This window comes from Lactuca saligna, chromosome 9 (assembly GCF_052625555.1).
Source record: "Lactuca saligna cultivar CGN05327 chromosome 9, ASM5262555v1, whole genome shotgun sequence".
Taxonomy (NCBI): Eukaryota; Viridiplantae; Streptophyta; class Magnoliopsida; order Asterales; family Asteraceae; genus Lactuca; species Lactuca saligna.
Genome location: NC_136425.1, coordinates 118,487,793 through 118,559,881, shown reverse-complemented (window position 1 = coordinate 118,559,881; position 72,089 = coordinate 118,487,793).

The following is a 72,089-nucleotide window of genomic DNA, read 5'->3' as shown; positions in this document are numbered from 1 at the left end:
TATATATATATATATATATATATATGTATATATATATATATATATATATGCTTAGTTAAGTCTTTTAGATACTTAACAGTATATATTTTTGGTCAGAGTGTCTTAGTCCCAAAGTGTTTATAGTTCGTATGTCTTTTATAGGTTGATATACTTGCTTCACTATAAACAATGCTCTGATACCAATCTGTTACACCCCAAAACGGATAGCAGCGGAATACATTTCGGGGTGGAGGACATAGTGTACAGTATCATCACAATTGCATAATAGTAAATACAAGAAACATACAACCATTTCATTTACATAGTGAGTTTAATTACAAGTGTGTTTTGTAATGTTCAACAAACACCAAAAGTAATACAAAAATCAAAGATGGATCTTGTATGCTCCACCTTCTCCAAAATGCTGCACCTGTACCTGTCTATCTTTGACCTGAGGATACAAGTTATTTTGAAAACGAATATCAGCATAAAGCTGGTGAGTTCATAAGAGTTTAGTGTGAGTTTTCGTATAAAAAGCATTAGAACTGATAGTATGAAAAGCTGAAATTTACAGTCATAAGTAGTAGTAAAACCTAGAAAATCCTATATTTTCCAGAAATGCATTGTAAGTGAAAACCTTTAAGAAATATGTCATTTTCATCTTTGAAAACCATTTATCGTAAAAGTATAATAGTGATTCTCCAATAAATAATGCAATATAGTAAGTTATGCCTGAAGTCAATAATAGTGGTACCAACTTCCTTTAGTGTTAGATGCTTGTTTACTTCGGGATATTAACTTAACCTTTACTTTAGTATTTTAGTGCGGTTATAGTGTATTTCTTGTATGTTACCAATGATGTGAGTAATAGCGGACCCCATGACCTTCCCGGTCATGCACAGTGTAGTGAAGTAGTGGCATCCCTGGACCTGTGCGGCTCAGACTAAAGTTAACAGTCGGGATGTAATAGCGTCTGCCCCGTATAGATCTATACATATAGTGTTGTCTTCCTGTCGGAAAACTCTGGGCGTAGTGGGTAGCAAGTAGAGTATCTCGTAGTGAGTTAGTGTGTTATCGTCTGTTTAGTGCTTTCTATTTTGTTATAGTGTAGTAGTCTTTTAGTATAGTTCATAGTGTGTTCTCTTACTAGTGTATTGTTTGGTAATAGTGCATATTATAGTGTAGAGAGTAATAGCTATAGTGAGTAGTAGTAGTAGTAGCACTAAATATACCTATTATAGTTAACTTAGTGTGTATGGTTCTTGTCATGTTAGTGATTTAGGCATCTAATGAAATGAGTAGTACCGTGTCCCATATTAATATACAAGATATATAACTAAGAAATCAATGAAAGTCGGACGGATAACCACTACCCTAAGCCCACAATGAAACAAGAACAGGAAATAAGGCGAGCTATCGGTCCTAAGTCCTTCAAGTCTTACTTATATAATTATATTAGCGTGGTTACATTTTATAAGAATATTTGTTTAATAAAAGTATTGTCCAAAAGAAGCATTTAAAAACTTGATTATTTACCCAAAATAGTTTTGAAAACGTAGAATCTATTCAAGGCATAGTGATAAATCACATGTGATTTGAACTAGGGATAGTAAATCACATGTGATTAATTTCCGTAACATGAATAATTGTCTTGTATAAATTTCCATAAACATGTATAATCAACTTGTATCCCCCCTAAAACATATAAAAACATTTGAAAGGTTCATTTAAGGGGTATGAACTCACCTGAAATCGCGTAAATCGGGTGAATCGGGTAAATCGGGTGGACGTGTCGGTTGAGCATTTTGTACCAAATAACGACTTGTGCACCTTTTAGGACCCTAATGTCATATGAAATATGTATTTTACTAGAGATTAATCATTTTATGCTTTTCATTAAAGTATTTAGGCATTCTAGCATCGATTCGGGGTTTTAGGGCCTAGAAGGGGTTCCCGGGAGTGGTACAAGGCCAAGAGGGGTTTGCGGGGGAGTCCATGATTTCTCTCCCTTGGAGTTTACGGCCCAAAGGCCACTCCTTGGGAGTTTACGGCCGTAAGCCCCTAGGCTTGGCCGTAAACTCATGTATTCCTCCAAAAGTGCAACTTAAGGCCATATTTCACTTCCCTAATTTTCTAGCAAGTTCCTAGGACCAATTTGGAGGGTTAAAATCCTCATTTTGTGACATTTTGGGAGTTTATGGTCCTAGCTTAGGCTTGGGACGTAAACTCCATTTTGTTCTTCAAAAAGACACGTTAAATGGTCCAAAACTCTTTCCTACACTTTAGATAAAATTTTGAAGGCCTTAGATGGGGTTTTGGGGACTTTTTGGCATAATTATTGGGTGTTTACGGCCGAAGCTTAGTCTTGGCCGTAAACTCCTCTTTTTGTCTCTAAATTGTGTTGTTTAATGGCCTTAAACATTTCCTAGGGTCATAGCTAAATTCCTACATGCCCTAGATGAGTTTTTGGGACTTTTACCAAAGGTTTTTGGGTGTTTACGGCCTAAGCATAAGCTTGGGCTGTAAACTCCTTTTTAGGCTTCAAAATCTTATGTTTTCATGTCCAAACTCACCTAGGTAAATCCCTTAATTAGTACACAAGCTTAAAGGAAGGAAAAATGGGGCTTTTGGCAAAGTTTTAGGTGTTTACGGCCTAAGGGGCTTTCTAGGCCGTAAACTCCCTTTTGTTTCCTAAATCCTATGATTTTTGGCCTCTAATTACAATGACGTATGTTTAGAACAAGATAGGGAAGAAACCCTTACATTTGGAAGTCGGAATTCGCGGTTTTGGAGTCGAGTTCGGGTCTAGAGAGAGAAAGTAGTGAGAGAGTGTGAGAGGGTGGTAAAAGAGTGTCCAAATGGTGTTCACTCTTATTTTATATGCCTCAGGTATTGCACCCGATACACAGCTACTCGATGCTAAAGTTTAACGGAGTTAAAACTTTTTACCCGGGTGAAGTGGTTAAAAGTATATAGCTTTGTTTGGTTGAACGGGGTTAACACTTACAAGTTATAATTACTTATGATAATATCAAGAAATATAAATAACTATATATTTAATTATTGACGACTCCAATCATTACGGGAAAATAATATATAACGACGAATTCTGTTAGTGAAGACGGGATTATGTAACGGCAATAAGTTTGGGTTGTCACTAGGGCAGTCCAAACTATGCTTTAAGACCATGTCATAGGGACAGTCTTTCAAATGAGAGTCGGTAACTCAGGTTCGATAGAATGACACTGACTCTAAACTTCAATGAATCAACCAAAGGTTGCTGCTATGACAGTCTTACTTGCAATCTATCTGCTCTGGTTCTTATCAAACTATTCCTTACTACTTATGCAATTGTATCAGTCTCTTTTGTCTGAAGAAGTCCTAACTACGGACTAATGGGCGAAGGAGGTAAAAGAAAGTCTGACATTACTCATTGACCTCATAAACTTTCTTGGAGTCATAGTGGCAAGGGTCATGAACTCTACTAAGTCTGTTGAGAAGTTAGGTTTAAATCCATGATATGTATGGAATCTTAGTCACTTGATAGGCAATACGGAAAGAAATCGGATTATTTGCTATATTCAAAAAAAAGTGTAAGTGCTTTTCATCATCATTGGTTTTATTAATTCACCAAGTACTTTAGCTGCTAGGCGATACGTAGTTCCTAATTATCCAGTATCTCCAGGAAGCTTGAGATTAAATATTTGTTTTGTAGCAACAAATAGAGACCAAAGTACTTTGTCAGTGACTCTAACTTTCATTTAGTCTGATTATGCGACACTGGTCTTTGAAGTTAAACATGCCCCTTCATATATATACTTTCGAGGTCAATTCCTCTTTCTAACCTCTTTTCTACCGGTTGAGACAAAGTCACATACGATGAAGAAAAAATAAGCCTTAGTCTTATCTTGAAAGACCAGGACTACTAAAATGATATTTCACTTGAAGACGACGGCAGTCGCAACAAAGCGAAGCCTTCTTTTTCATTGTCTTACTTTACACGTAGAGCAAGTGGATCTTTAGCCTCATCTGCATAGGAGTTATTTGGGTAGAAGAACCCATCACAAATAGTTCTCTTATTATCGGAGTCTTCTTTTGACAGCTTGTAGATGTGCTTGTCGAGGAGCATGCAAAAACTAAAAGACTTGATTCAGAGCAAACGTCATGTCAGGCCGGGTCAACGTGAAAGACTTTTGGCGTCCTACCATACTTGTATAGTTCCATGGATCAAGTCTTTTCTTTGAGTAAAGCCAAAGCCTTTATCGACTAGCCTGGCCTTTTCCTCCTAAGAGGAATCACGACCACCACATTCCCTTAAAACCTGGTAGTGAGCCTGTGAGTGTAAGGCCCAACAGATACCCCCACATACAAAAAAGATAGAAAAACAGGTCAATGAGATGTTGTTAAGTGGTATTATTAGGGAAAGTGTGAGTTCTTATGCCTCTCCAGTGTTGCTAGTGAAAAAAGGGACAATACCTGGAGATTTTGCGTGGATTATCAGGCACTCAATATCATCACCATTAAAGATAAATTCCCCATCCTGAAGAATTGCTTGATGAATTACATTGTAGCAGGAGATTTTCGAAGTGGTTACCATTAGATTCAGGTGTTTGAAGATGATATACACAAGACTGAATTTCAAACTCACCAGGGCCATTACGAATTAATATGCACTTTGGTTTTCACTAATGCTCCAGCCTTATTTCAGGCTTTAATGAATGAGGTTTTCATGGATTATATGAGGAAATTTTTTAAAGGTTTTTTATGACATCTTGATTTAAAACAACACATGTTGTTTGTGAAGAAATATAAATGCTCTTTCGGTTAGGCAAGGTTAGAGTATTTCGGGCATGTGGTGAGCAGTGAAGGGGTATCAGTAGATAAAAGCAAGACTGACAGCATGTTGAGCTGGCCACAAACCACTACTGTCAAGGGGTTGAGAGGCTTTCTGGGTTTAATAGGCTATTATCAAAAATTTTGAAAGGGGTATGGGGTTATCAGCAAGCCGCTAACTAATTAAATTGAATAAAGATAGCTTCACCTGGTCTTCTTCAGGATCTTCTTCGATCCATCCTCCATTACCTTGGTTGGGGTAGTAGGGGTCATTGGGGTGATGGAATCCCGCCATTTAGACTGTACGAGAATAGAGTTTAAAAAAATTTACTATAAGCTAGAGCACATGAAACTTACCCTTAGGTTTAATGGTTGACGGCACTCGAATACTCCCTTAGTATTCTTTAACGATATGCTTTTGGTAAGTTTTTAAATTTGTTGTCCATTGCAGACACTCCTTGGCATACGTTAGTCGGCTCTTGGACAAATATAGTTGATCAAGCTATATCCTTCCCAGTTCCGATTACATGTCCCAAGGCGTGCCTGTACTGCACAACTTATTTATAATACTTCTAAAGTTATTTACTATGAAACTGTTATTAGTATAAAATGAGTGCATGCTTACCTTAAAACTAATTAAATTTAATTTCAATAGTATGACTTTTCTCAGAGTGCTTTTGCCCAGTTGAGTTTATAGTTGTATACCAAAAAGAAATGGTTTTGATATACTTAATTCCCTATAAACAAAGCTCTGATACCAATCTGTCACACCCCCAAACCAGAACGGCGGAAACGTTCGGGGGCGGAGCACGTCATATTCAGTATCATAACAGTTCATAGAAAGGAAAGTACACACCACCATATATATTAAAGTTTCTAAGATGTTTACATAATTGTATTCATTACATGTTCAAAAGATAAATACATAAACATCATTCAAAAGAAGTAATTAACGCCAGCGCGTTAATCCCAAAAGTTGATTCCTAAACCTGCTTAGCGGATTCCTGAGAATACAAGTTAATTCAAAGAAAAAGTGTCAACAATTAAGTTGGTGAGTTCATGAGTAGTGTTTTGAGAAAATGTACGCCATTCGAAAGTTCGTGTATGTTTTCCAGAAAGCGCAGTATTTCAAATGTAAAGAGTGGTGATTTGTTGTGTTGAAAGTGAATGTATTAGATCCAGAAAATCCCATATTTTCCCTAATGGTTGAGATACGAATTGTTGTGTTTTCCAAGAAAAACCCGTATTTTCTTATAAAAGTATGAAATGCATATGAATGTTCGTGTTATAAGTTGTAAATAATTGCACCAGGAAAATCCCTTATTTTCCTATTAGTTGTTTGGTTTGTATGCAGGAAAAAAAACCCTTATTTTCCTAACATAACTGGCAGTCTCTAAGACCGAAAATCGCAAGAAACTGACGTTCTTGAAAGTTGTGTCATAGTTTTATATAATAAAGCTATACGAAGATCACATTTGTTAGATGAATAATAGTTTTAATAGCTACTCGTTCATAAAAGCATAATACCATAATAATTGTATATCCGATGAGTTTTATAACCATACTAAACATAATATGCATGTAACGGTGTTCTTCAGGCGTCGCAGCGTTATGACAACTGTCACCCCAAAAGACGGACTGTAGCTAACAGTCAGGGCGCGGGATCATGACTTCCTGTATAGATCTATACACATTTGACACGTTCTCCGAACGGGAGACTCTGGATATAGACAGGACTTGCAGCATTACTTTCTAATAAAGAAAAGTAACGTTTGTAGATATACACGTCTCATGGATTCTCAACTACGTCTATATTAAAGTGATAGTTTTGTATGCAAAGTTTATCCTTTTTCACAATGTTTGACAAAGCAAAATCATAAGTTTTTATAATGTATAAAACGACTTAACAATGAAAGGTACTTTGAAATTATTAGATACTTTGTATAATGTCTAATGCACGCAAAGTATGACAAGAGTTTTCCCATAATAGTGATGAGTTCCAAGTGATTTATTCGATAAACAAGTGAAGTGAAACTTTATAAAATACACGATAATACCCGTATGTTTACTTGTATCCCCCCCCCTAAAAGAGTATAAAAGCATTTGAAATGTATTTAAAGTGTGTTTGAAAGGGGTATGAACTCACTTGAAAGTTTGAAGATAGCAAGATGGAAAACCGGGCAGAGTTTCGTCTCGGGAAATGGATTTTCCTCGGGATTCTCGGGATTCCTCGGGAGTAAAATCGACCTTCGAGACTTGCACAAAATGACCAGGGCTTCGGGGTAGTGCGAGCACGGAAAACAAGGTAAAACGTAAGAAAAAGGAGAGAGAATGAGCCCTTTTCCTGGGAACCCTCGCATCCCTTTTATAGGGGGCTGAGAAGCATGCGTACGCGAGGCGTACTCCTGTACGCGGCGCGTACGGGACGTCACTGCTGACCGCATCCTCGGCTGCAGCGCTTCGGACGGGACGGGGAGGGGGTAGCTCGCATAGGGGCGACGTGGACGATCCGAGACCGTGGCCTCGAGTACGCGGGGCGTACGAGGGTACGCGGTGCGTACTATGGCCCTAGGCTGACTCCCCTTCGGATAATACCGAATTTTTAATAAAAATTATATATAAATTATTTATCAAACTTCAAAAATTCATATCTCCTTCATACGAACTCTGTTTTTGAGGTTCTTTATATCCGCGCGAAGGTGAGACTACGATCTACAACTTTTATTTAGATTCCGTTGGCAAATTCCGAAATTATTTTTATTATTTATTTATTAAAATGACGTGATTAAGGAATTTCTTTAAAATTTCATAACTTATTCATACGATGTCCGATTTGGGCGTTCTTTTTATGCATGTTTGTAGTTTAACGACATCTATGACTTTCATTTAGACACCTAAGGTCAGAAAGCGTTTTATTGAAACTTTGCGTTTTTACGCAACTTCGTATTGCCGGTTTTTGTCGGAAAACTTAGAATGGTCATAACTTCTTCGTTATAACTCGGATTTTTGTGTTATTTATATGTTTGGAAACCTTAAGACGATACCTACCACATAGTGTACTCCAATTAGAGTTTTTGAATACTTCATTTTTCGATGATATTCTAATTCCTTTCTCAAAGAGGTTACAAGACCCGATTTTTTACTGACTTGAAATGACGGGCTGTTACATAACTTCACATCGTCACTTGTGATACAAGTAAACTGAGTGGGTCAAGTTGGGAAACCTAGTGAGTACATAGGATTTTCAACCCACAATAATATAATTATTATGTTTAATCATCAAACAATTAACCCGATTAGCCATTTCCATTATCTTTTTTATTCCTAAGTACCTTCCCTAAGGATTTATTCTAAGGGTCATCTCCTACATCATATTTACCTCTCATCTCCCTACATCGCATTTTCTTATATGTTTGTTCCTAAGGACTCTCCCTAAGGATCGTCACCTACATCGCATAAATAGTATTGATTCAGGTATTACTCCCTCAATACGTGCCCAACAAGGGTTAGGGTATCATCGCATGAATACGTAGTTACAACATCTCCTAAACTCGTAATTCATAGTAAGGGGTCAGAGTATCATCGCATACATACGTAGTTACAACATCACCTGAACTCGTAATTCATAGTAACGGGTCAGAGTATCATCGCATGAATACGTAGTTACAACATCACCTGAACTTGTAATTCATCACCTACAGATTATCAGCCTGTTGGTGTTTCCACGGGGTTGTTTATAATAGTCTGTGGTCGCCATCTATACTCTGGTAGATGACTACATCTCCAAATTGTCGGACAAGGTTATAGTATCTTTCATCCTACATCATCGATTCATCATCACCTATCTATCCTCACCTAATTATCATCACCTATCTCTCATCATTTTATTTCATCACACATCAACTATTTCATCTACCCATGTTTTATCCCAACATATTTGTAGATATAAAATAAATATATAGTTTAAATCATTCAAAACATCTATAAAATCATTCATCCAGCATAGACAGCAAGTATCCAGATAATATGCACACATGGCACGTAATTTATATAAAATACTTCATATCTATGTGTAAGATGAAAGTAACTATGCACTCACTTGTTAAAGTGATGATACCAAACTCGGACAGTGCTTCGCTTCTTAACAATATAATTTCCTTCGACGAAACAACGGATTTTTATTAAAAATCGGGGTTCGCTGGAGCAACGCTTCCGAGGCGAAAGCTTTTCTTCTCAGAGTCGTCGGGCGCTCCGGGGCTTCCTTCTCATGCAAGGGAGGTTCCTTATACTTGGGAGGGGTTTAAGGAGGCTAGAGAGAAGTTAGAGAGAGAAAGAGACGTTATGGTGTGAAGAAAATATGAAGGATTCACCCTTTATTTGTAGGGATTTTATCGTAGAGTAGTCTCTAAGCTTCGTCTGTATCTTCTACGTATAAGCTCTGCTTTCTATGTTATTTATATCCATGCATTGGTATTTATGAGTACTACAACTTTCATTTAGACATCGTTGGCTAATTCTCATTCTATCTCGGAATTACAAAAGTGTATCGAATTCGTCGCGCTCGAAGAGTATAGACTAAGCTTCGTCCATATCTTTCGCATACGAGCTCCATTTTCATCTGTATTTTTATTGTTTAACTCCTATTAATGATAGACTAAGCTTCGACCGATCGCAAATTCTAGAAAGTATTTTGTCGTAAATCACTTTTTACGATTCCCGGTGTCGCGTCGGTTTTGCCGTAAAACTTTAACGGGTCATAACTTCTTCGTTATAACTCGGATTTCGGCGTTCTTTATATGTACGGAAGCTTTATGACATATAATATAACTTGGTTAAGATTATTTATTCTAAATAATGCTCTATCAAAAACTCATTTTTGATGCTCATTGTCTCTAAAGTGACTAGCCAGGATCTACGGGCGTTATAGGTCCATACCGAGCAGTGAGACCAGAGGGTCTTCACTGAGACATATGACCGGACGGTCCATGATGAGCCGTGAGACTGGCGGGTCCTCACTGAGACACATGATCGGAGGGTCGTTATCGAGATATAGCCATGAGAGGCTAATTATTTGTGTGTGTGGTATTTTAGGGAACTCACTAAGCTTCGTGCTTACAGTGTTTGTGTGAAATGTGTTTCAGGTACATCTCAGAATCACGGGAAGGTGCTGACATGATTGTACACACCAGATTGATTATTTGTGTTTTTAAGGGTTCTGGGATATTCACTAAATAATTTTCGATGTTCTGTGTTTGGGAAAAATTCAAATCGGCTTGATAAATATTAAACTATGTTTGTTTGGAGTTTTCAAATTTTGAAATTTTTTTAAAAAATTTAGAGTGTTACAAGTTGGTATCAGAGCCTTGGTTTGAGGGATTCAGATACTCAAACCGAGGGTTTGAGAAATATTTCAAAAAGAAATGATTTTCTAAACGAGCAAAGGATTTTAAGAGGAAACAAGACGAAGCAGTGTGTACAATCAGTCAGAGCCCGGGCGGTGATTTCCCAAAATACCCTTACTTGCTTATATTGTGAGACAAATTACTTTTGAGCTATTAGAACTGCATGCTAAATGATAGGCTAAGTATTACAGGGATTTTGAGTTATAGTTGCCTGATTCATGATGCCTTAGCCTAGGAGGTCATTTCTTGATCATCACTATTTTCCATTTGCTATATGTGTGTTACGTAGTGTACATGGCAAACATCTTTAAGAGATAGATTAGAGTGGAAGAGTAATTTAGGAGGGGTACATAAATCTTTAGCTTGAGAAGGCTACTGAAAGAGTTGTTAGATATCTATGAGGGATAGAATACCTGTGAATTAGGGTCCTAAGCGGAGGACTTGGGACCAATACGGGTTGGTGTGGAAGGTAGTATTGGGCAACCCTAAGATGGCGAGTATCAGTGATAAGGAGATCCACAGGATTATTGCGGATGAGGTAGCCGCAGCTATCAAAGAGGCCATTCCGGAGATGTTCGGGTCTATTAAGAGCACGTTGATCGAGACTTATGACGAGTGTTATGCTGCCGTCACTGAGGCTTCCGCTGCCGCAGCCACCGTAGCTCTTTCAGTTGCAAGGCCACATGTAGGTGATTCTATGATGTTTAGAGAGTTTAGCAACACGACTCCACCAGAGTTTGATGGGACCTAGGACCCGATTGTTGCGATGAGATGAATCTCTGACGTCGAGGGATGCTTTTATACATGTTCATGCCTTGAGAACCCGAAGATTCGAGTTGCATTGAACCAGCTTCAATCGGGAGCGAAGGACTGATGGAAGTTTGTGACGATTGATTACTCTCCTGCAGATCATGTTGCAGTGACTTAGGAGAGATTCAACCAGCTATTTCGAGATGAGTTCATTCCTGTAACAACCCGTTATCTTTCTACTCAATAAAAGTCAAACCTTCTTAAATAAAATTCTGAATTTTATTTATATCGTAAGTCCATAAAGGTTAAAAATGATTTAAATTATATAAATGATGCTTTTATATAAGTATTTAAAATGAAAATACACTAAAAATCAAAGTTTTTCCATTCGGAACCGAGAACCCTCGGACCGAAAACCCTCTCACCTAAAATTAGGTCTCGGACGGCGAACGCATTTCGGTCGAGAACCCCTTTTCGGTCGAAAGCCCAACCGATATACATATTTTCATCCGACAACTTAAGCCATTTCTCACTCTTTCACTCGAAAACACTCTCATTTTTCTCTCAGGTATCATCCGAGAACATTCATACCTTCAAGAAAAATCCTTCAAATCTTCATAATTTTCACCAAGAACACCAAGAACAATCTTCAAATCTTCAAGCTGGCCGAAAACATCTAGGACCGAGAACTTGTTATTGACCGAGAACACCCTAGAACCGAAAACTTGGTCCTCAAATGAGGATTTAGGACCAAAATCAAGGTTTTCGATGGAGCCATGACCGAAAACCCTCCTCAACACTACATAGCATTTTCGATAATGCTTACAAGAAATTCCATACATAAATCAAGTGTTGTCTGACACTTTAATTTATTATTTCACTAATTTAAATACGATTACATGTTTAAATATTAGGATACCGTTCATCCCATCGTCGCTAGCCCGAGGATTATCTTTTCAGTCTTGCTATCCAACTCAAATATGTCACACCCCGAAACCGATGGTGGAAACGTTCCGGGGTGGAGGACGTCATGTAGTATCGCAAACAATGTACATAGTAAGCGTAGTAAACACAACCATTATATTACATAGAAATATTTACATTGTCTGAAAACAAAGCGTTACAAGTGTTACACATATATATCATATAAACAAAAGTTAAGACGAGTCTTCTATACACTCCGTCTTCTACAAAAGATCGTCGTGTACCTGTCTAATGTGGACCTGAGAATACAAGCAGTTTGAAAGTTAGCATAAAGCTGGTGAGTTCATAAGCAGTTTATTTTATGAAAATGAACAAGTTTCCTTTGGTTTTTCTGAAAAATTCGTTATCCAAGAAAATCCCATATTTTCTTATATGTAAGTGTGGTTGTTCGTTTATTCTATAGTTTGGTTATGAACAGTTCGTTATCCCAGGAAAAACCCTTATTTTCCTAAAAGTCGTGGTTAGTTCTTGGTTCGGAATGCTATGTACTAGTATCTATCATACTTGTAGTATTAGTTAGGTATTCAAATATCCTGGTTATCCTACACTCGAATGTCGAATATCTACTTTACTTATCTGTATTTTCGAATGTTTGGAGACACTCAGAGACGTACATTAGCTGAATATTCGATGTTCTGGTGACTTCCAAAGGCGTACTTTAGACGTATTTCTGAAGCTCTGTCGACATCCAAAGGCGTATGTTTTTCAAACTCTGTCGATATCCAAAGGCGTACGTTCGAATTATTTCCGAAACTCTGGTGACACTCAAGGCGTACACTAGCTATATTTCCGAAGTCTTGGTGCCAACCAAAGGCGTGCCCTAGCTGTACTTTCGTCGTTATGTTACTATCCGGAGGCGTATTTTATTAGTAGTAACCTTAGTTTATGATTAACATGAATCTTTCGTAAAATTATAAAATGAAACATAGATTATAACATTTATAAAGAAAACCGTATTAACCAACAATTTGACTCGCAGGGTTAGCTTACAAACTAATTGTAGATTTCTTTATAAAATGTTATAATCTATGTTTCATTTTATAATTTTAAGAAAGACTCATGTTAATCATAAACTAAGGTTACTACTAATAAAATACGCCTCTGGATAGTAACAGAACGATGAAAGTACAGCTAGGGCACGCCTTTGGTTGGCACCAAGACTTCGGAAATACAGCTAGTGTACGCCTTGAGTGTCACCAGAGTTTCAGAAATAATTCAAAAGTACGCCTTTGGATATCTACAGAGTTTCAAAAACATATGCCTTTGGATGTCGACAGAGCTTCGGAAATACGTCTAAAGTACGCCTTTGGAAGTCACCAAAACATCGAATATACAACTAATGTACGTCTCTGAGTGTCTCCAAACATTCGAAAATACAGATAAGTAAAGTAGATATTCGACATTCGAGTATAGGATAACCAGGATATCAGAATACCTAACTAATACTACAAGTATGATAGATACTAGTACATAGCATTCCGAACCAAGAACTAACCACGACTTTTAGGAAAATAAGGGTTTTTCCTGGGATAACGAATTGTTCCTAACCAAACTGTAGAATAAACGAATAAATAAACTTACATATACGAAAATATGGGATTTTTGTGGATAACGAACGGTTCCTAACCAAACTGTAGAATAAGCGAATAACTAAACTTACATATAAGAAAATATGGGATTTTCGTGGATTAAGAACTATTCCTAACTTGACTATGTAACAAATGGATATCTAAACTTTACTTATAAGAAAATATAGGATTTTCTTGGATAACAAATTTTTCAAAAAAAAACAAAGGAAACTTGTTCATTTTCATAAAATAAAACGCTTATGAGCTCACCAGCTTTATGCTGATTTTCAAACTGCTTGTATTCTCAAGTCCACATTAGATAGGTACATAACGATCTTTTGGAGAAGACAGAGCGTATATTTCTATGTAATGTAACACTTTGTTTTCAGACAATGTAAATATTTCTATGTAATGTAATGGTTGTGTTTACTACGCTTACTATGTACATTGGTTGCGATACTACATGATGTCCTCCGCCCCGGAACGTTTCTGCCATTGGTTTCGGGGTGTGACAAAACACGTATCAGATGTGAGTTCATACCCCTACATTTCAATGTTTTCAATGTTTTTAGGGGGGAGGAATACAAGTAAAATGCAAGGATTCTTGTGTTGATATCCAAACGATCTCAAAACCTTTTTGCAATTGATTCAAATAGATTCACCACTATAAGTTTTAAAAAAATATATTTTTGTATATTTTTAACCCTTTTGTAACATGTCAAGCAAAAGGGTACTTTTCACTACTTCATACATATAGTTAAATTGCAACGGTTTTTAGTACATTACTAAACATTAAATTTAAACTATAATTGGTATAGTTTGCGAACTACTACACTATTTTACTAAGTACAAGAAGTGATAAAAGAAGATACATTCAAACTATAATAGGTATAGTTTGGGAAACAGTACTCCAATACATTGATTCAAGGATACATTACTAAATAATTAATTAAGTATAATTATTTTACATTACAAAGTACACTACTACAAGGTAATACATACAGTTTTCAAGTAAAAAAGAACATTATAACACTACACATAAACTAGTTAATACATGGTTGTGAGGTACTACTTCAATCGTACCTATTAGGGTATTTGTTCTAAATCCTATAAAGTATAACCAGAGTCTCCTGGAGGGAGAGCCTGAGTTTGTTTATAGATCTATACGGAATTGACAACCCTGCACCTAAACTGTTAGCTATAGTTAGGTCGGTAGGCCTGGGGTGACAAACGTCATAACATTATGATGCCTGAAGAATGTCGCAAAGGTCACTAGTCATATTAAGCATGGTTATATGAAACTCACAACAATATAAATTAAAACATTTGTTTATGGGATTAACACCACTTCAAGGGTTTCACTTAATTTAATAAAACTACAGTACACTACTTTACACTACAGCTGGTGGTATTCAGGCATTCATACAAAAGGTTTTCATACAAACACTACCACAGTACACTACTTTACACTACAACTGGTGGTATCCAGGCATTCATACAAAGGTTTTCATAAAAACACTACTACTGTACGCCATTTTACACTCCATTTGTTGCTATCCAGGCATACACACAAAGGCTTTCATACAAACACTACTATATTACACTATTTTACACTACAGATGTTAGTATCCATGCATACATACAAAGGTTTTCATGCAAATACACTTACAGTACACTATTTTCTAGTACTTAGTACACCAATACAGTATACAGTTATAAGGAACATACAATAAATAATTTTATCTATTTATGCGACTACATTGCCTCACCAAAGAAAATATTGGATTTTCTGGAAGTACACTATAGCATTTTCAAGGAACAAAGACAAGCTTTTCCATCTCAAAACATACTTATGAGCTCACCAACTTAAATTTTGATACACTTTCAAAACCACTTGTATTCTCAGGGAACCAGTAGACAGGTACACCCACAGGTTTCAAGAAGACGAAGCTTTTAGAGTCGCATTTGTTACACTTTTGTTATACATTTTTGATGTCATACAAACTATGTATCGAACAGATGTAAATATTTTACTTATTCAATGTAATGGTTGTGTTTTCTTTGATTCCTATTATACAATTGTTGTGATACTATACATGACATCCTTCGTCGCCAAATGTTTTTGTCGTTCCGGCTTGGGGGTGTGATAGTACCCCAAGTGGTAAAGGAACAGTTGGCCCAGGAGTTTTTGTCTCTCAAGCAGAAGATAGAGACGGTGATAGATATCATGAGGATATTTCATGAGAGGGATTTATTTTTCCCTGAGCACATGGCTACTGATCAGGCACGTATGAGTCGGTGCTTGAGCATATTGAGGAGTGATATACGGGAGTTCGTGGTGAACTCATCATATTGGACATTGGCTGAGCTACAGACCAATTCTAGGAGGAGGAAGATCAAGCAGGAGACTCGGACGAGAGAGGAAAGAGAGTCTCATGGGAGAGACAGGAGACCAAAGCAGTTGCAGTTGGCGACCAATCGGGCAAAGTCCGCTGATTCTAGAGCAGGGGGCCAGAAGGGACGCACTTGTGGCAAGTGCAGTAAGAGTCACGAGGGATCTTGCCGGTAGGGGATTTGCTACAAATACAACAAATAGGAGAATATGGCGAAGGATTTCCCCAAGGGATTTTCAGTTTTCTTTCATTGCAACCTGATTGGCCACTGGAAGGTCGAGTGTCCTCACAGGCCTCTGTTCCTTCCACTTTGTGTGTCACTGATGGTTGGCTAAGGAAGGCCGAGGCTCCGAGAGCTCATGGGAAAGCCTTCCAGCTGACTGCGGAGGAGGTCCACATCACACCTGACGTTGTTGTTGGTACGTATCTCATTAATTATGTTGTTATTATGACTTGTTTATGCTTTTATTGTGTTTAATATAGGTAATTTGCTTGTAAATTCTATGCCTGCCTTGGTGTTATTTGACTCGGGTTCAAGTCGATCCTTCGTGTATTTATCCTTTAGTCATTGCATTAGTGTTAGATGTGAGGCTTTGAGTTGGCCACTGAGGGTTTCTTTAGCTGATGAGCATTTAGTTTTTGCTACTAATGTTTTTTGGGGTTGTGTTTTGGAGATTTTCGGTGTTGAGTTTCCAATAGATCTAGTGTCGATAGCGATAGGGGATGTCTGCATCATAGTGGGCCTGTATTGGTTGAGCCGATTCAGAGCTATGATTGATTGCGAGCAACATATATTGACGATTCGAGACCCTAGTGGGGGAGTACCTACTATTTATGGCGAGGGAGCTAGATTAGGATCATCTATCTACTCTGTCGCGAGGGCAAGACAGAGTTTGTAGTAGGGATGTATGGGAGTTTTAGCCTATGTAGTGGATACTCGGGGTTGTCAAGGAAGGATTGAATTATGTTTCCGATGTTCCAGTTGCTTGTGATTTCCCGAATGTTTTCCCTGAGAATTTATCGGGTTTTCCTCCTGAGAGGCAGGTGGAGTTCCGGATCGATTTAGTTGCGGGGGCAGCGCCTATTGCCAAGGCACCATATCGTCTCACGCCACTCGAGATGCAGGAGTTATCGTCACAACTCCAGGAGCTGTCGGGGAAGGGTTTCATTCGGTCGAATAGTTCATCGTGGGGGGCGCCAATCCTTTTTGTCAAGAAGAAGAATGGTTCACACCGAATGTGCATTGATTACTGGAAGTTGAACAAGTTGACAGTTAAGAACCGTTATCCATTATCGAGGATCGACGAATTATTTGATCAGTTCCAGGGAGCTTCTTGGTTTTCCAAGATTAACTTGAGATCTGGATATCATCATATGAGGATCCGCGAGGAGGATATCCAGAAGACGGGCTTTTGGACTCGTTATATGCATTATGAGTTCATGGTGAATCCTTTCTGGCTCACCAACGCATCGACAGCGTTCATGGACCTTATGAACTGGCTGTGTAAGCCAATGTTGGATCGGTCGGTGATCGTGTTCATTGATGATATTTTGGTGTAATCGAGGTCTAGGGAACAACACGATGAGCATCTTCTGGATATTCTTGGATTGTTGAGGAGGGAGAGGCTTTATGCCAAATTCTCCAAGTATGATTTCTGGTTTCGAGAGGTTCAGTTCTTGGGACACCTCGTTAATCAGAATGGGATTTTGGTCGATCCGACCAAGAATGAGGCAATTATGCAGTGGCAGGTGCCGAGATGCCAATTCAAGATCAGAAGTTTTCGTATCCTGACAGGTAATTATCGAAGATTTCTCAGGGATTTCTCCAAGATTGTTGTCCCTCCCACCAAATTGACCAGGAAGGGAATTGTTTTTACTTCGGGGCATGAGCAGCAGGCATCATTCGAGACTCTTCATCAGAGGTTGTGCGAGGCTCCAGTACTAGCCCTTTCGGAGGGAGTGGAGTACTTCGTAGTCTACTGCGATGCATCTATAGTGTGATTGGGTATTGTCTTGATGCATAGGGGGCATGTGATAGCATATGCATCGAGGCAACTAAGCCTCACGAGACGAGATATCCCACCCATGATCTGGAGCTGGGGGTAGTGGTATTCACCCTCAAAATATGGCACTACTATCTCTATGGTGTCCAATGTACCATATACACGGACCATAAGAGCCTGAGGTATCATATGGATCAGCTCAACCTGAATATGAGGCAAAGGAGGTGGTTGGATGTAGTAAATGAATACGATTGTGAGATCTTCTATCATCCAGGCAAGGTTAATATGGTAGCCGATGCCCTGAGTCGTAGAGCATCGAGTGCTCTGATTTGAGATGTATGTATGCGGATGACGGTTATGACTCCAGTCTTAGATACCATCCGAGAGGCCCAAGCGGTGGCCGTTAGACTAGAGAACCGGAAGAGATAGTGGGTGATCGGGCAGATTTCGGAGTTTGAAATGGATAGTTGGGGGCTTATAACCTTTCATTGGCGGGTATAGGTGCAATATATGGGTGGAGCCCGATAGATTTTGAAGGAGGATGCCCATAAGTCGAGGTTTTCCATCTATCATGGGGCCACAAAGATGTATTTGGATTCGAAGAATGATTATTGGTGGCCCTATATGAATAGTGAAGTGGCATGGGTTGTCGAGAGATGTTTGACATATCGCAAGGTCAAGGCAGACCACTAGCATCCTCATGGCCAGTTACAGCCCCTGGAGATTCCCCTATGGAAGTACGGACAGATCACCATGGATTTTATTATGAGATTGCCAAGGACTACGAAGGGTGTTGACACAATTTCGGTGATTGTAGACTGTTTGAAAAAGAGTGCTCACTTCTTGGCTATAATTGAGAACTCTTATGAAGAGAAATTGGTTGAGGTCTACGTTCGAGAGGTAGTGACTCGGCATAGAGTGCTGACCTTGATAGTTTCATATCAGAATGTGCGCTTTACTTCCTGGTTCTGGAAGAAATTTCATGAGAAGTTGAAACCAGGTTACATTTGAGCACCGTATATTATCCGAAGACAGACGAGCAGAGTGAGCGAATGATTCAGACGCTCGAGGATATGCTAACCGCTTGTGTTATGGACTTTGATGGGATTTGTGATTCCTATCTTCCCTTGGTTGAGTTTTCATACAACAACAACCATCACTTCAGCATTGGGATACCTCCATTCGAGCTCTTATATGGGAGGAGATATCAGACTCTTATCTGTTGAGGGGGTTGGACAGAGAGTGATGGGAAGCCCCGAGGTAGTACTCAAGATGATAGAGCAAATCCAGCAAGTTAGACAGAGGTTGTTGATGGCCCAGAGTCATCAGAAGAGTTATGTAGATTAGAGGCGCTCCGAGCTAGAGTTCCAGGTCAGCAACTTTATTCTCCTGAAAGTATCCCCATGGAAAGGGTGATCTGATTTAGGAAGCAGGACAAGATGACCCTAGATTCGTTGGTCCGTTCGGGATGATTGCCCAGGTGGCCAAGGTAGCTTATCGGTTAGAGCTGCTTGAGGAGTTGAGCCAGATTCATAACACTTTCCATGTATCCTAGCTAAGAAAGTGTGTAGCCTACGAGACAATAGTGGTTCCTTTATAGGACATTCAGGTTGAAGAACTCCTGAATTATATCAAGAGGCATGTATCGATATTGGATAGGAATATGAAGAGTTTGAGGAACAAGGAGGTGCATCTGGTTAAAGTTATGTGGCAGTATCGTAGAGCTTTAGAGTGGAATTGGGAGTTGGAGTCTAAGATACGCGAGCAGTACCCAGAGCTATTTCCAGAGGATGACTTCGAGGGAGAAGTCTGATCCTAGTGGGGGAGAATTGTAACATCCTGAAATAACGTATGTATTGATGACCTTTACTTTTATTGAATTGTCAAAATTAGCCCTTAACTAAGAAAAAGGTGGCAGATGAGTACGTGGGGCATACGCATGAGTACACTCAGTGTACTCATGTACGTATTCTAGATGAGGAGGCCACCTAGTACGCGGGGTGTACCAGAGGGTACATTAGGCGTACTAAGCTCAGACTATAAAACCTAATTATGTTGTGTGTCCCTATTTAACGAACATGATGGCCTCATTTCCAGCCACCATTTCCAGCCTTCAACTCCCCTCAAACCTTAAATCCCATTTTCATAGCTTGTGTGAACATTTGAGGCTTATTGAGTGATCTTGTAGGTTTCTTTTCTAAAGAAGGAGCTTTGAAGGAAGAAGAGTTGATGTCCAAGCTTTTGGATCTGAGTTTCCCTGTAGTTGGTGCAACATTCAGAGGTATCAAGCTCAAAGGTGTCTCATTGTTTTAATTAGTTGATGTTTTTTGATCCAATTTTAGCATTTATGCCCCCAAATCTTGAAGCTTTATGAGTTTGATGAACATCAGAGCATAACACATGTCCATTTCGGTGTTTCTAGTCATTTGGACTCATAAAAATGAGATCTTGGTCGTCAATATCTCTCCATGCATAAGATATGAGGACTTTTGTGAGTACAGGATGTGAATTTATGAGTTTTGGACTTGAGCAGCCATGATAAGGCTTAAATTCACCAACTTTCTAAAGTAATAGATTCTAGTTAGACAAGATTTGAGATTATAGCGATGGTCTTAACGAATTAAGAACAGGAGAGTGAGAAAAGTGAGTCTGGGACGTACGCTAACCGTACTCCCAGCTATGTTTAGTGTAGCGCTGAGCCACCCCCGATGTACGCATGGTTAGTTGTACGGCCAGCGTAGAGGGTTATATGCCCAGCGTCCGCGCGGGGTGTTGACTTTTGTTGATTTTTAGGGTTTTGGTCAAATTGTGGACTTTGGAGGCCATAGAGGGGTAAAATGCTCTTTTACCCTTCTGAGATTAGTAGATAAGCCTAGCCTAACAAGTTTTGGGGATTGTTAATATCAATTACTAATTAGAGATATATGTGATATATGTTAGGCGAAGTCTAGACCGGCAGTTTGGGTGTGGGATATACTTGCTTTACTTTACGAGGTGAGTCTTCTCACTATACTTACCTGAGTGGTAATTACAATGTGACCGGAGGGTCTTATTTGTGTTATTGACCGGAGGGTCTTATTTGCTTATATCGAGGTATGTGATTTTAGGCATTCTGTCTATGTAAATTATGTTGTTATATTACTCTGTGCTTATATATTGACTATGACCGGAGGGTCCATACCGAGCAGTGAGACCGAAGGGTCTTCACCTACACACAGGACCATAGGGTCCATGCCAAGCCGTGAGACCAGAGGGTCTTCACTTAGATACATGACCGGAGGGTCCTTATCGAGATATAGAAATGAGAAGCTAATTATTTGTGTGTGTGGTATTTGGGGGAACTCACTAAGCTTCGTGCTTATAGTGTTTGTGTGAAATGTCTTTTAGGTACATCTCAGGATCACAGGAAGGCACCGACATGACTATACACCGCAACTTGATGATTTGTGTTTTTTAGGGTTCTCGGATATTCACTAAATAATTTCCTATGTTCTATGTTTAGGAAAATTTCAAATTGGCTTGATAAATATTAAACTATGTTTGTTTAGAATTTTTAAATTTGAAAATTTTGTTCGAAAATTTAGAGTATTACATTAAGAGGTCGAAAGGTGGTCGAAAATGAAGCACAACTCACATATCTAAAGTTATCGAAGGATAACGTCAACGATGAGGGCAGATCTGAATTCGGATGTTTTAGATCTAAACTTAACAACTCCATATATAAATGTTGGTGGACTGTGGTTGAGAGATCGACGTCGATGGAAAAAGGTTATGGTGAGGGCGATAAAAGCAAATCTAAAGGCAAATGTTCTAGATCTGAAGATGAATTTTCTAGATCTGACCCGAATTTAGATAGATCTGGACTAGAAACACCATCAAAAATGAGAAAAAAAACCCAGAATCCTTCAGATCTGTTGGAAGTTTCCGGAGAAGGACGTAAGACGATGATAAAGAGTTTATCCGGTAGCAGAAGGCAGTTGCATGGCGGAGATGGTAGGTAGCGGTGGTGGATAGTCACCAGAGGTGGGTGGCGGTGGTGTTGTACAGTCGTCGGAGTTAGGTGAAGGTGGATGTTGTAGAAAGGAAGTGTTTGAAATTTTAGAATTTGAAAACTTATGAGAGAGTGTTTGGTGAGAATGTTTAAATGTAATGTTAAATGATAATAAACGATGTAAATTGACCAAAATACCCTTAATGAAGTGGTTCTTAAATGGTTCTTAACCTTTTAGGATTCTCATTTGATCTTTTTTACCATATATATACAATAATTACGATTGTCTAGTGTAACGCCCCGTTTCTGGTACGTATTTGATCTGCTTGTATATCATTATATTAGTGACTCGACGAGTGGCATCCCTAACTCGTCGAGTAGATGCGAGGTTAGGATGCGGGTTTAAGTAATCTACTCACTGAGTCCGTACATGGACTCGACGAGTAGGCCGGTCTCGAGGAAACACTGATTAAAGGGTTTTCACCCTATTTAAACAACATTATGAGCTTCAGGTCCAACCTCCATCACTTCCAGGTCATTACTTTCAAAACCCTAATTCCCTTTTGGCAAACTTGATCTTTCTTAGTGACTTGTAGGGTTCTTGGTGCTTTGTGTATCTAGAAGAAGATTTGGAAGGAAGAAGAATCATGGGACAAGGACTGGATCCAGGAGCAACATCAGTTTCTCTTCACTTTCAGGTAATCAAGCTCAATACTTGACTTGTGGTTTTATAGATTTTCTCCTTTGCCCCTTTATGGAGTTTTGGGGTCAATAAGCTTGATCCGTACGACTTGGATGTCCCAAGTCGATTCACCTTCAGATCTAGAATCTAGAACCAAGTTCATGGCATAAAGATGCAAGCTTTATGGCCATATTAGCCCATGCACCCCCTTTAGACTTAATTTTGGGTCCTTAAAGCTTATACTTCCATGCATGCACGTAAAGTTCATAACTTTACGTGCTAGGTCGATCTTAGAAGCCCAGATCTACATTCTGAATGAGATTTGTACGCCAGAAATCGAGTTATAAACTTAGACAATAGGCGACTCGACGAGTTATTCTTGGAACTCGGTGAGTCCAGGGCTTCAGTCCCCAATCTGTTGTGGTTCAAAGGAAACCAGCTAAGTGATAGCAAGGATTTAGTCAAGTCCAGAGGAGTGATTCGACATATTGAGATATAGCCACAATCTAGAAACCATGGGACTTGACAAGTGTTAGAACACACTCGGTGAGTCCAAGGCAATCTCCTTACCCACAAGAACAGACTCGATGAATTGTTCATACAGCTCCACGAGTCATAGTCTAGATGTGTTCATATGATGAAGGAGGACTCAACGAGTTGTTCATACAACTTGGCGAGTCAGATGAAGGTCGACTAGATGTCATTATAGAAGGGGAAGTCACTGAGTCTTTGCTAAACTCGACGAGTAGAGTTGGATAGAAGGATAAAAGAAAGGATAGGGACTCAACGAGTTGGCGGCCTAACTCGGCGAGTCAGGTCAACTAGAAGTTGACATTGACCGGGATATTGACTTTAACCACGGGTAAAATGGTCATTTTACCCTAAGATTAGTTATCAGTGTTTGATTAAGTGTCTTTATGGGAATTGTAGTCAGGGAGTTACTGGAGCAGCAGTCAGAAAACTCCCGATCAGCATTTTAGCAGTCAGCCTTACGAGGTGAGTTTCCTTCCAGTAGGAACGGGTCTACGACCATAATGTAGATAGCAGTAGTTTCGAACTGCGGTCCGATGCCGGGGTGGTCCCAAGAAGTAGTTTAGTATGCTTGATGTCTTTGTGATTCAGGCATGTATATGTGTTATGTGTTTCGGACTGCGGTCTTATGCAGTATGCAGTATATGTGTTATTGTTGTATGTTATGATTATGTTATGCTATGTTCAGTCAGTTCTGGACTTTGGTCCGATGCAGTGGGCAAGGCCCTAGTTAGTTACGGACTTCAGTCTGATGCAGTGGGTAAGGCCCTCGTTAGTTCTGGACTCCGATTCGATGCGGTGGGCAAGGCCCTAGTCAGTTCCGGACTTGGCCCGATGTAGTGGGCAAGGCCATGTATGTGCTTTATTTGATATTGTATGGTATGTGTTAGATTGGGGAGCTCACTAAGCTTCGTGCTTACAGTTTTCAGTTTTGGTTTCAGGTACTTCAGCTAGCAAGGAGAAGGGCTCGGGTTGATGGCATGGCACACACCACAGTTTTCGCCAGGGAGTTAGACTCTAATATTTTGACACGATCATGACAGCATATTTGATTTGATTCATTTATTATGACATATTGAGATACTCGACTTACGATTTTGTTATATGATATTTGGATATTATCGTTTTAGTAATGTTTTCAAATGAAATTTTTGGCTTGTATTTTTGGGATGTTTGAAGTTGGTATCAGAGCCTTGGTTTAAGGGATTCGGGCACACTCTCGGGTATGTCTAAACTCAAACTATAGAAATGGTATAAGGTTTTCAAAAGAAAGACACTTTCGAAAGAAACTTTTGTAAAAAAGAAAGTTTAAAAGAAAAGAGTTTTTGAAAAAGAAAAGAAAATGTGTGGTGCATGCGATCAGCCGAGCTCAAGTAAGTACTACCAAATTACCAATACAAGTTTATGTTATGATTATCAGTTTCAGTATAACAACATGCTAGAATAGGACTAAGCATCTAGGGAGGATGCCTTATGTGCCTGCTATATGGGTTTCAGCTTTATGAGAATTGCATGCTAGTATCGAGTAGATAGTAGTAGGATAGCCTGTTTAGGTTATGCCTGATAGTATGAGCTTAGAATCGTATGCTAGTAAAGATTCTTGTTTGAATAGAATTGCTTGGGTTAGATTTCCCTTTTGTCTGAATGCTACTTTCTTTGTGCTTTGTGGGACTCTGAGTGATAGGAGTTGGCCATTAGGTGAATACATCACGCCACATGTGATCAGGGTTGAATAATCTCATAGTGTTGGATTTGGCCCTATTGCACAACTCTCGTTTGAGTCTAACCGTTGTAGGGACGAGTCCTTTACTTGAAGGATTATCCGAGCCTCGTCACATGTGATGGTATTCAGGTAGTCGTTAATTGGCATTACAAAGATGCCTTTAGTAGCTGAGGATTGGGTGCGGGTTGGAGGTTCCCTAGGGCAAGCCTAGGATGAGAGTAGCAGAGATGAGTAGTAGTAAAAGGGACTTGGTGGAGTCAAGGTAGTTCTTGAGCAAAGTACGGATAGATGTGGAAGGTAGTATGGGCCCGTACTACTGAAAGCAGAAGATCTGTACTCGAATCAAGGAGGGTTGAGATAAGACCAGGGAACTCGTAGTAGACATGATCCCTTGAGTTATAATTATGTTATGATGTTGTTGTTATATGTTTCCAGAATGGTGGTTTTGCGTCCTAGACCAGCATTCGGTAGTTCCGACGTCGGAGAGGGATCAAGTTCAGGCTCGGGAGTCGAGCATTTGGATGAGCAGACTATGCAATTCATTTCCTCAGAGATCACACGCAGCATACTTGACCAGACTCCTGTGATCTTCGGTTCGATCAAGGAGGGAATTTTGGAGCTTTTGGATGAGAGGGTGAGTACGTTCCAAGCTGAGGTTACAGCCATGATGGGTCGCGCACGCTCACATTCAAGGAGTTCAGGGTTTGTGGAGCTCCAAATTACCAGGGGGCCCGAGACCCCATTGCGAGTACCATATGGTTGATTGATGTGGCCAATGTTTTCCGCACTAGTAGATGTCCTGAGGGGGACAAGGTCTGACTTGCATCCTGTCTTTTAAAGGGCAGGGCACGTGATTGGTGGGAGGAGGTCGGAAATATCATCGGGGATGACTTAGCTCTTGATGTTATGACCTGGACGGATTTCACGACCAGGTTTAGAGCCGAGTTTGCACATGTTATTGAGGTACAGCAGCTTGCTAGGGAGTTCTAGGATCTCCAACAGACGACAAAGACAGTGGTAGAGAGTACCGCCAAGTTTAGGGAGAGGGCTCTTCTCATCCCTCAGTACGCGGCCGACGGGGAGATGAAGAAGGCCTAATACCATGAGATGTTGAAGAGTGATATGAGACAGTTTGTGAGCTGTTCCAGCTGTAAAACGTTGGATGACATGATTGTGAGGGCTCGTGAGAGGGAGATTGATTTAGAGATGGAGAGGAAGAGGAATCCAGAGGTGGTATCTGGCACAAGGAGTTCGGGAGAAAAGCCCAAGGTATCTGATCATAGACCTAGGGGATAGCAGATCCACAGTCGGTGTGGCAAGTGTGGGAGGTTGCACGATGGAGTGTGCAAGGCAGGGAGTTTCGGCTGCTACAACTAAGGTCGGACTGGACACATGAGCAAGGATTGTATCGCTACTATCACTACGACTCCAACCTCAGCATTTGATCTGATTTACTTTCAGTACAATTAGAGGGGGCACAAGAGGTCCCAATGTCCGAGCTTAGCAGCAGCAGGGAAGGTGGCGACACCTGCCCCTGCTACTCTGAGGATTACAGACGGCCGTTCGGGTCGGGATGAGGTGCAAGTGGCGAAGAGTACAACTTTCCAGATGACAGCAGAGGAGGCGCAAGCGACTCCCGATGTGGTAACGGGTATGTATTTACCTATTATCTATGTTTTTGGTATTGATTGTTTCTCATGGTTATGTGTTGTGTATATGATCGTTCTTAGTGAGCGGCGTTTCAGCTACAGTATTGTTTGATTCAGGGGCTACATGATATTTGTTCTCGCTTGCGCTTAGCAAGCGATTTAGCAGAGTTCCAGGGGAGCTGGATGGCCCACTTGAGGTTGAGATTGCAGATGATAGGACCGTCAGGGTCGTGAGGGTATATAAGGGGTGTTCGCTGTGATTATTTGATGAGCAGTTCTCAGTGGATTTGGTTCCTATTCTCCTGCGAGGGAATAAGATTTTAGTAGGTATGGATTGGCTGAGCCCCAATGGGGCAATAATCGATTGTGAGATGTAGTTAGTGAGGGTTCGCGCTCCTAGCGAGGGAGAGTTAGTGATTCAGAGTGAGAGGCCACAACATGGACCAATCCGCTGCTCCGTAGTGAGAGTGAGGTGCTACTTTCAATAGGGATGTGCGAGGTACGTCGCCTACGTTATGGATGCCCGGGAGAAGGGTATGGCAACAGTTGACGATGCACCGGTGGTACGAGAGTACCCAGATGTATTTCCAGAGGATTTGCCTGGAATACCTCCTGAGAGACTGTCACACCCCAAACTGAGAACGGCGAAATATGTTCTGGGGTGGAGGACGTCATGACAGTATCATAACAATGCATAATAGTAAAAACAAGCGACAAGAACCATTTCATTAATATAATAATTGTAATACAAGCGTGTTCTGTACAGTTTGATAGACACCAAAAGTATAAACAAAATAAAAGATGGGTCTTGTATGTGCTCCATCTTCTCAAAAGTTGCATCGGTACCTGTCTCTTTTTGACCTGAGAATACAAGTTATTTTGAAAACGAGTATTAGCATAAAGTTTGTGAGTTCATAAGAATTTAGTGTTGTTGCTTGTATAAAAGTGTTTACAATCATGTAATATAATAGTTGTTATCAAGGTTTTGCAAATACTATGAATCCCTAGAAAATCCTATATTTTCCAGACTTGACTATTTGTAAGTTTCATCCTTTGAGTGTGTAAAAGTTTCCTAATGAGACTCTCAGTTATAAAAATATAGTTATAGATTTCATTCATGTAAAGTAGATGAGGAAAAATAATATCTTATCTCAACAGTTTTATTGTCGGCTAAATATAGTAGTGATGCAAACTCCAGTTAGTAATATATATATATATATATATATATATATATATATATATATATATATATATATATATACTTCGGGAAGTTAGTTTAGCGTTTAATTCTTAGTGAGTTAATTAGGGTCCGAATGTGATCTCTCATGTAACCAAACTAAGTGATAATAGAGTATCCGATGACCTTCTCGGTCATACGTAGTGTAGCGATGTTTTGTCACCCCTGGGCCTAGTCGGCTCGGACTATAGTTAACAGTCGGGATGTGATAGTGTCCGTCATGTATAGATCTATACATGTAGTGTTCGCTTTCCCTCCGAGAAGCTTTGGTTACACGGTGTTCGCATAGTAGAGTGTCGTATAGAGGAATAGTATGTCACATTCTGGATTAGTGTATTCTCTTGTATTATAGTATAATGAACTTTTTAGTATAGTGTATAGAGTGTTCTCTTCGCATATTATTTAACATGTATTAACTCATAAAAGTAGTAATTATAGTGAGCATCATAGTGATAGGGGTAATGAGCAGTAATCTTAACTATACTTATTATAGTTAAATAGAGTGTGGAATTGCATGCCTTTGATTTACAAAGGTATTGAACTAAGTGAATACTTCCATATCTAACACAAACATATATGATATATAACTCAGAATTCAATGACAGTCGGACAGATAACAGTATACCCTAAGTCCACAACCAAACAAGAACAGGAAGTAAGGCGAGCTATCGGTCCTAAGTCCTTCAAGTCTTACTTATATAAATATATTGGTGTAGATATAGTTTAAAAGAAAAGAGGTTTAAAAATAGTTTGAAAACAGTTTAATAACAATTTAACATGGAGAATGCATTTGATAATTATTTAAAACAGTTTTGTTAACAAAGTAGTTAAAAGTATAGAAAATCCATTTTTGGTTGCAAGTTATAAATCACATGTTATTGATACTATAACTTGTTGTATTCAAATTGTATTCCCCCCCCCCCCCCTAAAAACATTTGAAAGGTTAATAAAGGGGTATGAACTCACCTGCAACGAGTGGATCGGATGGAAGTGTCGGTTGAGTGCTTGGTGTCAATTGAAGAATTGAACACACTTAATGACCCTAGTAACATATGAAGACATATGTTTACATATAATTAGTGATTAATACACTAATTAAACACATATAAACATCCTAATGCGAAGACAAACACTTTGGTCAAGTGCTAGGAGGCTATTGGGTTGCAATAAAGGAGTGTAAGACCTCATTATGGAGTTTAATCCTCAAATACCCACCTTAGGTGAGTTTACGGTTGAGGGACCAATTCCCCCATGAGTTTACGGCCGTAAACTCATGGGAGGGGTGTATTTGTGTGCTTAAAGGTCTCTTGCATCACTAGGAAGGGCTCTAAGGTCAAATCCAAGGCTTGAGAAGTGATTTAGGGTTCAAAGGGTACTCCCTTGGAGTTTGCGGTCCTTGGGCCACTCCTTGGGAGTTCACGGTCGTAAACACTAAGGTTTATGGCCGTAAACCCTTGGACACATCATTTCCTTCGTTTTTGTGGTCCTAAGCTCATTCATACAAGTTTCTAGGTTAAGGTTCAAGGCTAAGTAAGGGGTTTAGGGCACATTTTGGCACCTTTTTAAGAGTTTACGGCTTGAGAAGGTTCTTGGCCGTAAACCCTCATTTAACCCTCCAAAGTTGATGTTTAAAGTCCATAACACTTCAAGGGTAGGATCTAAGCTAGTCTCTAAGCATAAGGAAGTTAGGGGGCATTTTGGCACCTTTTTAAGGGTTTACGGCCTAAGAAGGATCTTGGGTTGGAAACACCTTGTTCTTGTGATTCTTGGGTGATTTTAATGCTATATAGACATGAAATGAGCTTAAATACAATCTAGGGTAAGAGAACTTATAGTTTAGGGACGAAAACTTGAAGATTCTTGGAAGAAATCGGGTCTTAAAGAGAGAGGGTAGAGAGAGAGTGTGTATAGAGTGGTAAAAAGCTCAAGTTGGTGACCACTCAACCCTTATATAGGGTTTGAGTTTGTGATCAGGTGGGAATCTACCCAATACCGACGTTAAACGGAGTTTATGGTCGTACCCAATTAAATGGTCGTAATTCGACTTGGCCATAACTAAAAACTTTTCAAAGGAATATTGAGGGTGTTTCACATGTTTCTAATTCATTCCGACACTTATGATGTCATAATAAAAGTCTCAATTTAATTTGCCTGACCCCAAATGTTAACGGAAAAGTTTAATAAAAATGAGTTTTATTAACGGAAATGGGTTACAGTGACGGAATAAATTTCAGGTTGTCACAGAGACAGGTTGAGTTCAGGATTGACCTGGTTCCTGGTGCGGCTCCGATAGCCAAGGCACCATATCAGTTGCCTCTTCCAGAGATGCAGGAGTTGTCTACGTAGCTGCAGGAGCTGCAAGACAAGGGTTTTCTCAGGCCAAGCAGTTCACCATGGGGAGCCCCGATCCTGTTTGTGAAGAAGAAGGACGGGTCGCATCGCATTTGTATAGACTACTGGGAATTGAACAAGGTAATGGTGAACAAAACATTACCCACTTCCGAGGATATATGACTTGTTCGATTAGCTTCATGGAGCATCTTGGTTTTCCAAGATTGATCTACGGTCCGGGTATCAACAGATGCTGGTCAGGGATGAGGATGTGCAGAAGACCGCTTTTAGGACCCGCTATGGTCATTATGAGTTCGTGGTGATGCCGTTTGGGCTCACCAACACTCCAACAGCATTCATGGATCTCATGAACCGCGTGTGTAGACTGATGCTGGATCGGTCTGTGATAGTATTCATCGACGACATCTTGGTTTATTCCAAGACTCAGGAGCAACACGAGAAGCACCTGAGGGAGGTGCTAGAAACACTGAGGAGGGAGAAAATTTTCGCGAAGTTCGCCAAGTGTGAGTTATGGTTGCACAAGGTACAATTTCGTGGACACCTCGTAAACCAGAAGGGTATACTTGTAGATTCGACCAAGATTGAGGTCGTGATGCAGTGGGAGGTCCCTAGGTCTCCATATGAGATTCGGAGCTTCCTAGGTCTAGGAGGGTACTACAGGAGATTCATTCAGGATTTTTCCAAGATAGCAGTACCGCTCACTCGACTGACTAAGAAGTCAGTGGTGTTTTGATGGGATTCTAAGCAGCAGTCAGCATTTGAGGTGCTCAGGCGGCGATTATGAGAGGCACCGATTGTTATCTCTCCAGAAAGAGTTGATGACTTTGTGATCTACAGTGAAACTTCGATCACAGGTATGGGAGTAGTGTTGATGCAGCGAGGGCATGTGATAGCTTATGCCTCTAGATAGTTGAAGCCTCACGAGGCTAACTATCCGACGCATGATTTAGAGTTGGGGGCAATGGTTTTCGCCCTCAAGATTTGGCAAAATTACCTCTATGGGGTCCTTTGTACCATTTACACGGATCACAAGAGTTTGAGGTACCTTATGGATCCGCCAAATCTGAACATGAGGCAGCGTTGATGGTTAGATGTGGTAATGGATTACGAGTGTGAGATCCTTTACCATCCGGGAAAGGCCAACGTTGTGGCTGATGCTCTGAGCCGCAAGATGATGGCGACCTTAATCAGAGATATATATCTGAGAATGTCAATCATGAATCCATTGTTGGAGAAGATTAGAGAGGCGTTAGAGAATATTAGAGAGGCACAGGTTGAGGGCCTGAAGGAGGAGAGGCAGAAGTGTGAGAGGATCATGGGCCGAGTAGCTTCCTTCGATTATGATAGTCGAGGATTCTTGACCCTGCATGGCAGGGTCTGGTTACCATACTGGGGCAGGGTACGGCAAGTGTTGATGGACGGGACCCACAAATCTCGGTTCTCCATCCACCCGGGGCCGACGAAGATGTATAGAGATCTTCGACCCGATTACTGGTGGCCCTGCATGAAGTGGGATGTAGCATGGTATGTAGAGAGCTTCCTAACCTGCAGGAAGGTCAAGTCAGAGCACCAGAGACCCCACAGCAAGATGCAGCCTTTGGATATTCCCGTGTGGAAATGGGAGGATATCACCATGGATTTCATTACTAAGCTTCCCAGGACCGCACATGGAGTTGATTCGATTTGGGTCATCGTGGAACGGTTGACCAAGAGTGTGCATTTTATATCAATCCAGGAGAGCGTCTTAGCTGAGAAGTTAGCCGATATTTATGTGCGAGAGGTACTGGCACATCATGGAGTGCCTGTTTCAGTGGTCTCAGACCGAGACGTTCGGTTCACTTCCAGGTTTTGGAAGCGGTTTCATGACGAGATGGGTACTCGTCTTCATTTCAACACCGCTTTCCACCCTCAGACTGACGGGGAGAGTGAGAGGATGATTCAGACTCTTGAAGACATGCTACGGGCATGTGTCCTAGATTTTGGTGGCAGTTGGGATATGTACCTTCCATTAGCGGAATTTTCGTATAACAACAGTTACCACGCCAGTATTAACCGTCCTCCCTTTGAGATGCTTTATGGGAGGAAGTGTAGGACCCCAGTCTATTGGGGTGAGGTCGGTCAAAAAGTCATGGGAAGTACGGAGGTAGTACTCAAGACCACAGAGTTGATACAGCAGGTCCGTAGCAGGCTTCAGACTGCGTAGAGTCAGCAAAAGAGTTACACTGATAAGCGGAGCTCAGACTTCGAGTTCCAGGTGGGCGATATGGTCCTCCTGATGGTGTCACCCTGGAAGGGTGTCATCCGATTTCGGAAGCGGGGCATGCTGGGCCACAGATTCATTGGTCCCTTTAAGGTTTTGGCCTGGGTGGGTTGGGTCGCGTATCAGTTAGATCGTCCGGTATAGCTCAGCCAGATCCACAACACTTTCCACGTTTCTCAGCTGCGGAAGTGCTTAGTGGATAAGTCAGCAGTTGTACCATTGGAGAAAACTCCATGGGCTAATATGGCCCGGGTGCATGGGCTAATATGGCCATATAGGGCACGGGTGTCACCCCCTTTAGACCTCATTTTAGGTCCTTAAATCTTATACTTCCATGCATGCACGTAAAGTTCATAACTTTACGTGCTAGATCGATCTTAGAAGCCCGGATCTACATTCTGAATGAGATTTGTACGCCAGAAATCGAGTTATAGACTTAGACAATAGGCGACTCGACGAGTTGTTCTTTGAACTCGGAGAGTCCGGGGCTTTAGTCCCCAATCTGTTGTGGTTCAAAGGAAACCATCTAAGTGATAGCAAGGATTTAGTCAAGTCCAAAGGAGTGATTCGACATATTGAGATATAGTCACAATCTGGAAACCATGGGACTCGACGAGTGTTAGAACACACTCAGCGGGTCCAAGGCAATCTCCTTACCCATAAGAACAGACTCAACGAGTTGTTCATACAGCTCTGCGAGTCATAGTTTGGACGTGTTCATATGATGAAGGAGGACTCGATGAGTTGTTCATACAACTCGGCGAGTCAGATGAAGGTTGACTAAATGTCATTATAGAAGGGGAACTCGACGAGTATTTGCTAAACTCGACGAGTAGAGTCGGATAAAAGGATAAAAGAAAGGATAGGGACTCGACGAGTTGGCGGCTCAACTTAGGGATTCAGGTTAACTTGAAGTTGACTTTGACCAGGATATTGACTTTGACCAGGGTTAAAATGGTCATTTCACCCTAAGATTAGTTATCAGTGTTTGATTAAGTGTCTTTATGGGAATTGTAGTCGGGGAGTTACCAGAGCAGCAGTCAGACAGTTCCCGATCAGCATTTCAGCAGTCAGCCTTACGAGGTGAGTTTCCTTCCAATCGTGTCTACGGCTACAATGTTGGCCCGTTTATATAGTTGTAGTTCCGGACTGCAGTCTGATGTCGGGGTGATCCCGAGAAGTAGTTCATTATGCTTGATGTCATTGTGATTCAGGCATGTCTATGTGTTATGTGTTCCGGACTGAGGTCCGATGCAGTATGCAGTATATGTGTTATTGTTATATGTTATGATTATGTTATGCTATGTTCAGTTAGTTCCGGACTTTGGTCCGATGCAGTGGGCAAGGCCCTATTTAGTTTCGGACTTCGGTCCGATGCAGTGGGCAAGGCCCTAGTTAGTTCCGGACTCTGGTCTGATATAGTGGGCAAGGCCCTAATTAGTTTCGGACTCCGGTCCGATGCAGTGGGCAAGGCCCAATATGTGCTTTATTTGATATTGTATGGTAGGTGGCAGATTAGGGGGAGCTTACTAAGCTTCGTGCTTATAGTTTCAGTTTTGGTTTCAGGTACTTCAGCTAGCAAGGGGAAGGGCTCGGATTGATGGCATGGCACACAACATAGTTTTATCCTAGGAGTTAGAATCTGATATTTTGACACGATCATGACAACGGCTTTGATTTGATACATTTATTATGACATTTTGAGATACTCGACTTATGATTTTGTTATATGATATTTGGATATTATGGTTTTAGTAATGTTTTCAAATGAAATTTTTGGCTTGTATTTTTAGGATGTTTCATCTAGATAATAGGATATTATGTTAGAGTAACAACTAAGTATAGTGCATATCCTTAAACTATGGCCAAATTTGTAACGTCATAAAATTTCCAACCAAAAATTTTCATTTTTACAACCATTAAGACATGAGCAATTAATTTAGATTTCCAAAATAACGTTGTAGTCTCCAACGATTACATAACAAAAGATGGAATAGTTTTCCCCGAGTGTGTGTACGATCACGCTGGCGCCTTCCCACGGTCCTCACTCGCACCTGAAACACATAAGCAACAACTGTAAGCATAAAGCTTAGTGAGTTCCCCAAAATACCACATACGCACATACGCCTTTCCAGGCCTTGACCTTCCGGTCCATATATTTCAGGGGACTTCCGTCCCGACTGGGTAAACCTTCCGGTCCTACCCACATCAACCTTCACAGTCCATATGACCACGCCTTCCGGCCCATATCAAACATATCATACATGTCACATAAAGCAAATAACTTAACACACATAAAGCATATATTCCATATCATAATCGACCTTCCGGTCACATAGTCAAAACCCCTCCGGGTACAGTATAGTGAGAAGACTCACCTCGAATGCCTTGCTAAGTTGCTACCCGAAGATCCTGGAATCACTCGGGCTCGAACCCTCGAGCTGAAATCCTCCTACGATATATATATATATATATATATATATATATATATATATATATATATATATATATATATATATATATATATATATATAAATCTATACATATTACTTGTACCACTAAGGTGGACCATTCAACTCAAGTCAACACCGGTTGACTCGGTCAGCAGTCTTTAGTTAATTTGGACTAGACTCGGCGAGTGCACAATAGTGACTCGGCGAGTCTACGCGTTTTTACCACTCTCAAGAATTTTCCCTTTGACTCGTCGAGTACTCCCCTGACTCGACGAGTTCCACCTGGGCCTGAATCGCAGGGTCACCGCGACTCAACTCGCCGAGTCTAAGGCCAACTCGGCGAGTCCCATCCCGACTCGGTCCACCTGTCAAAACCTTTCCAACTCTCTGCGACTCACTGGGTCGCCCACAACTCGGTCCAGTCTACACACAAGATGGTCTCAAGGACAATCTTCAAGTGACTCGTCGAGTCTGTTCTTCAGACTCGGCGAGTCCATGCCATGCACCAGCTAAAACTGGCTCTTGCGGTCAGATCCGTTCCATAAATACATAGATCTGGCCTTCCCAAGCTTATTTGTCACGTAAAGTCTCAGTCTTGGTTGCCATGCAATGCATACAAGGCTTATTTTGAAGAAACCACCTTCAATATGGCAAGTATAGCTTCTAACTCAAATGGATGGGCATAAAGCTTGTCATAAGGGGTCTCCTGGACCTGCTAAAGTCCAGATCTAGGTTCCATGTCTCCATGGGACCTCTCATACTTCTCATTCAAGCCAAGAAAGGCAAGAAGAAACCCTAGATTTGGCCCATCAACACAAAACACGAAGATTGGCTCAGAAAGTTACCTCAAGAAGACTCCCCTGAAGAAATGGCAACAGATCTAAGCTCCCCAACACTTCAAGCTTGCTCCTCTCCCTCCTTTCCTTGCACTAACACACAAAATGAAGAACAAGAGGCCTTCAAACACACACACAAGGGCTTACAGACGTATGGAGGCTCTTAGGGTTCAAGGTGGCCGCATATGAGGGCCATAAGGTCCTTTAAATAGAGCTCAGGGCCAGGGAATTAGGGTTTCATTAAACAGCACGGACTCGTCGAGTCCATCCCTTGGACTCGCCGAGTCCGGACGCGAACCCCCGCTATAAACCGCGACCCAACTCGACGAGTTCAACCACCAACTCGCCGAGTCCCCTCACAGAATGCCAAAAATATAAGGAAATGGAGATACCTGGGGATCCGGGCTGTTACAAATCTCCCCCACTAGAATAAGACTTCGCCCTCGAAGTCCCGCTTAGTCAAAAAGCTCCGGATGCTGCTCCCGCATCTCCCGCTCCGGCTCCCAAGTCATTTCTGATCCCTTCCGATGTTGCCACTGAACCAATACCAGGGGCACCTCCTTGTTTCTCAAAACCTTGGTCTTCCGATCTTTGATGGCTACGGGTCTTTCTGCATAATTCAGACTTGCATCCACCTGAATATCTCCTAACGGGACCACCGCTGATTCGTCGGCTACACATTTCCGCAGCTGCGACACATGGAAAGTTTCGTGAATCTGTCCCAACTCTGCTGGCAAGTCTAAACGGTAGGCTACCCGTCCCACCCTTGCAATCACACGAAAAGGACCAATATACCGGGGCCCCAACTTGCCCCTCTTCCTGAATCGAATCACTCCTTTCCAAGGAGAGACCTTCAGAAGCACGAGATCACCAACCTGGAACTCAAGCTCGGACCATCGCCTGTCTGCATAACTTTTCTGCCGGCTCTGAGCGGTCAGCAACCTCTGCCTGACCATCTGAATTTGCTCGGTCGTCTGAAGCACGATTTCCGTGCTACCCATAACCTGCTGTCCCACCTCACCCCAACAGATGGGGGTGCGACACCTTCGCCCATACAACAGCTCAAAGGGCGGCATACCAATGCTCGAATGATGGCTGTTGTTATACGAGAACTCTGCTAGAGGTAGATAGGTATCCCAGCACCCTCCGAAATCCAACACACATGCCCGAAGCATGTCCTCGAGCGTCTGAATGGTCCGCTCACTCTGGCCGTCTGTCTGAGGATGATATGTCGTACTGAAATGCAGCCTAGTACCCAACTCTTCATGGAATTTCTTCCAGAACCTGGAAGTGAAACGCACGTCGCGGTCCGAAATAATCGAGATTGGCACCCCGTGCCGAGATACTACTTCCTTCACATATAACTCGGCCAACTTCTCCGCAGAAGAGCTCTCACTAATAGCTAGGAAATGAGCGCTCTTTGTTAGTCGATCCACAATTACCCAAATCGCATCGACTCCTCTCGCCGTTCGCGGTAACTTGGTAATGAAATCCATAGAGATTTGTTCCCACTTCCATTCGGGAATCTCTAGCGGTTGCAGCTTACCGTGCGGTCGCTGGTGTTCGGCCTTGACCTGCCGACAAGTCAAGCACCTCTCGACGAACCAAGCGACATCCCTTTTCATACATGGCCACCAGTACTCCTTCTTGAGATCCAAATACATTTTCGTAGCACCAGGATGAATCGAGAATTTCGATCGATGTGCCTCCTCCATCAAAATAGTGCGCGCACCGCCCACGAACGGCACCCAAATCCGCCCCTGAAAAGTCATAAGCCCCCGACCATCCGTAACAAATCCTGGTACCTGACCCACCACACGTTCCTTCCTCTGGTGTTCCGGCTTTGCAGCCTCCATCTGAGCCCCTCGAATAATGTCCAGAATCGGGGTCAAAACCGTCAACCTCATACAAATGTCTCGGATCGGGGCGCTATCCGCCCTACGGCTCAAAGCGTCGGCTACCACATTAGCCTTGCCCGGGTGGTACAGGATCTCACAATCGTAATCCTTCACCACATCCAACCACCTCCTCTGACGCATATTCAGATTTGGCTGATCCATCAAGTATTTCAAGCTCTTATGGTCCGTGTAAATCGTACACCGAACCCCGTACAAGTAGTGTCACCAGATTTTGAGGGCAAACACCACTGCCCCCAATTCCAGGTCGTGCGTGGGATATCTCGACTCATGAGGCTTCAATTGCCTCGAAGCGTACGCTATCACATGACCCCTCTGCATAAGTACCGCCCCCAAACCCGATATAGAGGCATCGCAATATACCACAAAGTCCTCCATCCCTTCCGGGAGTGCAAGCACTGGAGCCTCGCACAATTTCTGACGAAGCGTCTCAAACGAAGACTGCTGCTCCGGTCCCCATGAAAACGCAACACCCTTCCGGGTCATCCTAGTAAGTGGCACGGCGATCTTGGAGAAATCCTTGATAAATCTGCGGTAATATCCAGCCAAACCCAGAAAACTCCTGATTTCGGTGGGCGATCTCGGCACCTCCCACCTCAGCACCGCCTCAATCTTGGCCGGGTCGACCAATATCCCTTTCTGGTTCACAAGATGCCCGAGGAATTGGACCTCTCGCAACCAGAAATCACACTTGGAGAACTTGGCATACAGCCTCTCCGATCTCAAAACCCGAAGAATCTCCCGCAAATGCTCCTCATGCTGGTCTCTAGTCTTCGAATATACCAAGATATCATCGATGAATACGATCACCGACCGATCCAGCATCGGTCGGCACACCCTGTTCATGAGATCCATGAATGCAGTCGGGGCATTGGTGAGCCCAAAAGGCATCACTACAAACTCATAATGCCCATAACGAGTCCTGAAGGCAGTCTTTTGGATATCCTCCTCGCGAACCCTCATCTGATGATATCCCGACCTCAAGTCAATCTTGGAAAACCAAGATGCCCCCTGCAACTGATCGAATAGATCGTCGATCCTAGGTAACGGGTACCGGTTCTTAATCGTCAACTTGTTTAACTCCCGATAATCGATACACATCCGATGTGAACCATCCTTCTTTTTGACGAACAAAATCGGCGCTCCCCAAGGCGAGCTACTGGGTCGAATGAATCCCTTCCCCAACAGCTCCTGAAGCTGCGAGGATAATTCCAGCATTTCCGGTGGAGCGAGACGGTAAGGCGCCTTGGCGATGGGCGCTGCCCCCGGAACCAAATCGATACGAAACTCCACCTGCCTCTCCGGAGGCACACCTGGTAACTCCTCGGGGAACACATCCGCAAACTCGCGTACAACCGGAACGTCATCAATCAAATTGGGCCTCTCCGCGGTCACACGAGTATCCATCACATAGGCTATGAATCCATCACAGCCCTGCTGCAAACTCTGCCTTGCCCTGGCCGCCGAACAAAATGCTGACCCACACCGGGTCCCTTCGCCATAAACCGTGAGCACTCCCCCACTAGAGTCTCTAATCATCACCAGCTGTCTCTCGCAGTCAATGACAGCTCCAAACTTACTCAACCAATCCATGCCCACGATAATGCAAACATCCCCCATAGCTATAGGGACTAAGTCTATAGGAAACTCGACCCCAAAAATCTCGAGTACGCATCCTCGAATCACCTCGGTGGCGTATACTGCTCTCTCGTTTGCTATAGCAACTCGCAGGGGACGACTCATCGTCTCCCGATCGATATCAATGTACTGGCTAAAGGCCAGTGAAACAAAGGACCGACTCGCACCTGAGTCGAACAATACCAAAGCAGGCACATGATTCACAAGAAAAGTACCTACGCATATAGGAATATAAGCATAATGTCTCCGTATAAATGTAAATACGTGAAAGAATACATACCGGCCACTACATCAGGCGCCGCGCGGACCTCTTCCGCAGTCAACTGGAAAGCTCTCCCACGAGCCTTCGGGGCCTCGGTCTTCACTGGCCGAACCTCAGGAACCCTGACAGCAGGCGAAGATCCCTGGCGAAGCTGGGGGCACTCGGCCTTCCGATGGCCAGTCTGGTTGCAATGGAAGTAGACCATAAATCCCTTGGGGCAATCCCTCGCAATGTGCCCCTCCTTTCCACACTTGTAGCAAGCACCCAATCGACACGCCCCCTCATGACCCTTGCCGCACTTCCCACAAGTACGGCTCTTCTGTCCTCCGGATCTCAAATCAGCGGACTTGGTCCGCTTAGCTGCCGGCTGCGACTGCGTCGGCCGCCGATCCATCCGCTGAGACTCAGCCTCCTCCCTGGCCTGGGTCTCCAACTCGATCTCCCGCTTCCTGGCATTCGCCTGAAGCTCAGCAAAAGTCTGATATGATGAGTTCGATACGAACTCCCGGATGTCTCTCCTCAGCACTCCCAAATACCGGCTCATCCGAGCCTGCTCCGTGGACACCTGCTCGGGGCAGAACATCGCCCTCTCATGAAACTTCCGCGTGATCACTGCAACCGAATCATTACCCTGCTTGAGGGTCAAGAACTCCTGAACCAACCGTTCCCTCTCTACCGGGGGAACATACTCGTCTCTGAACATAGTAGTAAATCTCTCCCAAGTCAAGGCTGAAACCTCCGCGAGAGTGAAGTTCGCCGTCACGAACTTCCACCAATCCTTCGCTCCCAGGCGGAGCTGGTTCAGGGCGAACCGCACCCTCAGATGCTCCGGACATGAACAAGTATAGAGCATCCCTCAATATCGGCAACCCACCTCATTGCAGCAATCGGATCCTGAGTCCCGTCAAACTCTGGTGGCTTCGTGTTGCTGAACTCCCGAAACAGCAACGAGTCACCCCCCTGTGGCCTGGCAGCAGTCACAGCTGCGGTAGCTGCAGCAGCGGCAGCCTCAGACAACGCGGCATACCGCTCATCAAACGTCTCCATCAGCGTGGTCTTGATAGACCCAAACATTTCCGGAATCTCGGCCCGGATCGCTGCAGCTACCTCCTCATGGATCATCTGACGGAGCTCCTCGTCAGTCACCCCACTCGTGCCAGGTCTGTGTCGTGGTCCAACCATGATGTCTCTGAAATACAACAAAAGAATATCAGAGACCCTATCGGGCAAAAATCGCACTCGATAATGCAGCCCTGCTCAGTTTTCGATACTCAGGGGTTCCCACTTGGCTGCCTACTGACCCGGTGTCCTTGGCAGTACGGGCCCAATACTGCCAGTTACACCGCGTCGGTATTTACCCAAGTCATCCTCCCCAACCTCGAATCCTGAGCACTCTATTCTTTTCATACTCTTGTTACCCACTCGCTCTCGAGCACCCCAAAGAAGCAAATTTTTCCCTAGACTAAGGCACCACAAAATCAGGCCACTCTAGCCCTAATATGTATACCTAGTCTACTAGCATGCGTATCATATCATATCATATATCGTAACTCATATAATAAGAGTATTTTGGGGATTTTTACCGTTCGGGCGCTAGCTGACCGTACACACTTTTTCTTCTTCGGTCGTCTCACATTTCAAAATTTAATTTTTTGTAAAAACAATTTTCTCCAATCCCCGGTTTGAGTCCAGTTACACCCGAAGGTGTACCCGAATCCCTCAAACCAAGGCTCTGATACCAACTTGTAACGTCATAAAATTTCCAACCAAAAATTTTCATTTTTACAACCATTAAGACATGAGCAATTAATTTAGATTTCCAAAATAACGTTGTAGTCTCCAACGATTACATAACAAAAGATGGAATAGTTTTCCCCGAGTGTGTGTACGATCACGTTGGCGCCTTCCCACGGTCCTCACTCGCACCTGAAACACATAAGCAACAACTGTAAGCATAAAGCTTAGTGAGTTCCCCAAAATACCACATACGCACATACGCCTTTCCAGGCCTTGACCTTCCGGTCCATATATTTCAGGGGACTTCCGTCCCGACTGGGTAAACCTTCCGGTCCTACCCACATCAACCTTCACAGTCCATATGACCACGCCTTCCGGCCCATATCAAACATATCATACATGTCACATAAAGCAAATAACTTAACACACATAAAGCATATATTCCATATCATAATCGACCTTCCGGTCACATAGTCAAAACCCCTCCGGGTACAGTATAGTGAGAAGACTCACCTCGAATGCCTTGCTAAGTTGCTACCCGAAGATCCTGGAATCACTCGGGCTCGAACCCTCGAGCTGAAATCCTCCTACGATATATATATATATATATATATATATATATATATATATATATATATATATATATATATATATAATCTATAAATATTACTTGTACCACTAAGGTGGATCATTCAACTCAAGTCAACACCGGTTGACCCGGTCAGCAGTCTTTAGTTAATTTGGACTAGACTCGGCGAGTGCACAATAGTGACTCGGCGAGTCTACGCGTTTTTACCACTCTCAAGAATTTTCCCTTTGACTCGTCGAGTACTCCCCTGACTCGACGAGTTCCACCTGGGCCTGAATCGCAGGGTCACCGCGACTCAACTCGCCGAGTCTAAGACCAACTCGGCGAGTCCCATCCCGACTCGGTCCACCTGTCAAAACCTTTCCAACTCTCTGCGACTCACTGGGTCGCCCACAACTCGGTCCAGTCTACACACAAGATGGTCTCAAGGACAATCTTCAAGTGACTCGTCGAGTCTGTTCTTCAGACTCGGCGAGTCCATGCCATGCACCAGCTAAAACTGGCTCCTGCGGTCAGATCCGTTCCATAAATACATAGATCCGGCCTTCCCAAGCTTATTTGTCACGTAAAGTCTCAGTCTTGGTTGCCATGCAATGCATACAAGGCTTATTTTGAAGAAACCACCTTCAATATGGCAAGTATAGCTTCTAACTCAAATGGATGGGCATAAAGCTTGTCATAAGGGGTCTCCTGGACCTGCTAAAGTCCAGATCTAGGTTCCATGTCTCCATGGGACCTCTCATACTTCTCATTCAAGCCAAGAAAGGCAAGAAGAAACCCTAGATTTGGCCCATCAACACAAAACACGAAGATTGGCTCAGAAAGTTACCTCAAGAAGACTCCCCTGAAGAAATGGCAACAGATCTAAGCTCCCCAACACTTCAAGCTTGCTCCTCTCCCTCCTTTCCTTGCACTAACACACAAAATGAAGAACAAGAGGCCTTCAAACACACACACAAGGGCTTACAGACGTATGGAGGCTCTTAGGGTTCAAGGTGGCCGCATATGAGGGCCATAAGGTCCTTTAAATAGAGCTCAGGGCCAGGGAATTAGGGTTTCATTAAACAACACGGACTCGTCGAGTCCATCCCTTGGACTCGCCGAGTCCGGACGCGAACCCCCGCTATAAACCGCGACCCGACTCGACGAGTTCAACCACCAACTCGCCGAGTCCCCTCACAGAATGCCAAAAATATAAGGAAATGGAGATACCTGGGGATCCGGGCTGTTACAAAATTACTTTTAGGTACTATGTTATCCTAGGAAATGATCGACATAAAATTTAGGTATAACCCTTTCATAGTAAATCGAGCAGTATAACGATTATGCATAATATCATTGCTTAAAACTAGGCAGAGTATCTACTATATCCATTAAATATATTTTGTAAGTTAGACAAAGTAGTTTGGAAGCATGTATCACCCCCCCCCCCCCACCCAATAAAACATTTGAATATAGTAAAAGTGGGTCTGTGAACTCACATTCGATGCGTGATACCATCAATGTAGGGTAGAATCAGGGCTCGGGACTTTGGAAGTTGCTTCAGGATTTTAGTAGCTCCAAATGTGAGAGAGAGTCGACACTTGAGGGATGCAAAAAATGGGACTACAAGCCCTGCTATTTATATTCAAGGTTTTGGGGTGCATGCGGCGCAATTAACTATGTGTGTCGCATGTGACCATTGTGGCTCCATCTGATAGTTGACACGTGTCACTCTCTCTTATGGCCACGTCACTCACAGTCTGATCAAATTTGGTGTCAGGTGCACGACATGCGATGGTGTGCACCTCGCACGCACAAAAAGGATTTTCAAAATTCCATATCTTATGCATAAGAGCTCTGATCTTTCCCTTCTCTATATTTATATGTCGATCTAAACTAGTACTAAGACTTTCCTTTATGGTGTTTTAGCTAGTTTTGACTTTCATCTTTTTATCTAACGGGGGAAAAATAAATGATTTTACAAAAATCATATCTTTCTCAGATGAACCCCATTTTTGGCATTCTTTATCCTAAAGTTCTTATCTCAATGAGTACTATGATTCATATTTTTGTAATTCTCATTTTTGTAACTTTAGTCAAATCTTAACCGATGTCGATGCACAATTTCGGCGTTGTAATAATTATTTATGTGGTTGATTTTTACTTTTTACAAAAATCATAACTCCTCCAATCAGAGTCGGATTTCTAAAAATTATGTACCCTTGGAATCCGTCAACGAGTACTTCCCGAATATATTAACCATTTTATTGGACACTTATTTTTAAGCCTAAATGTCAATTTCTTTCTAAATGTAACAACATATTTGATTATATTTATTCATTAACCAAACATTACAATACTAAACTATTACATTTATCTCTCTTTACTACTTCCCAGTGATGGTCAGTGATGGAAATTTTCCTGGTTGTCACATACGGTCAATAAACTTACATTGAGATTGATCTTCATTTGTATCAATTAAATTGCATCTGAAGGATTATATTAAAGTTTCTTAATGTAGTTTTCTTCAAAGTACTTTCACTTTTCTTGCTTACTAAGAACATATAAAAAATATAAAATTAGATGATTTCTAATAATATAAAAATAACACAAAAATTCAATAATTATATTTATGTTTAATTCACATATCAATAATATATGCAACGTTTAACCTAATAATTTCATTACATATACAATAAATTCCTATGTGGCTTGTGTACAGTGCCTAGTATTAAGCCGAGCTCAACTAGGTGGTTTCAACCCGTGTTCTCGATTGTGCTTCCTACTTTTAATTACCGATCCACCGCCTCGACTTTGTCAATAGCTTTAATCCTCTTCCGTGAATTCTTTCTCCTACATCAAACTACATGGATGGATGCAAAAAGATCAGGCTGAAAAACCTAGCTTCGAACAATCAACGTACAAACAGACCTTTCCCCTTCCACTATGGCGTCACCGAAGTGTGTTTCTATGTTGTATGCCACACACTAAATCTAGGGTTTCGGTATATATGGTCGTCAGAGTGTGCAGTGACGTCGTTCCAGTTGGCGAATGTCTAACTGTAGTGAGTTTACTCGAAGAAGTATAACGATTACAACTTGAAGAACTTCAAAGACTAGAAGGTCACAACAATGGGTACGGGTCTCACTTATAATCTAAATAATAGCCCTACAATGCTCACGCCATCTGGCAACAACGAAGCCCGTCCTACACGTCATTAAATTGCAAGGACCACTGAGCCTGAGGTAAAATCTGATATATGATTTGAAGATCCTGTTTTCAAGTTTTTGATTTTGTATTTTGATGTTTTTATTGTGGGTTCTAATCCAAAACTATTGTAAAGACTGGTATTGGAAAACTCATGGTATGATTATTTAATTATTTGTTAAAGCGTATTCATCATTCATTCATTCTTGCTAAAAGTTACATTTTTTAAATATTTTAATTTAGGTGCTACAACTGGATCAATATGGGAGGTGTTTACTAGAAAATTTATATCTCCATTGCAAATCTGAAGCCATTAATGCACTATTAAACTCCCTTATTTTACCTAGAAACCAACCAAATCATTTTTAATTCTAAAAAACATTTGAAGCACCAACAACTCTTTTTCTGATTTTACTTTTGACTTCTATGTTATATATAATTAGGTTTAGGTGACAAATAGTTTTAAAGTAGTGTTACATATCTACAAAATAGTAAGGAAATTGCCTTTTTAAGAGGAAAATCTTTAAATTGATAACCGCTCTTGAAAAAACATCTCAGGTCAACTGGAAAGAAACAAGAAATCAAAGTCCATGAAAGTTCTTTTCTTTCTCTGTAGAAATCAAAGTCCACGAAAGTTCTTTTCTTTCTTTGTAGTTGTTAGAGTTGCATTGATTGGTTTGAACAATAGATCTAAATTTTGAGTTATGAGTTAAGATTTAAGTTTAATTAATTACTTTTGTTGTCTGTGTGTTTGTCATCCTCATAAGCCCAACAACCTTCTTCTTCCTTTAGCCTTTCTACCAACTCTGATTCGCTCATCTTGTCTCTGACGACAACTCTAGCAACCATCATTACATCTTCACCATCGAAAAAATCATTTTGGCTCAAAGATCTACCATGTGACCTCCATTCTGGTTCGAAAATCCATATTGTCGGACCCTATGAAGGGTGATCTTGTCTAGAGATTCAAGAACTCCTATGACTGAAGGTGAAGGCGAATCTTTGTAAAATCATGAAAACCCAATTTGCAAATCTTCCCTAATTACAAGTCGACGAGTGTGTATGTGACAACCCGAAAGATTTGGGTCAAGAAAGGTCTAAATTGTAACCCTATTACAATAAAACCTTGAAAACCAAAAGGGCATAAGTATATGTATATAGGTATATATACTTTGGAAATCATATTTACGACAACCTCTTGAAAGTAAACAAGTTTTAACAAAGCAAGAATAGTCAAATAGTTGGAACGGAAATCATGGATTGAAAACACTGTTTATTAGTATTGAGACTTAGTACCCCACCCACCCTAGAACACCTAAAACCGAAATCCCAAGATCCAAATCTACTAAGGTCGAAAACATTATAAAGGGGTAGTCTAGGACCGAAATCAACACAAACCCAAAGCACCGTAGGCCGAAATCCCCTTAAATCCAAACCACTGGGACCGAAATCCCTTAATGGGTGAACCTTAGGACCAAAATCACTTGGGGAATCAAGGTGATTTCAGTATAGAGGTCTAGATAAGGGGTTTGACTTTTTGAAAATGATTTTCCACCACTTTCCCATGCAAACCTTAATAGTGTCATACGTGAATACCCAACAAATATCCATGTTAATATCCAACAGTTAACCAAATATACATCACATCAACTTCTACTCCCTATTATATGGACAAAATCATCTTCAACAAACCTCCCCATTTTCTCCATTCTATCTCATGTTAACTTTCTTCTTCTCTCAAAAATTCATTTCCAAGCCTCAAAGGATTCTAAGCTCCAAGTTCATCCTTAGATTTTGTAATTCCGAGATTTCCTAGCATTCTATACATTTTTTTGTGTGTTAATATTCATCCAACTTACACATATTATTATGTGTAAAACCCTTAGGATAATATTCTTTCCAAGGAAGTTCATCAAACCATTCAAGTGTTTAGACTTGAAGATCTTCACTCTATCAACTCAATCATCCCATAAATCCTTTCAATGTGAGTTCATAACCCCACATTTTCAAGATTTTTCATGTTTTAAGAGGGGGTAATACAAGTAAAACTTTGTTTATCCCACAAATAATTACATGTTTTCATATTTATGTTACAGATAAAATATTATATGCATAAGGCATGGTTAAAACTAGTTTTTGGTATAACTATTTCTGATATATATATATATATATATATATGTGTGTGTGTGTGTGTGTGTGTGTGTGTGTTTGAATAGTAAAACTAATAAAACAAACATAATCTATGTTATAAAATCATAATAAAATTTATGATTTGTAAAACTACATGGTTTTTGGAAACATTTACTAAAGATAGCTTTTCAATCAAAAATGGTTACATTATAGTCATTTACTAATTTGATGGGTTGCAACCCAAAAATATTATGTTTCGATCTCATATTTTGACACTAGACAAAATAATAACTTCATATTTATATAAAATAGTATATAAATAGTCTCAACAAACACATATGGTAAACTATAATTGGTATAGTTTGGAAGTCACAAAACACACTTTCATTTCAAAAGAACCATATAATTATTCACATGTATAATTATTTCATTTTACAAGAAAAAGGAGTCATAGTTCCTATAAATCTGTTGATGCTCTTGTGAGAAATTCTCTTCACCGTACCTACCTAGTGTACACCTTAAGTCCTGCATTATAACTAGAGTCTCCTTGAGGGAGAGCGAGACGGTTGTGTATATATCTATATAGGATTGACAACCCCACACCTCAGGTGTTCGCTACAATTAGACTGGCAAGTCTAGGGTGACAAAGGCCTACCAATTCTGACACCTGAAGAGCGTCATTCAAGCATATCAGTCATATTAAGCATGGTTATAATAACTCACATAGGAATTGACAAAAACGATTTCGTTTACGGAGTAACTTGCACTTCATTAGTTTTATAAATTTATATAACTACATATTATTGTTTATGTCACACCCCAAAACCGATAACGGCGGAATACGTTTCGGGGTGGAGGACGTCATGTACAGTATCATCACAATTACATAATAGTAAAAACAAGAAACATACAACCATTTCATTTACATAGTGAGTTTAATTACAAGTGTGTTTTGTATTGTTCAACAAACACCAAAAGTAATAAAAAAAATAAGAGATGGATCTTGTATGCTCCACCTTCTCCAAAAGTGTTGCACCTGTACCTGTCTATCTTTGACCTGAAGATACAAGTTATTTTGAAAACGAATATCAGCATAAAGCTGGTGAGTTCATAAGAGTTTAGTGTGAGTTTTTGTATAACATGCATTAGAACCATTAGTATGAAAAGTTGCAATTTACATTCATAAGTAGTACAAAACCCTAGAAAATCCTATATTTTCCAGAAAATACATCATAAGTGAAAACCTTTAAGAAACAAGTAATCTCCATCTTTGGAAACCGTTTATTGTAAAAGTATATTATTAAATCTCCAATAAGTAATGTAATAAAAGAGGATATGCCCGTAATCAGTAATAGAGGTGCAAACTCTCTTTACTGATAGATACTTGTTTACTTCGGGATGTTAAATTAGACTTTAGTTTAGTATTTTAGTGTGGATATAGTGTATTCCTAGTATGCTACCGATAGTGTGAGTAATAGAGGACCACATGACCTTCCCGGTCATGCACAGTGTAGTGAAGTAGTGGCATCCCTGGGCCTGCACGGCTCAAACTGAAGTTAACAGTCGGGATGTAATAGTGTCTGCCCCGTATAGATCTATACATGTAGCATCGTCTTCCGGTTGGAAAAACTATGGGCATTGTATGTAGCGAATAGAGTATCTCGTAGTGAGTTAGTGTGTTATCCTCTGTTTAGTGCCTTTTCTTGTATTATAGTGTAGTAGTCTTTTGTATAGCTCGTAGTGTGTTCTCTTATTAGTGTATCGTCTTGTAATAGTGTGTATTATAGTGTGTAGAGTAGTAGTTATAGCGAATAGTAATGGTCTTAACTATACCTATTATAGTTAACTTAGTATGTATAGTTCTTACCAATTTAGTGGATTAAGCATCGGATGAAATGAAAATGCTCGTATCCAACACTAATATACATGATATATAACTAAGAAATCAACGATAGTCGGACGGATAACAACTACCCTAAGCCCACAATCAAACAAGAATAGGAAATAAGGCGAGCTATCGGTCCTAAGTCCTTCAAGTCTTACTTTTATAAATATATTAGTGTGGTTACATTTTATAAGAAAAATTATTTAAGAAAAATATTGTCCAAAGGTAACATTTAAAAAGTTGTTTATTTATCCAAAATAGTTTTGAAAACATAAAATCCATTTATAAGGCCTAGTGGTAAATCACATGTGATTTGAACTACGTATAATGAATCACATGTGATTAATTTCCATAAACATGTATAATTGACTTGTATCCCCCCCCCCCTAAAACATATAAAAACATTTGAAAGGTTCATTAAAGGGGTATGAACTCACCTGAAATCGAGTAAATCGGGTGAATCGGGTAAATCGGGTGAATGTGTCGGTTGAGCGTTTGGTGCCAAATAAGGACTTGTACACCTTTCAAGACCCTAATATCATATGAAATATGTATTTTACAAGAAATTAATCATTTTATGCTTTTCATTAACATATTTACATATTCTAGCATTGATTCGGGGTCTTAGGGCTTAGAAGGGGGTTCCCGGGAATGGTACAAGGCCAAGAGGGTTTACGGGGGAGTCCAAGAGTTTACTCCCTTGGAGTTTATGGCCCAAAGGCCACTCCTTGGGAGTTTACGGCCGTAAGCCCCTAGGCTTGGCCGTAAACTCTTGTCCTCCTCCAAAAGTGCATGTTAAGGCCTTAATTCAATCCTCCATAATTCTAGTGAATGTCTAGGGCCAATTTGGGGGTTTAAAACCTTCATTTGGTTATGTTTTGGGGAGTTTACGGTCCTAGCTTGTGCTTGGGCTGTAAACTCCATTTTGTCCCTCAGAATGAGTTGTTAAATGGTCCTAAGCATCCCCTTAATTCATAACTAAATTCTAGAAGGCCTTAGATGAGTTTTGGGGGCTTTTTACCAAGGATTTTCGGTGTTTACGGCCTAAGCATAGGCTTCGACCTTGACCTTCGCACAAGTAAGGCACTTACTCACAAAGGTAGCGATCTCCGCTTTCATGTTAGGTCACCAGTATAGCTTTTTGAGATCCAGATACATCTTATCTGAACCTGGGTGGACGGAGTATCGAGTGTTGTGTGCTTCCTTCATCACCAGATCACTGAAACCTCCATGGCGCGGAGTCCAGATTCGATCCATGAGATAGTATGCTCCGTCACCCTTGACCTCCAGACTCTTATCTATTCCGCGTAGGGATTCTCCCGTCACATTCTCAGGCTTCAAGGCCTCCAACTGAGCCTCCCTGATTTGTGAGGACAGATGCAAATGGATAGTCATTGTTAACGATTTGGTTCTTCGACCAGAATGCTCTTTCCTACTTAGGGCGTCTGCTACCACGTTGGCTTTTCCCGGGTGATATCGAATTTCACAATCGTAATCGTTAAGTAGCTCGACCCATCGGCATTGCCTCATGTTGAGCTCCTTCTGGTTTAGTATGTGTTGGAGGCTCTTGTGATCAGTGTAAACCACGCTCTTCGTCCCATACAAGTAGTGTCTCCAGATTTTTAGTTCGAAGACGATCACTCCTAACTCGAGGTCGTGAGTAGTGTAGTTCACCTCATGCGTTTTTAGCTGTCTTGAGGCATAGACGATGACCTTACCTCGTTGCATCAAGACACAACTGAGCCCCTGATTTGATGCATCGCAGTATACGACAAAATCTTCCGTCCATTCGGGAAGGGATAATACCGGTGCGGTGCATAGGGCTCGCTTCAGGGTCTGGAATGCCTTCTCCTGTTTCTCTTCCCAGTCGAATGATACACCCTGCTGTGTCAACATGGTGAGAGGCTTCGCAATCCGAGAGATGTTTTGAATGAATCTGCGGTAGTAGCCAGCGAGGCCTAGAAATTGGCGAATTTCTGTAGGCGTCTTCGGTGCTGACCAATTCTCAGTAGCTTTAATTTTGGAGGGATCCACGTGGATTTCGTCTTCACTAACCACGTGTCCTAAGAATTCAACTCTTCGGATCCAAAATTTGCACAACTTCGCATATAACTTCTCTGACCGTAGGGTTTCTAGGACTCGTCATAAATGATCCCTGTGTTCTTCTTTGCTCCGAGAGTAGACGAGTATGTCATCAATGAAGACGATGATGAACTGATCTAGATATGGACGACACACCCTATTCATCAAGTCCATGAATACAGCGGGGGCGTTAGTCAGTCCAAAGGGCATCACTACGAATTCGAAATGCCCATAACGGGTTCGGAACATCTTCCTCAAGTACCTGTAACTGGTGATACCCAGACCTAAGATCAATCTTGGAGAAGTAGCTCGCTCCTTGTAGTTGGTCGAATAGATCTTCGATACGAGGGAAAGGGTAGCGATTTTTAACCGTGAGTTTGTTGAGTTCCCTATAATCGATGCACATACGGAACGATCTGTCCTTCTTCTTCACAAACAAGACCGGAGCCCCTAAGGTGAGAAGCTTGGTCTTATAAAGCCCTTGCTGAGCAGTTCGTTAAGTTGACCGGATAGTTCTTGCATCTTGGCAGGTGCTAAATGATAGGGCAACTTAGCTACGGGTGTGGCTCCTGGAACTAGGTCGATTCTGAACTCAACCTGACGTTTGGGAGGTAAACCTGGAAGGTCCTCTGGGAAGACATCAGGGAAATCACATACGACAGGGATGTCTTTTGGGTTCTTTGATTTCTGGCTTGTGTCAACGACGTGAGCAAGGAAGGCGCAGTATTCCTTACGTAAGTATTTCTGAGCCTGAATACTGGAGATGATACGAAGACTCGTACCGGGTTTATCTCCATAGATCAATAGGGTTTCACAATTCGGAAGATTTAGGCAAATGGCTTTGTTAAAGCATAAGATATCGGCACGATAAAGACTCAACCAGTCCATACCAACAATGACATCGAAACTCTTGATTGAGACTGGTATGAGATCGATTGGGAATGAGTGATCGTCTAACGTGAGGGTACAACCTACGTAGATTTCGTTAGAGCTTTCGGTCTTCCCGTTAGCCATTTCTACGATGAATGTTTCTTTTAGTGGTTGTGGGGATTGTTTGAGTAAGTGTTTAAATTTTTGGTTTACGAAGCTTCTTTCTGCACCACTATCGAATAAGACACAGGCATAAGAGTTGTTGACAAGAAACGTACCCGTGACTACTGTGGGATCCACCACTGCTTCATTGTGACCAATAGCGAGTAGTCTTCCGGTTCCCCCAGCATTCGCAGCCTTCGGACAGTTTTTCTTGAAGTGACCAGCTTCACCGCAGCCGTAACACGTCGGGGTCACTCCCGAACCGGGAACTTGCGAAATAGGTTTGGGAGGGGCTTTGCAGAATTGCACCGTATGGCCCTTCCGACCACAGTTAGAACACTGCAATTCACGGGAGGGGCCGTTATGGTGGTAAGGACACTTTGGACATTTGGGCAGATTCCCACTATAAGGCTTTGGCGGTGCAGGAGCGGCTGGAGTAGTAGCAACATGGACCGCCACAATTTGCTGGTCCCTGGAGAAGGTTTGAGTCTTATTTCCCTTCTTCTTATCCCATCGCTTCCTATTTCTGTCAGATGAATCGGGTGGTGCAGTGGTAGTTGTGGTTGTTGTTGCTGGAGTGGAAGAGATTTCATGGTTGATCAGACTCTGAGCCAATTCCTTGGCGCTATCGAAAGTGGTAGGGCGTGAGGCTAGAACATTTCCTCGATACGGGGGCACTAAACCCCAGATGTACAGTTCAATCTTCTTGCTTTCGGACGATATCATATTGGGACACATAGCCGCCAAGTCACAGAACCTGGCCGTATACGTTATTATGTCGGTCCCTTTCATCTTGAGGTTCCAGAGTTCCTCCTCAAGTTTCTGAATTTCGCCCCTAGGGCAGTACTCCTTTCTCATGAGATCCTTCAGAGTGTCCCAGCCCATGGCATTGGCTGTAACCAAGGAGAGTGCACTGACATGGCCGTTCCACCATGTCAATGCCCTGTTAGTGAGGGTGGCAGTTGCGAACTTGATTTTGCTCTCTTCGGGGCAAGAGCACGTTTCAAAGACAGCTTCGGTTCTTTCGAACCATTGGGACAACGCCAGGATTCCTCCGGTACCATCGAAAAAGGTAGGTTTACAGTTCATGAAGTCCTTATAAGTGCATCCCTTCACTCTTTAATGGACTTCACCAAATCTAGAGTTGCCACCGCTCGCATCACCGGAGTACACTTGAGCCATGGCTGCTGTCACAGCTGCAGTCACAGCCGTTTGAAACAGCACTGGATCGAACTGCAGAGGAGGAGGTGGTGGAGGAGGGGTTTGAGTTGCTGGTCTTCCCCTATTTGGACGCTTTCGTGGAGGCATCTTTCACTGGAAGACCATAGAAATGATAGCAATAGTAAGAGTCTATTGCGAATATGAATAGAGTGTTTCATGGATTAAATCACATAATTCAAGATAAGAATGAGAGTCATAGCAATAGAGTAGTCAACTACCAATACACTGGTATTAATGATGTAACACAAGTTCATGAAAATTAACCTAACAGTAGGTCTTACATCAAACCATAGAGAAAATGTTGGCAGTTTAGAGGTCTAGTTAGAGTACTTTTAAGCTAGGAATGTTTACAAACAAGTGATCTACGAAATATAGAGAGGGAAGGCTAGTCCTTAAATCAAAAGAGTGAGATAAATAGACGTCTTCTACTGGCAACGGTTACTTGTTCGGCGAACCCTCAGATCCGCTAGCTGACTCATAACTTCTTGAAGGTGTCAATCATGAATCCTTTGACGTGCTCGGAGTTCCCTAACTTTAGCTCGGGATGCAGCTAGCTGATGCTGCAGAGCCTTGTTGGTCCTTCTTGTCCCGTCCACGGCTTCTTCAAGTTGGCGGATGCGAACAATGTTGAGATTCGAGTTGGCATTCACTTCTACAACTCGACCAATGGCTGCTTGACCCTGCTCAACATTCCTGGCGATCCTTCGGACCATGATGGGTAGAACTCGGTCCGCTGATCCTCCTTCGTTTATGTTGTAGAAGCTTCAGTCTCCATTGTCAGGCAAGGGTTGGCCCTGCTCCTCGCTCCATCGGTGCAAGGATATGGCCCACATAGGAGTGGGACCCTGAAATGCCGGACGGGGGTTGGGGTTCGGAGCTCCGGGAGGTAGGTTATTAACCTCTGGCTCGGATTCGGAGTTATCCGAAAAGCCTTCTACTCGGTGGTCATCCAGAGGGATTGGGTGATCGCCGTCCGACCATTCGTCAAGCCATCCTCCATTGCCCTGGTTTGGGTAGTACGGGTCGCCTGGAAGGTGGAAGCCAGCCATCTATGTGAGAAAAGGGGAAAGAAGATTAATAGGCGTACTAACCTAAAATACTTATAAGATGATCATCACGAGTTAGACCAATACTTTCATAATGCATACTAATTACATGTGACCGGGGCAGGATAGTCTGTCGAATAAGTGACCCTAACTCTAAATCCACAACCAAACAAGGAACAGGAAGTAAAGCAAAGATCACAGATTCTAAGTCTATAACGCCCTAGTCACATGTAACGGAAAGTATCCATTTAGCAACTATTGCTCCACTAGTAACGACCCTTTTTGGTTCTCACACATGTATATTTTAGAGGTACAGAATACTCCTATAGTATTTTTATGCTAACGTTATTGTGGTAGTGTTGGTAAGCTTTAGAATTGTTGTAACACCACAACCAAGCTTAGGCACATGCTAGTCACTCCCAGGAAAACGTAGTTGATTAGGCTACATCCCCCCAAATGTTACCATATATCTCTAAGTCCAATTGTGCTATCCAACAATCTTAATACTTTTGTTCTGTTCTAGTGCGATATTGACTTTTGTATTTTATAGTGGTGCGTGTATATATATACTTAGTTAAATCTTTTAAATGCTTAACAGTATATATTCTTGGTCAGAGTGTTTTCGGATCGAAGTGTTTATAGTTCGTATATCTTTTATAGGTTGATATACTTGATTCACTATAAACAATGCTCTGATACCAATCTGTCACACCCCAAAACCGATAACGGCAGAATACGTTTCAGGGTGCAGGACGTCATGTACAGTATCATCACAATTGCATAATAGTAAAAACAAGAAACATACAACATTTCATTTACATAGTGAGTTTAATTACAAGTGTTTTTTGTAATGTTCAACAAACACCAAAAGTAATACAAAAATAAGAGATGGATCTTGTATGCTCCACCTTCTCCAAAAGTGTTGCACCTGTACCTGTCTATCTTTGACCTGAAGATACAAGTTATTTTGAAAACGAATATCAGCATAAAGCTGGTGAGTTCATAAGAGTTTAGTGTGAGTTTTTGTATAACATGCATTAGAACCATTAGTATGAAAAGTTGCAATTTACATTCATAAGTAGTAGAAAACCCTAGAAAATCCTATATTTTCCAGAAAATACATCATAAGTGAAAACCTTTAAGAAACAAGTAATCTCCATCTCTGGAAACCGTTTATTGTAAAAGTATATTATTAAATCTCCAATAAGTAATGTAATAAAAGAGGATATGCCCGTAATCAGTAATAGAGGTGCAAACTCTCTTTACTGATAGATACTTGTTTACTTTGGGATGTTAAATTAGACTTTAGTTTAGTATTTTAGTGTGGATATAGTGTATTCCTAGTATACTACCGATAGTGTGAGTAATAGAGGACCCCATGACCTTCCCGGTCATGCACAGTGTAGTGAAGTAGTGGCATCCCTGGGCCTGCACGGCTCGGACTGAAGTTAACAGTCGGGATGTAATAGTGTCTGCCCCGTATAGATCTATACTTGTAGCGTCGTCTTCCGGTCGGAAAAACTCTAGGCATAGTATGTAGCGAATAGAGTATCTCGTAGTTAGTTAGTGTGTTATCTTCTGTTTAGTGCCTTTTCTTGTATTATAGTGTAGTAGTCTTTTGTATAGCTCGTAGTGTGTTCTCTTATTAGTGTATCGTCTTGTAATAGTGTGTATTATAGTGTGTAGAGTAGTAGTTATAGCGAATAGTAATGGTCTTAACTATACCTATTATAGTTAACTTAGTATGTATAGTTCTTACCAATTTAGTGGCTTAAGCATCGGATGAAATGAAAATGCTCGTATCCAACACTAATATACATGATATATAACTAAGAAATCAACGATAGTCGGACGGATAACAACTACCCTAAGCCCACAATCAAACAAGAACAGGAAATAAGGCGAGCTATCGGTCCTAAGTCCTTCAAGTCTTACTTATATAAATATATTAGTGTGGTTACATTTTATTAGAAAAATTATTTAAGAAAAATATTGTCCAAAGGGAACATTTAAAAAGTTGTTTATTTATCCAAAATAGTTTTGAAAACGTAAAATCCATTTATAAGGCCTAGTGGTAAATCACATGTGATTTGAACTACGTATAATGAATCACATGTGATTAATTTCCATAAACATGTATAATTGACTTGTATCCCCCCCCCCTAAAACATATAAAAACATTTGAAAGGTTCATTATAGGGGTATGAACTCACCTGAAATCGAGTAAATCGGGGAAATCGAGTAAATCGAGTAAATCGGGTGAATCGGGTAAATCGGGTAAATCGGGTGAATGTGTCGGTTGAGCGTTTGGTGCCAAATAAGGACTTGTACACTTTTCAAGACCCTAATATCATATGAAATATGTATTTTACAAGAAATGAATCATTTTATGCTTTTCATTAACATATTTAGGTATTCTAGCATTGATTCGGGGTCTTAGGGCTTAGAAGGGGGTTCCTGGGAATGGTACAAGGCCAAGAGGGGTTTACGGGGGAGTCCAAGTGTTTACTCCCTTGGAGTTTACATCCGTAAGCCCCTAGTCTTGGCTGTAAACTCTTGTCCTCCTCCAAAAGTGCATGTTAAGGCCTTTATTCAATCCTCCATAATTCTAGTGAATGTCTAGGGCCAATTTGGGGGTTTAAAACCTTCATTTGGTTATGTTTTCGGGAGTTTATGGTCCTAGCTTGTGCTTGGGCCGTAAACTCCATTTTGGCCCTCAAAATGAGTTGTTAAATGGTCCTAAGCATCCTCTTAATTCATAACTAAATTCTAGAAGGCATTAGATGAGTTTTTGGGGCTTTTTACCAAGGATTTTGGGTGTTTACGGCCTAAGCATAGGCTTGGGCCGTAAACTTCCTTTTAGGCTCTATAATCTTAAGTTTTCATGTCCAAACTCATCTAGGTATATCCCTTAATTAGTTTACAAGCTTATAGGAATTAAAAACGGTACATTGGCCATGTTTTGGGGTGTTTACGGCCTAAGGGGCTTCCTAGGCCGTAAACTCCATATATTCCACTAAATATTATGATTTTTGTGCTCTAAATGCAATGGAATACGTTTAGAACAAGATAGGGAAGAACCTCTTACGTTAGGAGGCCGGAATTCGCGGTTTTGGAGTCGGAATCGGTTCTAGAGAGAGAAAGTAGTGAGAGAGAGTGAGAGGGTGGTAAAGAGTGTTCAAGTGGTATCAAATTTTCTTAAATATGCCTCGGGTATTGCACTCGGTACACGACTACCCGATGCTAAAGATTAACGGGATTAAAACTTTTTACCCGGGTGAAGGGGTTGAAAAGTAATATATTTTTATTTAGTTAAACTGGGTTAACACTTACAAGTTATAATTACTTATGATAATATCAAGAAATATAAATAATAGATATTTATTTATTGACGACTCCAAATATTACGGGAATTTATATATAACGACGAATTCCGTTAGTGAAAACGAGGTTATGTAACGGAATAGAATTTGGGCTGTCATAGTTTAGTACAAGCATACTCATACATTTTTGGTCTTAGGGTTTAAGACTACAATTCACATTTAAGAAAATATTGAATTTTCTGGAAACATACATTATTATTTTACAAGGAAATATACAAAAGAAATACATACATCTACAACTCTTTTAAGAAAATATTAGATTTTCTGGAAACATACATAATTATTTTACAAGGAAAGATACAAAATAAATACATACATCTACAACTCTTTTAAGAAAATATTGGATTTTCTGGAAACATACATTATTATTTTAAAAAGAAAAGATACAAAGGAAATAGATACATTTATAATTCATATTAAAGAAAGTATTGGATTTTCTAGAAGTATACAAATCATTTTACATGAAAATGTTACAAATCCTTCTCACATAAAAATGCTTATGAACTCACTAATTTAATTGTTGACACTTTTCAAAATCACCTGTATTCTCAGGAAACCAGTAAACATGTACTCAACCTTTCTTAAGGGTCAGCGACGTTGTTTCATGTTTCCTACTTTTCAGATATTTATATTCAATTTTTGAACAAACAAAGATTTGTAAAACAATGTAATACTTGAAATCTCAATGTATGAGTGTTTGTGTTGCTATGATTCATTTATATTCAACTGTTACGATACTGTACATGAAGTCATTCCATCCACCCCCATACATTTCGGTTGTTCTAGTTTGGGGGTGTGATAGTGTAGATTTACACGACGCAGCAACTCCTCCCTTTTGTTTCTTCGGTGAAGAATGAGGGTCGCCGCAACTCCTCCTGCTAGAGATCTACTACACTCTAGCAAAAAATAGGAACGAATGTTGATGTTATTTTTGTCAACAAAAGAACCCTTGTTTACGACAAGGGTCATCTCACTCCACGTTATCATTTCTATAGTGAAGAAAGATGAACAAATTTGGGTGTAGTTCTGGTGGCAAATTTGGTTTTCGGTGTTAAAGGAAATTGATGAATCGAGAGTCTGCGGGTCATCAGAGGGTCCTCTCATTTGCATAGTAAAGAGGAATGGGAGAGATGACCGATGTCCGATAGGATTTTGGGTCAACTGTTGGGATGAAATAATTGTGTATGCAATTTATATATAAAGTTTATGTTTGCTAAAACCAATGAGTTGTAAAGTATTATAAAGGTTTTTGTAAAACCAGATGCTAACTGACTACGGTTCGTGATAGTTGTACAAACAAAGTAATAATTTTGGTTGATAAAAAGTAAAGGTGTTACAAGAGTAGTTTGTCATTTTTGTTTCATTGGAGTGTGATGCCATCTAGATGATTGGATTATATGTGTATGTCTTATTTAGGGTAGAAATGATATCCTATTTAGAGTAGTTTTGTAACAGCCTGGAATTTCAGGTATTGTTATAATTATGTTTTTGGGGTGTTTTAGAGGGGACTCGGCGAGTTGGAGCCTAGACTCGCCGAGTAGGATCGCAGACATGGTCGCGGGTTTGCGACTGGACTCGACGAGTCCAGATATGGACTCGGCGAGTCTGCGCTGTTTAGCGAAAACCCTAGCCGTTCAGATTTGGGACGTATTTAAGGGACTTATTGGCCGTCATTGTTCACTTTAGCCTTCTGAGGGAAACCCTAATTCGATTGTATGCATCTGGAGCAAGGTTGAAGACCATTGTTGATTTTGGAAGAGTTGTTGTGCAAGGAAGAGAAGGCTTGGTGAAGGGAACAACAAAAGAAGTCACGTTCTGAGGATTGGGGACACAGAGAGCACATTATTCATGTAATAATTCGAATTACATTCTTCTATGTTGATGTGTATAAGGATTTAGGGTTTATGGAACCCTTTTGTGGATAGATGGAATGTTACCCTTGTTCCCCAAGCGATTGTAACCCTGTATTGGGACCTTTAGAGGTCCAGAATGTCCCATGCCTGAGCATTTCGGGAATCAATAGAGGTTTTGGATTGGAATCCTTATGCCTTAGGTCAAAATGTAAATTATAAGTCTTGGGGTGTAGCATGAGCACCTAAATGAAGACCTTACGTGATGGACCAGCCTAGGAGGACCAGACCTATGAATGGTCGGAACAATTCTGACCTTAGGAAGCAGTTTGATCGACTGCATGGCATGGACTCGCCGAGTCCGATGAACAGACTCGGCGAGTAGCTTAGAGAATAACTGGGACTCGTCGAGCTGTTCTTCAGACTCGACGAGTGGAGTCGGGGTGGCCCCGCGATTCTTCCAGGAGTAACTCGTCGGGTCATGAAGGATACTCGACGAGTAGAAGGGAATCTTAGAGGATTGGTGAGGACGTCTAGACTCGCCGAGTCGCCATAGTACTCGCCGAGTCCGGTCAAGTTGACCGTTGACCGTTGACCAGAGTTGACCTATGTCAGACTTCTTAGGGATAGTCAAACTTAGAGATAAAAGTGTTAATAAGAGATATATGATGTTCAGGGAGATTGTAGCTCGGCGGATCGAGTACAAGTGATTTCAGGAGTTGCTAGCTTTCAGTATCCACGAGGTGAGTCTTCTCACTATACTGTACCCGGAAGGGTTTGACTGTGTAACCGGAAGGTCGGATATGATATGTGATATGTGCTATATGTGGTAAGTTAATTGTTATGCATGTTGTGTATGTTTATATGGGCCGGAAGGCAATGTGTTATGGGCCGGAAGGCAATATGTTATAGGCCGGAAGGCAATATGTTATGGGCCGGAAGGCGATTATGTTATGGGCCGGAAGGCGTTGTGTTGTGGACCGGAAGGTCAGGGCATGGAAAGGCGTATATGTGTAAGTTGTATATTGGGGAACTCACTAAGCAATTATGCTTACAGTTGTTATGTATGTGTTTCAGGTACTAGCGAGGACCGTGGGAAGGCGCCGATGTGATGCGTACACACTGATTGATGTTTTGAGATCTTGGGAATTCTATGATTTGTATTTCGACATAAAACTTGGAATAATTATATTTAGTTTGAATAAAAACACTTTATTTGAAATGAAAATTTTGTTTGAAAATTTGCGTTGTTACAATTGGTATCAGAGCCTTGGTTTGAGGGATTCGGGTGCACCTTTGGGTGTAACTGAACTCAAACCGAGGATTTGAGGAAAATTTTTAAAAATAAAGGCATAAACTTTTATAAATGATAGCGTGGTAAACAAGAAAGAAGCAGTGTGTACGATCAGTCAGCGCCCGAACGGTAAAGATCCCAAGAATACCTTACAATGTTATGTTATGAGATGAATTATGATATGAATTGCTATGCATGCTAGAAGACTAGGTATTCATGATAGGACTAGAGTGGCCTGATTTGTGATGCCTTAGTCTAGGGAGTTTGTCGATATGAGATACTTGATAGCGTGCAGGTAGATAGTGTATATCAAAAGTAGAGTACTCACTATTCGGGGTTTGGGGAGGAAGATTTGGGACGAATGCTGATACGGTGTGGTCGGTAGTATTGGGCCCGTGTTACCGAAGACACCGGGTCGGTGGGAGACCCAAGTAAGAATCCCTGGATATCGGAGACTGAGTAGGGTTGCGTTATCGAGTGCAATTGTACTTGATGGAGTCTCTGATAATTTTATGTTGTATTTCAGAGACATCATGGTTAGACCACGCCACGGGGCGAGTTCGAGCGGTGTGAGCGACGAGGAGATTCGTCAGCTGATTCAGGAGGAGGTAGCTGCAGCGATCCGGGCTGAGATCCCGGAGATGTTTGGGTCTATTAAGACCACCCTGATGGAGACGTTTGAAGAGCGGTACGCCGCACTGACTGAAGCTGCAGCCGCTGCCGCTACCGCAGCTATGGCCGCTGCCAGGCCACAAGGGGGCGACTCGCTGCTATTCCGGGAATTCAGCAACACGAAACCACCTGAGTTTGATGGGACGCAGGATCCGATTGCTGCGATGAGGTGGATCGCTGATATTGAGGGGTGCTTCTACACTTGTTCATGCCCGGAGCACCTGAGGGTACGGTTCGCTTTGAACCAGCTCCGTCTGGGAGCGAAGGATTGGTGGAAGTTCGTGACGGCGAACTTCACTTTGGTGGAGATTATAGCAGTGACATGGGAGAGGTTTACGGCAATGTTCAGGGATGAGTGCATTCCCCCAGTGGAGAGGGAACGATTGGTTCAGGAGTTCTTAACCCTTAAGCAGGGTACTGATTCGGTTGCGGTGGTCACGCGGAAGTTTCATGAGAGGGCGATGTTCTGCCCCGAGCTGGTGTCTACAGAGCAGTCGCGGATGAGCTGGTACTTGGGTGTTTTGAGGAGGGATATCCGGGAGTTTGTGTCGAACTCCACCTATCATACTTTTGCTGAGCTTCAGGCGAATGCTAGGAAGCGCGAGATCGAGTTGGAGACCCAGGCCAGGGAGGAGGCCGAGTCTCAGCAGGTGGACCGGCGGCCGGCTCAGTCTCAGCCGGCAGCCAAGCGGACCAAGTCCGCCGATTCGAGGACGGGAGGTCCGAAGGGCCGCACTTGCGGAAAGTGCGGCAAGGGTCACGATGGGGCGTGTCGAGCTGGTGTTTGCTACAAGTGTGGCAAGGAGGGACACATCGCCAGGGATTGCCCTAAGGGGTTTATGGTTTGCTTTCATTGCAACCAGACAGGCCATCGGAAGGCCGAGTGCCATCAGCTTCGTCAGGGATCTACACCTACTGCCAGGACTACTGAGACTCGACCGACGAAGGTCGAGGCCCCGAGGGCACGCAGGAGAGCCTTTCAGCTGACTGCGGAGGAGGTCCGCGCTGCGCCCGATGTTGTGGCAGGTATGCTGTAATTCATGTATTTATTTAAAGTCGAAATGTTATGCTTATGTTATTATATGTGTAGGTACTTTTCTTGTGAACTCTGTGCCTGCTCTAGTGTTATTTGACTCGAGTGCGACTAGGTCCTTTGTATCCTTAGCTTTTAGTTAGCATATCAGCATTAGTCGTGAGTCGTTAATTCGGCCTCTGAGCGTTTCTATAGCGGCCGAGAGAGTGATTTGTGCCACGGAGGTTCTTCGGGGATGCGTGCTAGAGATTTTCGGGGTTGAGTTTCCAATTGACCTGATTCCTATTGCGATGGGGGGTGTCTGTGTCATCGTGGGCATGGACAGGTTGAGCCGATTCAGTGCTGTCATCGACTGTGAGCGTCAGCTGGTGACTATACGAGACCCTAGTGGGGGAGTTCTTACGGTGTACGGCGAGGGTACCCGTTCGAGATCAGCTTTTTGTTCGGCCGCTAGGGCGAGGCAATGTCTACAGCAGGGATGTAAGGGCTTTGTGGCGTATGTGATGGATACGCGGGAGGCTTCCGAGAGACTGAGGTCAGTGGAGGAGGTCCTAGTGGTGCGTGAGTTTCCGGATGTTTTCCCCGAGGAGCTGCCGGGAGTACCTCCTGCGAGGCAAGTAGAGTTTGGTATCGATCTGATTCCGGGGGCCACGCCTATTGCGAAGGTGCCTTATCATCTCGCACCTCCAGAGATGCAAGAATTATCCTCGCAACTCCAGGAGTTGCTGGGGAAGGGATTCATTCGGCCGAGCAGCTCGCCATGGGGAGCACCTATTCTGTTCGTCAAGAAGAAGGATGGTTCACACCGGATGTGCATTGATTACCGGGAGTTGAACAAAGTAACGGTCAAGAACCGTTACCCGTTACCGAGGATCGATGATTTATTCGATCAGTTGCAAGGGGCATCTTGGTTTTCTAAGATTAACCTGAGGTCAGGGTATCACCAGGTGAGAGTGCGGGATGAGGACGTCCAGAAGATAGCATTTAGGACGCGGTATGGGCATTATGAGTTTGTGGTGATGCCTTTCGGGCTCACCAATGCCCCGGCGGTGTTCATGGACCTCATGAACAGGGTATGCAGGCCAATGTTGGATCGGTCAGTGATTGTATTTATCGACGACATCCTAGTGTATTCGAGATCTAGAGAGCAGCATGAGGAACATTTGCGGGAGGTCCTTGAGGTATTGAAGTCGGAGAAACTCTATGCAAAGTTCTCCAAATGTGACTTCTGGTTGCGGGAGGTCCAATTTCTAGGACATGTTGTTAATCTGGAAGGGATATTGGTCGATCCGGCCAAGGTTGAGGCTGTGATGAGTTGGGAGGTACCGAAGTCACCCTCTGAGATCAGGAGTTTCCTTGGGTTGGCAGGGTACTATCGGAGATTTATTAAGGACTTTCCAAGATCGCAGTGCCGCTCACCAGATTGACCCGGAAGGGTGTTGCATTCTCATGGGGACCCGAGCAACAGACTTCCTTTGAGACACTTCGTCAGAGACTGTGCGAAGCCCCGGTATTAGCTCTCCCGGAAGGGATGGAAGATTTTGTTGTATATTGCGACGCATCGATTTCGGGACTGGGTGCAGTATTGATGCAGAGAGGTCATGTGATAGCTTATGCATCGAGGCAGCTGAAGCCTCATGAGGCGAGATATCCCACACATGATTTAGAGTTGGGGGCAGTAGTGTTCGCTCTCAAGATTTGGCATCACTACCTGTATGGGGTTCGATGTACGATATACACGGACCATAAGAGTTTGAAGTATTTGATGGATTAGCCCAACCTAAATATGCGTCAGAGGAGGTGGTTGGATGTGGTCAAGGATTATGATTGTGAAATCCTGTACCACCCGGGCAAGGCTAATGTGGTAGCCGATGCATTGAGCCGTAGGGCGGAGAGCACTCCATTGCGAGATGTATGTCTCAGATTGACTGTGATGACTCCAGTATTGGATGCTATTCGTGGGGCACAGGCCAAGGCTGTGAGACCTGAGATGCAAAAGAAAGAGCGGGTCGTTGGGTTGATTTCAGAATTCGTTAAGGATGGACGAGGACTTTTGATGTTTCAGGGTCGGATTTGGGTACCGTTCATGGGCGGTACGCGTATTGCTTTGATGGAAGAGGCTCATAGATCGAAATTCTCGATCCATCCCGGTGCTACGAAGATGTATTTGGATTTGAGGAAGGAATATTGGTGGCCATGTATGAAGAGAGACGTCGCCTGGTTTGTTGAGAGGTGCTTGACCTACCGTAGAGTTAAGGCCGAGCACCAGAGACCGCATGGCAAGTTACAGCCATTGGAGATTCCTGAGTGGAAGTGGGGACAGATTACTATGGATTTCATCACCAAATTGCCGAGAACTGCCAGGGGAGTCGATGCAATTTGGGTGATTGTGGATAGGTTGACGAAGAGTGCACACTTCCTTGCCATCAGCGAGAGTTCATCAGCGGAGAAGTTGGCGGAGTTATATGTGAGAGAAGTAGTATCCCGGCATGGAGTGCCGATCTCGATTGTTTCGGACCGTGATGTACGCTTCACTTCCAGGTTCTGGAAGAAATTCCATGAGGAGCTGGGTACGAAACTGCATTTTAGTACCGCATATCATCCCCAGACAGACGGTCAGAGCGAGCGGATGATTCAGACACTGGAGGACATGCTTCGAGCGTGTGTGTTAGATTTCGGGGGTAGCTGGGATGCGTATTTACCCTTGGCAGAGTTTTCCTACAACAACAACCATCATTCGAGCATTGGTATGCCACCTTTTGAGTTGTTGTATGGTAGGAGGTGTCGGACCCCCATTTGCTAGGGAGAGGTGGGACAGAGAGTGATGGGCAGTACAGAGATCGTACTTCAGACGACAGAGCAGATTCAGCAGGTTAGGCAGAGGTTATTGACTGCCCAGAGCCGACAGAAGAGTTATGCAGACAGACGCCGATCCGAACTTGAGTTTCAAGTCGGCGACTTCGTTCTCCTGAAGGTCTCTCCTTGGAAAGGAGTGATTCGATTCAGGAAGAGGGGCAAGTTGGGACCCCGGTATATTGGGCCATTTCGTGTGATTGCAAGGATAGGCCGGGTAGCCTATCGTTTGGAGTTGCCAGCGGAGTTGGGGCAGATCCACGACACTTTTCATGTGTCGCAATTGAGGAAGTGCATAGCCGATGAGTCAGTAGTGGTTCCATTAGAGGATATTCAGGTGGATGCGAGCCTGAATTACACCAAGAGACCAGTGGCCATCAGGGATCGGAAGATCAAGGTTCTGAGGAACAAGGAGGTACCTCTGGTGTTGGTTCAGTGGAAACACCGGAAAGGATCGGAAATGACTTGGGAGCCGGAGCGTGAGATGCGGGAGCAGCATCCGGAGTTATTTTCAGAGTGAGACTTCGAGGGCGAAGTCTAGTCCTAGTGGGGGAGAGTTGTAACAGCCCGGAATTTCAGGTATTGTTATAATTATGTTTTTGGGGTGTTTTAGAGGGGACTCGGCGAGTTGGAGCCTAGACTCGCCGAGTAGGATCGCAGACCTGGTCGCGGGTTCGCGACTGGACTCAACGAGTCCAGATATGGACTCGGCGAGTCTGCGCTGTTTAGCGAAAACCCTAGCCGTTCAGATTTGGGACGTATTTAAGGGACTTATTGGTCGTCATTGTTCACTTTAGCCTTCTGAGGGAAACCCTAATTCGATTGTATGTATCTGGAGCAAGGTTGAAGACCATTGTTGATTTTGGAAGAGTTGTTGTGCAAGGAAGAGAAGGCTTGGTGAAGGGAACAACAAGAGAAGTCACATTCTGAGGATTGGGGACACAGAGAGCACATTATTCAGGTAATAATTCGAATTACATTCTTCTATGTTGATGTGTATAAGGATTTAGGGTTTATGGAACCCTTTTGTGGATAGATTGAATGTTACCCTTGTTCCCCAAGCGATTGTAACCCTGTATTGGGACCTTTAGAGGTCCAGAATGTCCCATGCCTGAGCATTTCGGGAATCAATAGAGGTTTTGGATTGGAATCCTTATGCCTTAGGTCAAAATGTAAATTATAAGTCTTGGGGTGTAGCATGAGCACCTAAATGAAGACCTTACGTGATGGACCAGCCTAGGAGGACCAGACCTATGAATGGTCGGAACAATTCTGACCTTAGGAAGCAGTTTGATCGACTGCATGGCATGGACTCGCCGAGTCCGATGAACAGACTCGGCGAGTAGCTTGGAGAATAACTGGGACTCGTCGAGCTGTTCTTCAGACTCGACGAGTGGAGTCGGGGTGGCCCCGCGATTCTTCCAGGAGTAACTCGTCGGGTCATGGAGGATACTCGACGAGTAGAAGGGAATCTTAGAGGATTGGTGAGGACGTCTAGACTCGCCGAGTCGCCATAGTACTCGCCGAGTCCGGTCAAGTTGACTGTTGACCGTTGACCAGAGTTGACCTATGTCGGACTTCTTAGGGATAGTCAAACTTAGAGATAAAAGTGTTAATAAGAGATATATGATGTTCAGGGAGATTGTAGCTCGGCGGATCGAGTACGAGTGATTTCAGGAGTTGCTAGCTTTCAGTATCCACGAGGTGAGTCTTCTCACTATATTGTACCCGGAAGGGTTTGACTGTGTGACCGGAAGGTCGGATATGATATGTGATATATGTGCTATATGTGGTAAGTTAATTGTTATGCGTGATGTGTATGTTTATATGGTCAGTTAACTTGGAAGATAAAAGTGTTAATAAGAGATATATGATGTTATAGGGAGTTTGTAGCTCAGCGGATCGAGTACGAGTGGTTTCAGGAGTTGCTAGCTTTCAGTATCCACGAGGTGAGTCTTCTCACTATACTGTACCCGGAAGGGTTTGACTGTGTGACCGGAAGGTCGGATATGATATGTGATATACGTGCTATATGTGGTAAGTTAATTGTTATGCGTGCTATGTATGTTATATGGGCCGGAAGGCAATATGTTATGGGCCGGAAGGCAATATGTTTTGGGCCGGAAGGCGATTATGTTATGGGCCGGAAGGCGTTGTGTTGTGGACCGGAAGGTCAGGGCCTGGAAAGGCGTATATGTGTAAGTTGTATATTGGGGAACTCACTAAGCAATTATGCTTACAGTTGTTATGTATGTGTTTCAGGTACTAGCGAGGACCGTGGGAAGGCACCGACATGATGCGTACACACTGATTGATGTTTTGAGATCTTGGGAATTCTATGATTTGTATTTCGACATAAAACTTGGAATAATTATATTTAGTTTGAATAAAAACACTTTATTTGAAATGAAAAATTTGTTTGAATATTTGCGTTGTTACAAGTTTGCCTCGTCAGCTCAACAGTCCACTTGGCATGCCACCTCAGCAAGTAACATGCTAAGAAGGTAAAAAAGGTTGAAGTGATTACGATAGCCGGTTTCTTGTCCTTTTCATCAATAAAAATTAATTTGGGATTAAATCATACATTGGCCAAAAACTTTGGGAATTTTCCACATATTTTTCTTTTTCATTGCTTGTTTTAGCGACACTACTACATCAGAACATAGTCTCATTACTTGTCAACATCAAACAAAATCAGTTGTGTACAGCTCAGTTGAAGAATAACTGAAGACATACATAAAACTAAAACAATAAAAGACATTATAATGCAAATATTGCACTTTTAACAAACAAAAAAACATGGTGATGTTATTCCAATGAACCCACCAACATTATAGTCAGAGATCTTTAATTTGGCGAGCGAGGTTATTTTCATAGACGTTAAAAATTCTCTAAGAAGAAGATGAAGATGTTGGAGATCCCCAGGAAAACAATATGAGATGTCTAGATCAGTTATATTTACACCATATTTGGTAAAAATAAAGTTCCATAGTATAATAATTTAATAAATAAATTTTGTGATTTCTGGTTAAGAACTCGTAAGCATCTCTTTATATACAGATATATTCTGAAAATAAAAGTAACAAAAAAATATGTTTTCGATATTCATATATACATGAAAGGGTATTTGGGAGTTCCAAGAATTTTCTAAATTATCGTAATTGTTGGATAGGGCCGCCTACTTACTATAACATTTTGCATTTTGCTCTTAAAGAGATGCATTTTAAAAGATTAAGAATGAGCTTTTTGCATATTTTCAATAAATGAATATGGTTCTATATAGTACAGATTCACCTTATGTGAAAAAGAAGATTCACAAAAATATCTGAAAGTTTCATTGTAAACTTTCAAAAATTTAGTTTATAAACATAAATCTTGGAAATATTGTGAAATCAATTTGTATTGTAACATCAAGAATCACTAACTGGTTATTATCACTATTCTCAATGTACTTAGTTGGTGGTACACAAGCGCTCACATAAATCTTATTCTAGTGGATGTGAAAGATTTGAAATATTCAGGTACGATACAAAAGAACCAACTTCTCACAACCCATTTTAAAGATTCAGGTAGGATAAAAGAACTAACTTCTTATAATGCTTTTGAGTATGTTGTTATTTGTTAGAACTTTGGGGTAAGAATGGCACTTGAAATTCTGAGAATGGTGTTATACACTTTCAAATCGAAGTATTTGGGTGGTACTCCCAAATCCTTAATTGGATAAGACTTAGAAAATAGGAGAAAATGGAAGAAGATAATGAGATGCTATGATTTCCGTGTGGACCATAATTTTGACCAAAATATGGTTAAGTATGTCTCTTGTTTGAAAACTATCACAAGACAGTTTTTTGTCCCAAAATTGTCTCTAACAGTCAAAACTATTACTAAAAACGGGAATTTTAATAAGGATAAAAACAAGATCAAAACCGGGTTTATGTTCAATAATTCAGATTTCTGATGTAACCACTATATAATAGCCTTAACTGATAAGTAAAACACCAAACTAAGAAACCAATATCAGATGTTCCAACAAGTTCTGATCTTCGCACCTCGACTTATTGAAGCAGCTAAACTTCATGCTTATATATGTAGTTTTTGATGGGTTTTACATGTTACAAAAAATCTATTTTTGGCAGAAAAACATAGACCCTAATTTTACATGCCCCCTAAAGGATCTATGTTCTCACTATGATTTGCAAAAAACTATTGAATATCAAGAACCCTAGAAGTATGTTAGTATTTTCGAAATTATCAAAGGGTTATAGAAATTTGAATCTTTTGTTTATTATAGTAAATAAACAATGATTCCTTCTTGATCTAGCTTTACAAAGAAAGCACCAGAAATCTCGTGCCTCTAATGGTTCACACCCAAACCCTAGCAAATTAGAGGCTAAAGAGGGGAGAGGAAGGATTTTTGGTTTTCTCCTAGGAATAAGGATGGCGGAAAATATGAACCCTTTGGAAGATTTATATAGGTGACTAGAGAAGATAGGATAAGGCAGGTTTCCTTGGATAAGCCTTATCCCTTTTGTCTTCCCCCTATGGCATCCAAGTTTCCTTAGAGCCCAAGGAAAGCTCTTAAACCCTCTACAAACCCTATAACCATCTATAATCTCATCCCTCTCCTAGAGAGGTTCTAGAATTGGTCAATGTTCAACTTTTGAACATTGTCACCTTTAGTCCTTCCATTTTTAATTAATCCAATTAATCCCAAAATTAATTCCAATTAATTTCTTATTAATACTTAATTAAATAATATTATTTCTAATTAATATATTATTCTCATAATATATTAATAAGTTATTTATTTTTATTTCGAATTAATTTATTAATCATACAATAATTTAAAAAATCAGTCTCTCTCTTCAAAAAGCATTTCAGTCAATTACTAGGATTGAGAGCAACCCAAAAGAACTCTGATAATAATTTAAAATTATACCAATTTAGTTATTAGATTAGATAACTAATCCAATAGCTTTTTTTTCTTGCACCTACACATGTAATTTTTCAAAGAACTATTAAGAAATAAAATTTCAACCTCCTTAACTTGCAGTATTGAACAGATACCTTAGGGTGATAATAATATTGTGTTCCAATCTTCAAATATCAAGCTTTACATATTGAATCCAAAATCTAATATTACATTAGATAGGAATTGGATATCGTAATACAAAGATTTTAGGTGGACTTTAAACCCATCCCTACAGTCACCTTGTGCACAAGATCTTTTGATGACCCTTTGGTCAGATGATCGGCTAAATTCAACTGAGCTCTTACAAACTCCACAGATACCATTGATACTATTATGAAAGGCATCCTATTAAGTTCCAATTCGGATCATGATTATGAATGGGAAATCTCTAAAAAGGTTGATGGATGTGAAAAGGTTGTCGGATGCGAACAGTCTGATGAGTACGAATGGGGTGTTAGATATGAAAAGGTTGATGAGTGTGAAAGTAGTGGCAGATGCGAAAAGGGATCATGTTGTGGTTGGATGCGACTGGATGTGATCGATCGTAAGCCATCGCAATCTCTAGCAATAGTGAATGCGAACCACTTCGGAACAAGGTTGGGTGTGAATGTCATTTCCATTGTGATTCTAATTTGGTGTGATGAGTTGCGACTGATTTTAAACCATCAGAACAAGTCAGAGTCTTGTGATATTGGTATGAAGGATTCTTCTAGTTGTGATTCTCAAAATGATACTTAGATGTGAGTCTCACAATAGGTCTAATTGCTATGCACACATGGCAATGCTATCAAATGTGAACTTTGAAACCCATTAGGCTCTCATTGGTTCCGATGGGCTGGTGCTAACATGTTGCTTACAATGGGCTGGTGCAAGTTGTTGGGTGTGAAAGCTACTTGGGTTCAATGGTATGATGGATTTGCATGGTTAATTGTGTGGGCTAGAGTTGGAAGATTCTAGAGATGCTTTTGAGTTATTTTTAGCCTTTACTTAATAGTTTCTTTTTTATTAACAATTTCTTTTTATTTCTTAGTTTCCTTTTTTGTAATCATTGTAAGGCTATAAATAGCCCCTTTTGTCGAACATTTTGAAATATCGATTGATGAATGAATTGAATTTTGAAGAACTTTGTTCTATTGAGTTGGGTACTCGCCCATTTGCCAATTATAGGATGCATATTCTAGGTTGATTCGAATTTAAATCAACAGGTCTTAATTTGTTTTCATAGATACTCAATCTATAAGTATAGATTGTTTATCACATCTATATTTTCTTTTTTTTTTTTTGCCGAACAGGTTATCTTTTTTATCATTTTCTTACCGTTGTTCTTATTTTCCACTGTGTTCATAAAAATCAGAAAACCCAAAAAGAAATTACCCCCCCCCCCCTGTATTCGCATTAGTTACACTAGTAATGATGGGATCACGAATCATGATATGTCTAACACCTAAATGTCTATACTTTCCATGATGGGCTCACATATGATAGAAATGGTAGATATTGGTTTGGGCCATAATGGAATTTCATAAATCAAATTCCTTAACCACTCAGCTTCATTACCAGCAGCAAACAGAGCTACAACCTCAGACTCAGTGTTTGAGTTAGTAATACAATTATGTTACTTATATGCCCAATAAATGGCACCTCCTCCAATGTCACACCCCCAAACCGAGATGGCGGAA